Source organism: Triticum aestivum, chromosome 4D (assembly GCF_018294505.1).
Source record: "Triticum aestivum cultivar Chinese Spring chromosome 4D, IWGSC CS RefSeq v2.1, whole genome shotgun sequence".
Taxonomy (NCBI): domain Eukaryota; kingdom Viridiplantae; phylum Streptophyta; class Magnoliopsida; order Poales; family Poaceae; genus Triticum; species Triticum aestivum.
The window spans coordinates 489,688,847-489,760,935 of NC_057805.1; the positions used below are offsets into that span (position 1 = coordinate 489,688,847).

General features: G+C 44.4%; 2 pseudogenes; both read right to left on the minus strand.

Annotated features, from left to right (window-relative positions):
* Positions 1 to 11,221: 11,221 nt before the first annotated feature.
* On the minus strand, positions 11,222 to 12,772 carry LOC123100521 (uncharacterized acetyltransferase At3g50280-like; annotated as a pseudogene).
* A 3,530-nt stretch (positions 12,773 to 16,302) lies between these two features.
* On the minus strand, positions 16,303 to 17,967 carry LOC123100522 (uncharacterized acetyltransferase At3g50280-like; annotated as a pseudogene).
* Positions 17,968 to 72,089: the final 54,122 nt, after the last annotated feature.

The following is a 72,089-nucleotide window of genomic DNA, read 5'->3' on the forward strand; positions in this document are numbered from 1 at the left end:
AACCAAATAACAAAGAGTCTCTTGTGTCCCCAACACACCCAATACAATGGTAAATTGTATAGGTGCACTAGTTCAGCGAAGAGATGGTGATACAAGTGCAATATGGATGGTAGATATAGGTTTTTGTAATCTGAAAATATAAAAACAGCAAGGTAGCAAGCGATAAAAGTGAGCGTAAAAGGTATTGCAATCTTAGGAAACAAGGCCTAGGGTTCATACTTTCACTAGTGCAAGTTCTCTCAACAATAATAACATAATTGGATCATATAACTATCCCTCAACATGCAACAAAGAGTCACTCCAAAGTCACTAATAGCGGAGAACAAACAAAGAGATTATGGTAGGGTACGAAACCACCTCAAAGTTATCCTTTCTGATCGATCTATTCAAGAGTCCGTAGTAAAATAAGATGAAGATATTCTTTCCGTTCGGTCCATCATAGGGTTCATACTAGAATAACACCTTAAGACACAAATCAACCAAAACCCTAATGTCACCTAGATACTCCAATGTCACCTCAAGTATCCATGGGCATGATTATACGATATGCATCACACAATCTCATATTCATCTATTCAACGAACACAAAGTACTTCAAAGAGTGCCCCAAAGTGTCTACCAGAGAGTCAAGACGAAAACGTGTGCCAACCCCTATGCATAGGTTCATGGGCGGAACCCGCAAGTTGATCACCAAAATATACATCAAGTGGATCACGTGATATCCCATTGTCACCACAGATAAGAACGGCAAGACATACATCAAGTGTTCTCAAATCCTTAAAGACTCAATCCGATAAGATAACTTCAAAGGGAAAACTCAATCCATTACAAGAGAGTAGAGGGGGAGAAACATCATAAGATCCAACTATAATAGCAAAGCTCGCGATACATCAAGATCGTGCCGAATCAAGAACACGAGAGAGAGAGAGATCAAACACATAGCTACTGGTACATACCCTCAGCCCCGAGGGTGAACTACTCCCTCCTCGTCATGGAGAGCACCGGGATGATGAAGATGGCCACCGGTGAGGGATCCCCCCTCCGGCAGGGTGCCGGAACAGGGTCCCAATTGGTTTTTGGTGGCTACACAGGCTTGCGGCGGCGGAACTCCCGATCTATTCTGTTCCCCGATGTTTTTAGGGTATATGGATATATATAGGTGAAAGAAGTTGGTAAGGGGAGCCACGAGGGGCCCACGAGGGTGGAGGGCGCGCCCCCTACCTCGTGCCTTCCTGGTAGCTTTCTTGACGTAGGGTCCAAGTCCTCTGGATCACATCCGTTCCGAAAATCACGTTCCCGAAGGTTTCATTCCCTTTGGACTCCGTTTGATATTCTTTTTCTACGAAACTCTGAAATAGGCAAAAAAATTGCAATTCTGGGCTGGGCCTCCGGTTAATAGGTTAGTCCCAAAAATAATATAAAAGTGTATAATAAAGCCCATTAATGTCCAAAACAGAATATAATATAGCATGGAACAATAAAAAATTATAGATACGTTGGAGACGTATCACTTGTCGCCGCCTCGGGTGCCTTCTGTCCCATGGGTGTCTTCTGGTCCAAGAAAAATCATCACGAAAGTTTTATTCTGTTTGGACTCCATTTGATATTCCTTTTCCGCGACACTCAAAAACAAGGAAAACCGAAACTGACACTGGGCACTAGGTTAATAGGTTAGTCCAAAAATTAATATAAAATAGCATATTAATGCATATAAAACATCCAAAGTTGATAATATATTAGCATGGAACAATAAAAAATTATAGATACATTGGAGACGTATCAAGCATCCCTAAGCTTAATTACTGCTCGTCCTCGAGTAGGTAAATGATAAAAACAGAATTTTTGATGTGGAATGCTACCTAACATATTTATCAATACAATCTCTTTTATTGGGCATGAATATCCAGATCCATATGATTCAAAATAAAAGTTCATTGACATAAAAACAATAACACTTCAAGCATACTAGAAAGCAAAATCATGAAACTTCAAAAATAACATGGCTAAAGAAAGCTACAAAATCATATAGTCTTGTTATGCTCCTCTTCTCAACACAACATATAAATCATGACCACCCCGGTGTCAGCCAAGCAATTGTTTCATACTTTTTAACGCGCTCAGCTTTTTCAACTCTTCACGCAATACATGAGCATGAGCCATGGACATAGCACTATAGGTGGAATAGAAGGTGGTAATAGACAAAAGAAGGGAGAAAGTCTCACATCAACTAGGCAAACTAATGGACTATGGAGATGTCCATCAATTGATATCAATGTGAGTGAGTAGGGATTGCCATGTAACAGATGCACTAGAGCTATAAGTGTATGAAAACTCAAAAGAAAACTAGTGGGTGTGCATCAACTTGCTTGATATCATGAAGACCTAGGGCATTTGAGGAAGCCCATTGTTGGAATATACAAGCCAAGTTCAATAACAAAAAATTCCCACTAGTAATATATGAAAGTGTCAAAATAGGAGACTCTCTATCATAAAGAACATGGTGGTACTTTGAAGCACAAGTGTGGAAGAGGATAGTAACATTGTCCCTTCTCTCTTTTTCTCTCATTTTTTAGACTCCTCTCTTTTTTTGGAGACTTTTCTCTCTTTTTTCTCTTTTTTGGAGACTCTTTTGGCCTCTTTATTTTTAACCTCACATGGGACAATGTTCTAATGATGATGATCATCACACTTTTATTTACTTACAACTCAAAATTACAACTCAAGGTAAACTCAAACATAATGACGGAACGGTGGAGTTACATGGCAATATATCTTGGAATGGCTATGAAAATGCCATAATAGATAGGTATAGTGGCTGTTTTGAGGAAGGGTATAAGGTGGGTTTAATGCACCGACGAAAGTTGCGCGGTACTAGAGTGGCTAGCAAGGTGGAAGGGTGAGAGTGCGTATAATCCATGGACTCAACATTAGTCATAAAGAACTCACATACTTATTGCAAAAAAAATATTAGCCCTTGAAGCAAAGTACTACTACGCATGCTCCTAGGGGAGAGGTTGGTAGGAGTTAACCATCGCCGCGCTCCCGACTTTCACACAAAGGAAGACAATCAAGAATAAATTGCGCTCCAACTTCATCACATAACTAGAAGACCATACGTGCATGCTACGGTAATCACAAACCTTAACACAAGTATTTCTTTAATTCCACAATTTAGTACTAGAAAAAACCTAATATCACCATCTTCATATCTCAAAACAATTGAAAGGAATCAAACTTCTCATAGTATTCAATGCTCTTTATATGAGAGTTTTCATTATACCCCCCTTGGATGTCTATCATAATAGGAATAAATTCATAACCTAAGCAAATTACCATGCTGTTTAGAGACTCTCAAAATAATATAAGTGAAGCATGAGAGTTCATCAATTTCTTCAAAACAACATCACCGCCGTCCTCAAAAAGATATAAGTGAAGCACTACAGCAAACTGCCTAGCTCAGAAGATATAAGTGAAGCACAAAGAGTATTCTAATAAATTCACGATTAATGTGTGTCCCTCTCAAAAAGGTGTGTACAGCAAGGGTGATTGTGGCAAACTAAAAAGCAAAGACTCAAATCATACAAGACGCTCCAAGCAAAACACATATCATGTGGTGAATAAAAATATAGCCTCAAGTAAATTTACCGATGGATTGAAGACGAAAGAGGGGATGCCATCCGGGGCATCCCCAAGCTTAGATGCTTGGTTGTCCTTGAATATTACCTTGGGATTCCTTGGGCATCGCCAAGCTTAGGTTCTTGCCACTCCTTATTCCGTAGTCCATCAAATCTTTACCCAAAACTTGAAAACTTCACAACACAAAACTCAACAGAAAACTCATGAGAGCCGTTAGTATAATAAATCAAATCACCACCTTTAGGTACTGTTGTGAACTCATTCTAATTTTATATTGGTGTTATATCTACTGTATTCCAACTTCTCCATGGTTCATACCCCCCCGATACTACCCATATATTCATCAAAATAAGCAAATAACACAATGAAAACATAATCTGTCTAAAACAGAACAGTCTGTAGTAATCAAGAAACTTCGCATACTTCTGTAACTCCAAAAATTCTGAGCAATTAGTACAATGTGGAAAATTTTTATATCAATCTTGTGTAAAAAATTAAGAAATTTATCATGCTCTGGCGATTTTTAGGATTTTCTGCACTAGGCGCAAAATTTTCTGTTTTTCAGCAAAATGAAATCAACAATCTTCCAAACTATCCCAAAGGTCTTACTTGGCACAAACACTAAATTAAAACATGAAAACACATCTAACCAGAGGCTAGATGATATATTTATTCAGAAACAGGAAGAAAAAACTAATAACAAAAATAAAATTGGGTTGCCTCCCAACAAGCGCTGTTGTTTAACGCCCCTAGCTAGGCATAAAGCAACGATCTAGGTATTGTCATAATAGTATGGGAGATCATCCATGCTCATCCCATACTCCCTATTTTTAGCAGCAAGTTTTCTTTGTGGTAAGCAAAAATAATCAAAAGGGCTAGATTTAATGGGATAAGGATCCCTAAGATCAAGTTTAGGAGGAATAGGTTCCTCCTTCGGCCCCTTGTATTCTATAATCAACTCGTCATTATAGGTGTTCCTTTGGTGGAACGTCATAAGCCTATCTCTTAATACGAACCCCAATCGGTTGTTTTGTATAGAAAAATTATCATTAAGTTCAGAAATCTTATCAATCAAAACCTCGGTAGGGACCCTTTTTCTCAAATTTTCATTATAGGCAACATAATTGGGAGATTGCAATCTCATTATTTCCTCTTGATTAAAAAGGATCTCCTCTATGGGGGGACAACCACCATTTATTTTATAATGAGCAAATTTTTTGCTAGCTTCTCTCATACTAAATCTAAACTCATGAGCTAGAAATATAGTGACGGCACGCTTAATGAAAGAATGTTGAATATTAGAGAATTCTAGAAAAATCCTATGTATGCAAGGATGCATATGAACAAATTGTCTTTCCAGTTCAATTATGAGAAAATTTATTGCATCTGCAAGGCTATTAGTTCTATTAAGAATAGATCCTCCTAGCGTATGTAGCGTGCCGGCACAAGTAAAGAAATCTTGAATAACACCTTTTCCAATAATATTACCGCTACCTACGCGAAGCTTTTTTGTGTGTATGATAGTAGGCTCTTCTTCATCATGAGGATCAATATTAGCAAAATCATTAAACCTAAGATTATTGCTATATTTTTCAATGATAACCTCCCCCGATTCAGTCGTGATAACAAAGGGATCTAGCACACATGCAAACAAAAAACACGAACGGAAAAAGGGCGAATAAAAAGGCAAATATTATTGTGTTTTTCTGAAAACGTTTTAGAAGTGGGGGAGATGAAAACGAGAGGCAAATGGAAAATAATGTAAGTGCAAGAGATGAGAGTTTATGATAAGTACTTGGTAGGCTTGTTGTAGAACCTCCCCGACAACGGCGCCAGGAATTCTTCCTGCTACTTCTTGAGCTTACGTTGATTTTTCCTTGAAGAGGAAAGGATGATGCAGCAAAGTAGAGATAAGTATTTCCCTCAGTTGAGAACCAAGGTATCAATCCAGTAGGAGGCACAAGCAAGCCTCCAATCTATGCACTTGCACAAACTAACAAACACTTGCACACAACGCGAAAAAGGGGTTGTCAATCCCTTCACAGTCACGAACAAGAGTGAGATCTAATAGAGAGATATAAAACAAATAAAAGTAAATAAAACTTGGCGAGGTATTTTTGTATTTTTTGGTTTTATAGATCTGAAAATAATGGATGTAAAATAGACCCGAGGAACATAGGTTTCACTAGAGGCTTCTCTCTCGAAAGAAAACATATGGTGGGTAAACAAATTACTGTCGAGCAATTGATAGAAAAGCGCAAAGTTATGACGATATCTAAGGCAATGATTATGAATATAGGCATCATGTCCATGACAAGTAGACCGAAACGATTCTGCATCTACTACTATACTCCAAACATCGACCGACTCTTGCCTGCATCTAGAGTATTAAGTTCATAAGAACAGAGCAACGCTTTCAAGCAAGGTGACATGATGTAGAGGGATAAACTCAAGCAATATGATTTAAACCCCATCTTTTTACCGTTGATGGCAACAATACAATACGTGCCTCGCTACCCTTTATGTCACTGGGTGAGGACACCGGAAGATTGAACCGAAAACTAAGCACCTCTCCCATTGCAAGAAAGACCAATCTAGTTGGCCAAACCGAACCGATAGTTCAAAGAGAAATACAAAGATATCAAATCATGCATATAAGAATTCAGAGAAGACTCAAATAATATTCATAGAGAATCTGATCATAAATCCGCAATTCATCGGATCTCGACAAACACACCGCAAAAGAAGATTACATCGAATAGATCTCCAAGAACATCGAGGAGAACACTGTATTGAAGATCAAAGAGAGAGAAGAAGCCATCTAGCTACTAGCTATGGAGCCGTAGGTCTGTGGTAAACTACTCACACATCATCAGAGGGGCGGCAAGGTTGACGTAGAAGCCCTCCGTGATCGAATCCCCCTCCGGCAGAGTACCGGAAAAGGCCTGCGGCAGTGGAAAAGTATTTTCGTGGATGCTTTTAGGGTTTTGGGAATATATGTGAATTTATAGGCCAAGGATGGAGGTCAGGGGGGTGCTCGGGGGGCCCACAAGCCCTGGGGGCGCCCCCCCTAGGGCGCGCCCCAGTGGCTTGTCGCCGCCTCGGGTGACTTCTGACTTGGAGTCCAAGTCCCCTAGGTGTCTTCTGGTCCAAGAAAAATCATCGCAAAAGTTTTATTCTGTTTGGACTCCGTTTGATATTCCTTTTCTGCGAAACTCAAAAACAAGGAAAAAATAGAAACTAGCACTGGGCACTAGGTTAATAGGTTAGTCCAAAAATTAATATAAAATAGCATATTAATGCATATAAAACATCCAAAGTTGATAATATATTAGCATGGAACAATCAAAAGATATAGATACGTTGGAGACATATCAAATACCCCATTGTCACCACAGGTATTCATAGCAAGACATACATCAAGTGTTCTCAAATCCATGAAAGTATTCAATCCGATAAGAACGAAATCTCAAAGGGAAAACTCAATTCATCACAACAAGATAGAGAGGGAGAAACACCATATGATCCAACTATATTAACAAAGTCCGCGATACATCAAGATCGTGCCATCTCAAGAACACGGGAGAGAGAGAGAGAGAGAGATTAAACACATAGCTACTGGTACAAACCCTCAGCCCCGATGGTGGACTACTCCCTCCTCATCATGGTGGCCGCCGGGATGATGAAGATGGCCACCGGTGATGATTTTCCCCTCCGGTAGGGTGCCGAAACGGGTCTAGATTGGTTTTTCGTGGACACGGGCTTGCGGCGGCGGAACTTTCGATGGTTTTTGGAATATTTGGGAATTTATAGGGTGAAGAGGCGGCGCGGGAGGTCACCGAGGGGGGCACAACCCCCCTGGGCGCACCTGGGCCTCCTGGCGCGCCCAGGTGGGTTGTGCCCACCTCGGGCCTCCCCTCTGGTACTTCTCTAGCCTACTGGGTGTCTTCTGGTCCAGAAAAAATCACACAAAAATTTCGCAGTGTTTGGACTCCGTTTGGTATTGATTTTTCTGCGAAGTAAAAAAAAGAAAAAAACAGCAACTGGCACTGGGCACTATGTCAATAGGTTAGCCCAAAAAATAATAGTATGGGACAAGCAAAATTATAGATACGATGAGATGTGTCAGCCACCGACTAGCGGGCCAGGGGGAGGAGTAGGCGGGCGTCACGCACGTCCGTTTTGTGTCCGCGCCGACACAAATGAGGCTCAAAATTGGGTCGGGAATGGGTCAGCAAGCGGACGAAAAGCGGATGTGCGTCCTTTCGGGTCGGCCCGTTGGGCCGACTTTTCTGTCCGCGCCGACCCACACGGACGCGCGCAGACGAAATGGTTCGGCGCGTTGGAGTTGCTCTAAGTATCTAATTTCAAGGGGTGAATGGCGAATCTCGAGTGGACATGGTGCCACGCGAGGGTGGAATCATCACCGTCCGTGCGAACGTTATTCATGCAGAATTTGTACACCCAGCCTCTATATCTATTACTCGGCACCGCTCCAGTGTTGTATTGCACAACCAATAAGTGAGTAAGCCCACCGCACAATAACTATACTGATTCGAATGAAACGTTTCGGTGCCCAGGCTCATCCGCATCCGGTTAGAAACAAAATCACAACAAAATTCAAAACAACTCAGAAAAATTAAATTTTTTTGCATAGTAGAAAACTTATTGTGTGAGGCTTCATAGCAGAATGCACTAACTGAATGCCAAATTGGTTTCGTATTTCAGTTAACAGAAAATTCTAACAAATTATAGCAGAATGCACTAACTGAATGCCAAATTGGTTTCACATTTCTGTTAACTGAAAATTCTAATCCCCAATTTAAAATGAAACATACTCTAACCCTAATCCCCGATCCAACAAATTATAGTCCCCAAATACAGTTTACAGAGGCTGGAAGCAACTAACCCTAATCCCCATTATTATCTAACATTGAAGGATATTTGACCAAATCTATAACAACAGAGAAGGAAAACAGATGAGTTAAATTCTTACAGTACGCCGCCGGCTCCATGTGTCTACTGATGGCTACTGCTAGGGTTCGCCACCCATGGCTGGGCCAGACGTACCCGCTGCTCCATGAGACTGCTGGCTCCATGAACTCGTCCTCGTCGCCGCTGGAGTAGGCGGAGCTCGAGTAGTCGTCGATACCTCCTCGCGCAACGCTGCCCGAGCGTAAACTGTTCCCGCCGTCGTAGCCTCCGCCGCCGCTGCTGCTGCCACCGGCCCCACAGCCTGGGGTCAAGCCGCCATCACCGCGGAGACGCAAGGGATGCTAGGTTCGCGGGGGAGCTATGGTTCGAGGGGGAGGAGAGTACTCGGGGGAGGAAGACGAGAGGAGAGGAGACGCAAGGGAGAGCACCGGCCGAACCGGTTCGAGCCAGACCGATCCTAGTCAGCGTGGGCGCGTGCCGATTGGCCAGCGTGTAATCTGACATGCGGGCCCCGACCGTCAGCTCCAATGTCAATACGTACAAAGACAGAGTTTAGCACTATTTGCAACGTATCGACCGAAACTTGGTACTGACACGTAAAAATTACAAAAACTGGTACTAATTCCCCAACACTGCCCGAAATGTGGTACCAACGTGCAATTAAGTCATCCTTAAGTGTGTGGCCCACATGTCAATGACTGTGAGAGGAGAGATAGGTGTATGGGAGCCGCGCTTTGGTAGTTTTATAGAAAACTCCCCGTTCTTTAATTAAATTTCACAAAAGCCCCTCTTATTTTATTTAAATATACCAAACTGCTTTGATCCCACCTGTCAGGTATGGGTCCTGAAGCCAGCACGTGAGATGAAACAGAACCTGGGCACACAAGTGCACACATGTGTTGGCCACTAGGCCGAATACTTCTCTGTCCAATGTGGAGATAAATTCCTCTTTTACAATAAAGATACCGGCAAAAATAATAAAGGGAAATTAAAAAGAAAAAGTTCACTCACCTCTTCAAGCATTTGCCTTATTTATGAGCTAGACATCTATATATTGCGTTTATGAAGTATACATGACGAAATAAGTTCTATTAATAAGCTAGACGTCTATATATCACGTTGCTATTTACCTCTTCAAGCATTTGTCTTGGCTTTATTTTAATATATGACGCTCTTATGGGCCCGTACAAGTTTTTTATTTCCAATTTCATGTTTATTTTTCTATCATTTTTCCGGTTTGAAAAAGGAGGTGTAAGCAAATATTACAGCTGCCATAAACTTAAAGAAAGTGTTACTGAATTTGAAAAAAATATTCAACATATTTTACAAAATTCTCACATGTATTAAGAAGTAGTAGACGTGTTTAAAAAAATATTGTGTAAAATTATTCTTACATTTCTGCAAACACGTTTAACATGTTTTAACACATTTATAAAAAAAAATTACACAATGATATTTAATACACCTTGAACTGTTTACATTGAAATGTTTTTATTACATTAAAATTCCTAAATTAAGACACAAAAAATCACACAATGTTTTATTATATACATTGAACTGTTTAAATACCATAAATTTTAGGAAAAGTTCATATTTACCTCTTCGAAGTACACAATAATAAAAATAGAATTAAAATTAGATAATAATCACATATTGATAATTATTGTATTTTTATATGGGAAAATTTACACATCATAGCAACTGAACAGTAAATAACTTAAACAGAAATTGCACGGTGATAGGTTCCGATCTGTATATGTTTCCAGAGAACAATTGTTTATGAAGTACTCTATCTGTAAACTAATATAAGAACATTTAGATCACTATTTTAGTATTCTAAACGTTCTTATATTAGTTTACGGAGTGAGTACCATCATTCTGCCGGCTAGCCTCAAAATCACGCCCATCACTAGCACAACGACGTTCACACCTACTAACATGTGGGCTGGCTGCCAGCTAGCACTCCGTGTGGGCAGCATATACGGTGGCATACGGGCGAAGGCGCCGTGTATGCATCATGCGACAAGTTATGGCACCACTTTTGTGTATTTGCAAGTTTAGACATCAATCTGACCATAGCCAACAAGTTAAGGCACATGTGATGTATTAAACTCTTAATCCAAGGATCTACTATTACTTCGATGATGAGAGCTCAACATGTTTAATTGAAATCGTAATTAATGCACAATTGATATACCACCTAATATAAACATGCCTAATATTGACGTGCAATCATTTAGTAGTGATGAAAAGGCCTTGCTTCTGTTTTCTACTCCCTCCTTTTTAGTTCTAGATACATCCTTTTTTATCCATTTTGATGACAAATATTTTTGGAGGGAGGGAGTACTTCCTCGTGCTTGACGCCATGATTATCTCTGTCAAGTTCACCCCAGGTACCCAGTAGGGTTAATTTGATAAATGCCACTCCAAATTTGGCGATTCCGAGAAATGCCACTGCAATTTTCAAACTTTGGAAAATGCCATTTCATGCCATTTCTAGTGGCATTTTTTAAAGCCTACAGTGGCGTTTTTCAAAGTTTGCAAAAATTGCAGTGGCATTTTTCAAAGTTTGAAAATTGCAGTTACATTTTTATGAATCGTCATAATTGGAGTGGCATTTATCTAATTAACCCAAAAAAAATCACCTCAGGTCCCAACTGTAGGGAAAGTTGCTGCGGCCAACATCAATTACATGAGCAGTACAATACTGAAAGCTGCAGGTTGAAAAGAACAGAAGATCACATGCACATCTGTCGGCCGGCCGGCCGGGCTGCCGGAGATCATGGCACGGTGGCGCTCATGAACTCCTGGTCGGCGACGAGCCTGTCGAGCGCCTCCGGGGCGAGGCACACCTCCAGCGCCATGCTCCCGGCGGCGCACCCGCCCTCGTACACCGTCGCCTTCCCGGCCAGCTTGCTCCCCCCGCCGCTCCGCACCGCCACCGGTGCGCCCCACCCGAAGTCGTTGCCGTACACGTCGATACGCGGCGAGCTCCCCGTGAACAGCAGCGCAGGAGCTTCGGCGCCCCGCGCGAGCGCCGGCGGCAACGCGAAGCTGGGCTCCCGGACCCAGGCCGCGAGCTCCCCCCCTCTCGCGCGCCCCGTCGAACGACGCCACAGCCCTGTTCAGCAACCACGCCGCGCGGCCCAGCCCTTTCTCGAGGATCTCGCCGGCGGTGGAATCGGCCGCGACGTGCGAGACTGCGCTGCCAGAGTAGGCCGCCGGCATGCCGTCCGCGCGGCCCCGGCATCCGACGAGGTGGACGTACCGCGTGTCCTGCTCTGGCGCCAGCCTCCTGGCGCGGAACACCGCGCGCCACAGGTGCGCGAGCATGGCCTGCAGCGAGGAGATGGTGGTGCCAGATCCTGACATCTCGGCGTTCGCCTTCGACACGAGATTTTTCACGCTCTCCCCGGAGAAACGCACGAAGCATTCCAGCACCGGCGGGCGCTGGCCATATGCACGTCGACGCTGCCCCACGATGTCGTCCAGCTTGCCCAAGGGTACAGGGATGGGGACGGCGCAGCCGTTCGGGAACCACCTCTCGAACACCGGCAACGGCGAGGAGATCTCGCAGTCGTAGCCGCCGTCGACACTACGCCGGCTGATCTCCGACCAAGTGTTGAACAGATGCCAGAAGGTGGTCCAGTCGGCCACCCCATGGTTGAGCGACATGGCAACGAAGACGCCGTCGTCGAGGTCGGTGACCTGCGCGGCCAGCACCGGGCAGGAGCCCGTGGCGGCCTCCGCGCCGAGCACCCCGTTGAGCGGGAAGAAGGACCAGACCACCCGCGGGATGCATAGCGGGGCGGTGATGTCCGCGACGGTGACACCCGGCGCCACGGCGTGCACGAACTCGGCGCCCTCGTTGCTGCACCGGAGCGAGATGGTTTGGCCGGCTCCGGCCCCGTCGTCATTGACGGCGAGGCGGCCGGCGAGGTGGTAGAAGCGGCCCAGGGCGCTCGCAAAGGACGACGAGAGGCGGTCCACGACGGGGATGTTGCGTCCCTGTCCTTGGGTGGTTGCCGCGGGGGTCTTGGGCAGGAGCACGCCCTTCTGGATGTAATCCACGGCCAACATCCGGAGATCCCACGGCGTCGGGTGGATGGTCTCCGGCTGATGCTCCGGCGGCCAGCGGATGCTAGGGTCCGGGCGGACCATGCGCCGGGACACGATCCGGACATCGCCCATCCTAGGTCAAGCGTGTGGCTGCCCACGGCCAAATGTTGCCGGAGTAGTATAAGTAATCTAATTTCAAGGGGTGTTACAAAATATTTATGTTTTTCTTTACAACTAAATATTTATGTTATTACGAAAGAGTCCTTTATGATTAAGGACTTTCTTAATAGCTGTTTTGGCTAACCAACTTAATATTAGGCCGCTTTGAACTGACTAGAACATACGCCGGTGCGTTGCAACGAGAGAGATAATTGACGTGTATACTAAAGTATCTGTCAGCACGGTCCAACAACATCTGAATTGTGCCCGGTCACGGCAGAGAGGCACACACAGCTGTCTAGTAGAAATTCATATCAGTAGTACAGTAAGAAGCAAGCATACGGTACTTTTGGTACAGCTTTTGTACGACTAATCTGATCTTAAAGAGCCTAATTTAAAAAAAATCATACCAAGGCATTATTTGTAAGTTGGAGCAATGTTTGGATTGGAAGTTGCACCAACTCGTGAGAAAAATCTCAATTAAAGGATTCTATTAAATGCGTTTTAGGCCATCTCTACATAAGCTTGAAGATTAATAAAAATTGTCTCACACCCTTTATTCGCTCTTTTCTTTATTACTCCTATATGCCCATTGAAACTTATCATTCATACCCCCTCCAATCCATATTTATAGCCCTCCTAACATACTTCATATATATAAAGGTTATATTGTGTGTTAGCATGTTCCGGAATACACCATAGCAATTAATTAGGTTAATTAAGGTTATGCCGTAAACATAATTTTTAAGTGGTTCATAGGAACAAATAATAGCACGGCTGGAAACTACGCATTTTTCAGATCAAGTTACATATACAAATTATTTTAATCCGAGTTATGTTTGCAAAGTTATACCATGGTCATGTTTAATATATTTTCTGTAAATAATAAAAGCCAGGGACCTAAACATGCCGAACAAGGCCTACTACACTGCATCTGAACGCGGTATATTAACCAGCGCCCAAATGCGCGAGCTAGCGGCTACCATGGTCAAGCTGAAGCCCAATAGAGAAAGGGCACTTAATGTTAGACCGTGGGTTGCTTAAAGAAAAACTCACAGGCTTTTCTTTTTTATAAAACGTAGACGGGCAAAAACTCTCCATACTTTATTATTACTAGAAAATGTCGTTGTCTGGACCCTAGACATAGATGCTCAAGAAGCCACAACGCCTTCAGCTATTATATGCCCGGTTAGAAGAATTGTGGTCGTTAGGGAGTAGTGCTTGGAGGACCGAGTGCCTTTTCTATTAGTACTAGTTCCAGATGATGCATCACTAACCTCATATGTAGATCTTCAAAAAAAAAAAAAAACTTCTTGTGTGCTCTCATAAAGCATGCTTATTTCTCTGTATATCTATTTAAAATGGATCTATCTTCTAGCCTGTGCATATTATGAATTAGGAGAAAAAGAGGCACCTTTTTGAATCCGGATCAACTCATAAACGCAGTGATTAGAAGGGACACTTGCAGGCTTGGTAAGATATACTCCTACCTCTTAAGGGGCAGATTAAGCTCGTTGACATTGGGTTCAAGTAAACCCAACAAAATTTGTAGTATAATACTTATCAAGTCACGGTAGCTTAAGACTAAGGAAAGAACTGAACCCGTTGTTTGTTTAGCAGAGCTGAAACCATTGGTAAGAGCTACTACAAATGCACACACCCGAGCTGCCCGGTGCGCAAGCATGTCGAGAGGGGAGCTTATGAGAAGCTGGTGAGAAGGTTCTCTCAGTATCTAACATGTAAATAGCATGAAGATGAGACATGCAGTCTCCTATGCCTTTGTATCTGAAACATTTTTGGTTATGTGCTATTGTTCTTCCATGCGTCTCTCTTTCCACCTTCATGAATACGGAGGATCCTTCTTTCAGAAAAAAAGAGAGAAGGAGTACGCATAATTCGGATGATTTTGGACAGGAAAAACAACACTTGTCGTTCACGCTTGTTGTACGGTCTCTATATCTTTTAGGCTGGAACATGTAAACATAATGGTTGTTGACTACACTTGTCATATGGTCTCAGTATCAAGCCAAACCTTTATTGCTGAATATGTTGCGGATCCTGGGTTATTATGGTTATATATTTTACGACAAAATGGGTCAACAACACAGAATATTCCTCATTTCCAGTATAAAACCTTAATTGCACAACACATTACACAACATGCAGTACTAACAATATCCACAATGACCGGCTTACATTTGATTTCGAACCAGAAACATGAAAGCTCAAACCACACCATCACCTCTTATGAACAACAATCCATATAAAATGTTTGTCCAGAGACTTCATATTTGGTGAAGGGCACAAACATCACCAAACCCAACATGAGAGGAAACAACTGGACCAAACCTAATGGTGCATGCACATTGTAAATCGATGTGCATAAAAGCAACACACTTGAATAGATTTAACTTGATTACTGCAATCCCAACTTTTTCATGGTAGCCAAGCATAGCAAATTCAAATAGTGTCTCAAACCTATTAGGTACTCTCCAACGTCTCTCATCACAAAATATCTGATGCTTGTGAGTAAACTAAAAAAATTGTCACTACCACAGGGATAGGCCCAACATCAAAGAGTTTCTTTCTCACTTTCCTAATAAAAAGCAACATATGCTTGCTAATTCAGTTCAACAATAGCACTAAGCTACTTAATCCCCTACAGTTTACAGCTAGCAGAGCAGACTATGATATCCTATAGTTCAGAAGAAACTCACATATTTATCTTGTTTGAAGAAATAGCTTTTCAAAATTGAGTAGTGGCCTAAATACTTAATTATTTTTTATGCTTTCAGAGCCAGTGACTTGCTAACTCCCCCCTGTTGTCTAATTTTTGGGCCGATTAGCCTACTGGCACGATAAAGACAGCGTGACTTTGCTTCGATTAATACATGCCTCTACTTCTAGTTGATGTAGTTGATTTTCGAACAGAATGAAGCACTACTATTTAGTCTTGTTGTCCTGGAGCTACAACGATAAAATACAAAGCAAGAGAGAACATATGATATATGTCCATGCCGTCGTAGCCAAAAATCAATTTGTTTGGTAAAAACCTAAGGAAAACCAAGCAAAAAATTGAAAAGCCAACACAAAACCTAAAGAGGTGTGCAAAAATTAAAAGAACAAAATGCCGAGGATGCGTCAGCATGTGACATGTGGCGGCGGCTTGGGCACCACTTATGCGCTCCCAAGGCCCAAAAAGTGACCTCTGCCGAAGCCTCTCAAGGGACACCCACTAGATAAATGCTCTCTCAAATCCAGCTCATATGTTGGGCGAATCTAGGGATTCCTGCATGCATTGGCCACGTCAGGTCTGACATGATAGACTCATTCTAAATAGCTTTAAATCGTCCACAACCCTCGCCCGATCTGCCCTCTTCCGCCCTTTTGCATCGTGTGCGCCACCACTTCCCAAGCTCCGCCGTCGTCGGCATCCTACCTCCGAATGTCCCCAACACAACAATGCCACTACCATTGGCACTAAACCCCTCTCAGCCATCCTTGCCGCCCTGATACGTCCTTCTCATCCGGATATAATTGTGAGTTGAAAGAGAGATTGAAAAAACTTGAAAGCTAGGAGTATTATTTAGGATTGAAAGATCAATAATGAGCTTGAAAGTTACTAGGTGTGACCAGTACAAGAATTAAGGCTGCACAGTTACGTCGGTCGGTCGGTCGGCTGGTGCGCCGGAGATCACGGCACGGTGGCGCTCATGAACTCCTGGTCGGCGACGAGCCTAGCGAGCGCGTCGGGGACGAGGCACACCTCCAGCGCCATGCTCCCGGCGCCGCACCCGCCCTCGTACACCGTCACCTTTCTGCCCAGCTTGTTCCCCGCGCCGCTCCGCACCGCCACCGGCGCCCCCCACCCGAAGTCGTTGCCGTACACGTCGAACCGCGGCGAGCTTCCCGTGACCAGCAGCGCAGGAGCTTCGGCGCCCCGCGCGAGCGCCGGCGGCATCCCGAAGCTGGGCTCTCGGGCCCAGGCCGCGAGTTCCTCCCTCTCGCGCGCCCCGTCGAACGACGCCACGGCCTGGTTCAGCAGCCACGCCGCCCGGCCCAGCCCTTTCTCCAGGATCTCGCCGGCGGTGGAATCGGCCGCGGCGAGCGACACCGCGTTGCCAGAGTAGGCCGCCGGCACGCCGTCCACGCGACCCCGGCATCCGACCTGGATGACGTACCGCGTCTCCTCCTCAGGCGCCAGCCTCCAGGCGCGGCACACCGCGCGCCACATGTGCGCGAGTACGGCCTGCAGCGAGGAGATGGTGGCGCCGGAGCCGGACATCTCGGCGTTGGCCTTTGACACGAGCTCCTTGACGCTCTCCCCGGAGAAACGCAGGAAGCATTCCTGTACCGGTGGGCGCTGACCATAAGCACCTCGACGGTGCCCCACGATGTCGTCCAGCTTGCCCAAGGGTACTGCGATGGGGACGGCGCAGCCGTCGGGGAACCACCTGTCGAATACCGGCGGCGGCGAGGAGATCTCGCATTCGCGGTCGCCGTTGACACTACGCCGGCTGATCTCCGACCAAGTGTTGAACAGGTGCCAGAAGGTTGTCCCGTCGGCCACCCCGTGGTTGACCGACATGGCAACAAAGACGCCGTCGTCGAGCTCGGTGACCTGCGCGGCCAGGACCGGGCGAGAGCCCGCGGCGGCCTCCGCGCCAATCATCCCGTTGAGCGGGAAGAAGGACCAGACCACCCGCGGGATGCATAGCGGGGCGGTGACGTCCGCGACGGTGACACCCGGCGCCACGGCGTGGACGAACTCAGCGCCTTCGTCGCTGCAGTGGAGCGAGATGGTTTGGCCGGCGCTGTCCCCGTGGTCGTTGACAGCGAGGCGGCCGGCGAGGGGGAAGAACCGGCCCAGGGCGCGCGCCAAGGACGAGGCGAGGCGGTCCACGACTCCTTGGGCGGCGGCGGCGGGGGGCTTGGGCAGGAGGATGGTTGTAGTCCACGATCAACATCCGGAGATCCCACGGCGTCAGGTGGATGGTCTCCGGCTGACGCTCCGGCGGCCGGCGGATGCTAGGGCCCGGGCGGACCATGCGCCGGGACACGATCCGGACGTCGCCCATCCTAGCTTAAGAGCATCTCCAACAGCGGCGCAACGCGCCGCGCGCAAAAAACGCATTTGGCGCGCGCGTTTGGCGCGGCCGGCGGCGCTGGCTCCAGCAGACGTGTTAAAATTAAGCGCGTGCGTAGCTCCAGCGGCCGCGCTAAAATGCAGCGCGCGCTAAACATTGCGTACATTTCTTTTAATAAAACGATAAATAAAATTCATAAATAAAAAACGATACATAGATACTTTACATAGTTCCATAGCATAGATAGATAAAAACTACTAGATAGTGCAAAAAAAAAACTACTAGATAGTGCAACTACATACGCAACTACAGTCTACTCCCAGTCGTCGTCGTCATCGTCATCGTCGCCATCCTCGCTGTTCTGGTCCGAGGTATCGATCCACATGTCCAACCAACGTTCGTCATCAGATGAAAAGATCGACTGCCCACCATTTTGAACGATTTCGCACTGCGATATCGCCAGAGCCTTTCGCCGACGCCTATCCAACCGCTCGTCGCGGCGCCTTTGCGTGTCCTCCTCGCGGCGCCTTGCCCAATAGGCTTGCTCGTAGGTGACGTCCTCCGGGTGGTGCCGGCGCCACTCCGCCATGGTCCGCTCGTCCTCATGGGCGACGAGGAGGCGGCGCTGCCGCTCAGTGTGCTCCGCACGGTCTTGTGCCGTGTGAAGACGAGGCGCGCGTGGCAGGGAAGAGGAAGGGAAGTGTGTGGAATAGGCGCGTGGCGAGCCCCACATTTTACAGGCGCGCCGGAAGCGGTGCGTCAAAAATAGCGCACAACCTGCCGCCTTTTCCCACGCGCGCGACTTTCCCGCCACCGTTGGAGCGCGCCGAAACGTCCCGCGCGCGCTAAAAACTCGGTTTACCGCGCGCGTGTCTGTTGGAGATGCTCTAAGCGTGTGGTTGCCCATGCCCAAGTGCTGCCGGCTAGTAGTATAAGTAATCTAATTTCAAGGGGTGATACAAGATATTTATATTACGGAAATGTTATCCGGCGAACCTTCTCCAGGAGTTCAATCCTGACGAACGCCTTCCCAACCGTCACACGGATCTTGGCGCAAGTCCAACACTACGTAGATCGGTTGAAGTGGTTCGCTGTAACTGTTTTTCTCTCAAACGCTCACTTTGTTGTTTCTCACAAAAAAATTCACATGTACATTAACTCGAGACCTCTCGTAGACATGTACCCACGCTTACCAGTTGGGCTGAAGCTGGTTTTGTAAAAACATGTATTAAACTTGTGTAGTGTCAGAAACGCTCTTATATTATGAGACGGAGGGAGTAGCATTTTAATATTAAAAGAATGGCATTTTTATTGGTTAAGAGCATGGCTTTTTAATAATTAATAACATGGCATTTTTATTATTAAGAGGCTGACAATTTTATGATGAAGAGCATGTCATTTTTATTATTAATAACATGGCATTTTACCATTAGGAGGATGACAGTTTTGTTATTAATTAACAAGATGGCATTTATTATTATTAACAAGATAGTAATTTATTATTAAGAGGATGAAAATTTTATTTTTCATTGGCATGGCAAAAAAATCACCGACATCGCATTTTCTATGATTTTTTGCACAGTGGACAAAATAAAGCAAAAAAAGATACGACATACCATTTTGATTTTGGTCCTTGGAAAAAATAAAGAAAAAATATTCTTCAAAACATGACATCTTTTTAACACTGAAACATCTACATGGTAGAATTCATACCATTTGTAAACTTACAAATTACCATGGCATTTTTGTAAAGTAGCATGAGAATTCATACCATTTGTAAACTTACAAATTACCATGGCATTTTTGTAAAGTAGCATGACATTTTTCATATTTTAACACCATGGCAGTTATACATTCTATGTCTTTTCCATTTTTATAAAAAATGTATTTTCACACCATGGCAATTATACATTTTACGCTCGCTTGGGTTGCTCACCTTGGCGACCGAGTATGTTCAATTAGGCCTCCTCGCTCGCGGTCGAATGCTAGATATTAAGGCCCTTATTGTATGAAAGAGACCTTTATGATTAAGGACTTTCTTAACTAACAACTCGTTTGGCTAACCAAGTTAATTTTAGGCCACTTTGATACTGGTGAGCTCTATTGTATTGAATTTGTCTTATAATTTGTGGGTGCAAAAGTAGTAGCAAAAGGCTGGCTAGTCAAAGAGGGACATAGGGAAAAGCTGGATTATCCTAATCCACCCTAGTATCGAATGCATCCTAATAAATTGTAAAACAACTTGATCATTAGGGTTTCTCGAGTTCACTAGGTTAGGGGATACTAATTATTATTGATGGAAATTTGTATCATTGATCTAGAGACATGTTTGTTGTTAAGGTGATCACATTTTTGAGAGATCGCCCCCTTTGGCCGACCTTCAGATTTTGTATTGAGTGGCGTTGTTTTCTTTCTCCTTTTCTTCTTTTGGCTGGACACGATTGGATATTGGTCTGTCCTATATGCACTTATTTTTTCCGTCGATATGCAAATGCTTGTGTGCAAATTTTCATCGATAGAAGGATTTAGAGAGTTACAAGGTTGGGTAAATCATACAACGCGTGCGCGAGAAGCCACGAGAATGATGGCGCGAGTAGAAGAAACATGAGATGCTCACCCCAAGCAACCTAGCCTATGTCTCCAGCAACATTAGATCAATCCCGGATGACCCAAACCTAGCCCATGCGTGCGTTTCCTCCTGCAAGTCATGTGGTCGCGGGTTGCAGTCTGTCGAAGATGCAACCGTTGCAGTGCGTCCAAAGTTGCCAGACCATGAGCAAGATGATGGAGGAAGTCCCTATGAGTTAATGTGATAAATAGGTACTATGCGAGTCGGCAACCCTATGAGTAGCGATTAACTGGCCCATTAACTGGTTAAACGGATGAATTCTTGCACGGTGATATCCCAGTACCGCAATTTCTTTGCCCTAGTTTTCTAACTGATTTTCCATAAACTTTGACTGATCTAGACTGTGGAACGCCGTTTCTCAAAAAGAAAATGATGCACATGGTACCCGTTACCCACATCATCTGCGGGTAATTGATCTATAAGGAGACATGGATGGGGCAATTTTAACCTAGAGGAGGATGCTACCAGCTCAAATATAATACCCAATGAACTTCACAAGGATGAGCATAGGATCATCATAACTGCTACATGCCTTACCGATGAAGACCTAACATGCAAGGCCCTCAAATCATTAGCACCTAGCTAATCTTGCATGTCTCACCCAAAATTTACCATCGTCCTGCGCCTAGCCGCCGTTCAACCTGGCAGTCGGGTCGGGTTTGCCCGGGTCGAGGTCTACCAAACCCATGCCCGATAAGTAAATGGATCTACCCATTCGCCCATGGCCCTACCCATGAGCGTAGGAGCATACGCACGCCCGAACCCGACGGGTAACCCGACCTGATGGGTTACCCATCAGGTTGTTGTACAGTGCACAATAGACGCACAACAAAGTATAGTTGCAAAAATTCATATAACAAAGATTGATTCATGGTGGCAAAAATGCACAAATAGCTTCAATTCCTAACCATCAATGTGAATATATTGTAGAACAAATAGAAAACAAAGTAGCATGAAGCAGGAGCGCAAAATAGCATCACAAATACATGGTTCATGCCTTAACTCTTTAGGTGCACAAATACATGGTTCAAAATAACATCACAAATACATGGTTCAGGTCTTCCGGAGCACAAATACATGGTTCAGGAGCACAAGTACAAAAGTTCAGCTGCACAAATAGCAACACAAATACGAGGTTTTCAACAACACACAACACAATACAAGGTTTAGTAGCAACACAAGTACACAAATACAAGGTTCAGGTTGAGTAGTTGTGTGCCAACAAGCTAGCAGCAACTAGTAGTGTAGCAGCTCATGGAAAATGTAAACAATAGTAGGTAGTGGCATTCAACAGAGGTAGCAGCAAGTAGTGTAGCAGCTCATCACAACCAAGCAGCAACATCATACAGTCAAGTGCCAGGCTTCAATTAGGATGGTTGATCATCAACCTCGTGAAACATAAGAAAATAGAAGCATTCAATGTAAAGAACAAGACTTGTGTTAAAATCTAAGATTAAAGGGCATGTTAAGTTGCTAGAAGTAGAATATGTTACCATCATTTCTATGTCATCCTTAAGAACAGTTTAAAAGTCCGCAAAGATAGTAGAATTGCAATCCGCTGATGCATATATTTAGATATTAACACATAGCAAGGAAATAATATTGTCATGGAAATAAGAGTCATGATTCAACTAGATTATCACCTAACATGTCTGCATATGACCAAGCTTGCGTCACATAAGAGCTTCGGTCATGTTTGGTGCAAGTAAACATCTATGTGCACTTAGTATTCTCTCACTAGTATGGAAGGCGGATTCCGACGCCACGGTTGTTACAGGAATGGCTAGTATATCATGAGCCATTCTTTGCAATGTAGGATACTTGATACCTCCAAAATTCCAGCAATTGATGATGTCGAGCCCCTCTAGTCTATGGATAATATCCTCTTCCAAATATAAGTCTTGTTCTGTCCGCACACGAGAAGCACCCATAACAGGCTTCGGGGACATATATTGTTGAAATATATTCTCCATTTCATCTACGGCAGCACCACCTTCGGCAGAGACACTTCTACCTACCTCCGAGGTACCCACACCACCATTAGATGCTTCATATTCTTGCAACAAATCACCCATTAACTTTCTAATTTTCTCCACTTCTTTAGTTGCATGTTCAAATCCATAGAGAGATCCAAACAAAGCTTACAACATATGAAGCTTATATCTCGGATCAAGGACTGTTGACACAGACATAAGACCATGGACTTCTTTCCAATACTTCTCAAACTTCGTCTTCATTTCCTCAGACATCTTTTTCAAAGGAACATGCTCACTAGTAACCATTTACGTATTTCTAGACGAATAGAAGATATTTTGCGGAAGAACAGATTTGCTATAACATATTTAGTCCCCGAGAATAGCTCATGATCTTAAAGAAAAGTATTAGCCTATCACAAAGTTCTTTTGCAAATTTCCAATCTTCTGCGGTTGGGCAACAGTTGAATAGGAGCCCACGTGTGTGTAGTTTACCAAACACAACAGTGTATAGTAATGCAACGGATATCATTTTATATGTTGAATTCCACCTAGTCTTGCAATCTACAACCAACCTTCTAGAATAGTCAGTGTTTAGAGTGTGTGCCATCTTTTCAAATTTCTCGTGCCTTTTAGGTGTGGCCTGCCAAAATGCAACACTATCGCGGGCTCTAGCAATACTTTTGTCCATGACACTCATTCCATCTTTCACAATCAGATTAAGTATATGTGCACAACAACGCATATGCAGATACCTACCCTCCAGCATAAGGGATTTAGTATCCAACTTATCTATTAAGATATCAAGGGTCTTGTCATTAGTTGTGCAATCGTCAAGGGTAACTGTGGATAACTTCCTCTCTATATGCTAATCAAGAAGACATTCATGCAAAGCTTGATATATAACCTTACCATTATGTGGGGCTGGTACATATGCAAACCTAATATATAATAAAACATCTAGGTTCAGCTTCACAATCATTAACAAAAGAGTTCAGATTCATAATGATACGGAAAAGCTTTGCTTTAACAAAACATACCTCAAAGTGATGCTCTTTAGATTCCAAGATTCATCAATAAAATGGGTGATAACAACCATGTAGCCTTTCTTTTGATGGCCTGCAGTCCACAGGCCTGAGGTGATAGCTACTCGTTGCTTGAAATTTGCAAAATATTTCACCATCTTTTCCTTTTGGGCTGAATGCATAAGTAAGATATCCTTTCTAATGGTATTTCTTGAAACGACCTTGAACAAAAGTTGCAATGAAAGCACAAAACATTCGAAAAATAGAATGATCAAACATCAACAAAGGATATTCATGAACACATATCATTAAGGCAAGATCTGGCAACTTGAGAGTGGGACAGTGGACGGCAGTGGCGATTTGCAGATGGGAGAGAGCGAGACAGTGCGGCGGCTAGGGCTGAGCAAGGAGTGGAGTGGGGGACGCAATTGGTTTCCATAGTTCTCTGCCTCCTCCTAAACCTAAAGTGCTTACTGGGTTGGGCTGGGGACGGTGGGCTGGCAGGCTGGCTAGACTGCTATAGGCTACTACTACTATTTAGGTATAAAGGACCCACTTGTCAGCTAATCGGGGGTGACCCACGGGTAGGACCTCATGCCCATACCCTACCCATGACTAATCGGGTTACCCATCGGGCTTACCCTGGGTGAATATGCCGACCCATACCCTACCCATTCGGGCCGGGTGCCCATGGGCGCGGCCGCCCATGGGTCAGATTGCCGGGTTGAGCCACCGTCGTGCCTAAAAAACACTTGATCGACTCCAAGGCCCACAAAAAGCCCTAACCTGGCCACCAAAAAATGTTTCATGCACGGATGGATAACCTCGAGGGGATGGAGATAGGATTTTTTTTGTCGCTACAAGCAGGGATGTTGAAGGAAAATTTGTCACTGGGACCGGTTTGGGCAAGCAATACCCAGCTAGATAATCCCAATGAAATGATGAAAGGATCGAGAAGAAGTGTCTAGAGGGGGGGTGATTAGACCCTCAACAAGCAAAAGTAGCAGTTTTTAATTTCTTCAAGTTGAGGTGGAGATTTAGCACAAGTTTAAGCATTCACAATACATTTCAAGCAAGCATGGCAAGAGTATATGAGCAGCGGAAAGTAAAGCATGCAAGTATTGGAGTGTGCAAACGCAATTGGAGACACGGAGATTTTTGGCGTGGTTCCGATAGGTGGTGCTATCGTACATCCACGCTGTGGAGGCTTCAACCCATGAAGGGTAACGGTTGCACAAGTACACGGAGGACTCCACCCACGAAGGGTCCATGATATGTCTCCGTTGTTGGAAATATGCCCTAGAGGCAATAATAAAATGGTTATTATTATATTTCCTTGTTCATGATAATTGTCTATTGTTCATGCTATAATTGCGTTATCCGGAAATCGTAATACATGTATGAATACATAGACCACAACATGTCCCTAGTGAGCCTCTAGTTGACTAGCTCGTTGATCAACAGATAGTCATGGTTTCCTGACTATGGACATTGGATGTCATTGATAACGGGATCACATCATTAGGAGAATGATGTGATGGACAAGACCCAATCCTAAGCATAGCACAAGATCGTGTAGTTCGTTTGCTAGAGCTTTTCCAAATGTCAAGTATCATTTCCTTAGACCATGAGATTGTGCAACTCCCGGATACCATAGGAGTGCTTTGGGTGTGCCAAACGTCACAACGTAACTGGGTGGCTATAAAGGTGCACTACGGGTATCTCCGAAAGTGTCTGTTGGGTTGGCACGAATCGAGACTGGGATTTGTCACTCCGTATGACGGAGAGGTATCTCTGGGCCCACTCGGTAATGCATCATCATAATGAGCTCAATGTGACCAAGTGTTTGGTCACGGGATCATGCATTACGGTACGAGTAAAGTGACTTGCCGGTAACGAGATTGAACAAGGTATTGGGATACCGACGATCGAATCTCGGGCAAGTAACGTACCGATTGACAAAGGGAATTGTATACGGGATTGATTGAATCCTCGACATCGTGGTTCATCCGATGAGATCATCGTGGAACATGTGGGAGCCAACATGGGTATCCAGATCCCGCTGTTGGTTATTGACCGGAGAGTCGTCTCGGTCATGTCTGCATGTCTCCCGAACCCGTAGGGTCTACACACTTAAGGTTCGGTGACGCTAGAGTTGTAGAGATATTAGTATGCGGTTAACCGAAAGTTGTTCGGAGTCCCGGATGAGATCCCGGACGTCACGAGGAGTTCCAGAATGGTCCGGAGGTAAAGATTTATATATGGGAAGTCCTATTTTGGCCATCGGAAAATGTTCGGGATTTTTCGGTATTGTACCGGGAAGGTTCTAGAAGGTTCTGAAGTGGGGCCCACCTGCATGGGGGACCCACATGAACGTGGGTAGTGGGGGCAAGGCCCCACACCCCTGGTCAAGGCGCACCAAGATCCCACCTTAGAAGGAATAAGATCATATCCCGAAGGGATAAGATCAAGATCCCTAAAAAAGGGGGATAACAATCGGTGGGGAAGGGAAATGATGGGATTTCTTTCCCCCACCTTTGCCAACGCCCCAATGGACTTGGAGGGCAAGAAACCAGCCCCCTCCACCCCTATATATAGTGGGGAGGCGCATGGGAGCAGCACCCCAAGCCCCTGGCGCCTCCCTCCCTCCCGTGACACCTCTTCCTCCCCGCTTGCGCTTGGCGAAGCCCTGCCGAGATCCCGCTACTTCCACCACCACGCCGTCGTGCTGCTGGATCTCCATCAACCTCTCCCTCCCCTTGCTGGATCAAGAAGGAGGAGACGTCTTCCCCAACCGTACGTGTGTTGAACGCGGAGGTGCCGTCCGTTCGGCGCTCGGTCATCGGTGATTTGGATCACGACGAGTACGACTCCATCACCCGTTCACTTGAACGCTTCCGCTCGCGATCTACAAGGGTATGTAGATGCACTCTTTTCCCTCTCGTTGCTAGAAGACTCCATAGATTGTTCTTGGTGATGCGTAGAATTTTTTTAATTTCTGCAACGATCTCCAACAGTGGCATCATGAGCTAGGTCTATGCGTAGTTTCTATGCACGAGTAGAACACAAACTTGTTGTGGGCGTAGATGTTGTCAATTTTCTTGCCACTACTAGTCTTATCTTGTTTCGGCGGCATCGTGGGATGAAGCGGCCCGGACCGACCTTACACGTACGCTTACGTGAGACAGGTTCCACCGACTGACATGCACTAGTTGCATAAGGTGGCTAGCGGGTGTCTGTCTCTCCCACTTTAGTCGGATCGGATTCGATGAAAAGGGTCCTTATGAAGGGTAAATAGAAGTTGGCATATCACGTTGTGGTTTTACGTAGGTAAGGAACGTTCTTGCTAGAAACCTATAGAAGCCACGTAAAAACATGCAACAACAATTAGAGGACGTCTAACTTGTTTTTGCAGCATATGCCTTGTGATGTGATATGGCCAAAAGGATGTGATGAATGAAATATATGTGATGTATGAGATTGATCATGTTCTTGTAATAGGAATCACGACTTGCATGTCGATGAGTATGACAACCGGCAGGAGCCATAGGAGTTGTCTTTATTTTTTGTATGACCTGCGTGTCATTGAATAACGCCATGTAAATTACTTTACTTTATTGCTAAACACGTTAGCCATAGAAGCAGATGTAATCGTTGGTGTGACAACTTCATGAAGACACGATGATGGAGATCATGATGATGGAGATCATGGTGTCATGCCGGTGACGAAGATGATCATGGCGCCCCGAAGATGGAGATCAAAGGAGCAATATGATACTGGCCATATCATGTCACTATTTGATTGCATGTGATGTTTATCATGTTTTACATCTTATTTGCTTAGAACGACGGTAGCTTAAATAAGATGATCCCCCGCAATAATTTCAAGAAAGCGTTCCCCCTAACTATGCACCGTTGCGAAGGTTCGTTGTTTCGAAGCACCACGTGATGATCGGGTGTGATAGATTCTAACGTTCGAATACAACGGGTGTAAGCCAGATTTACACACGCAATACACTTAGGTTGACTTGACGAGCCTAGCATGTACAGACATGGCCTCGGAACACGGAAGACCGAAAGGTCGAGCATGAGTCGTATAGAAGATACGATCAACATGAAGATGTTCACCGATGTTGACTAGCCCGTCTCACGTGATGATCGGACACGGCCTAGTTGACTCGGATCATGTTTCACTTAGATGACTAGAGGGATGTCTATCTGAGTGGGAGTTCATTGAATAATTTGATTAGATGAACTTAATTATCATGAACTTAGTCTAAAATCTTTACAATATGTCTTGTAGATCAAATGGCCCACGCTAATGTTGCCCTCAACTTCAACGCGTTCCTAGAGAAAACCAAGCTGAAAGATGATGGCAGCAACTATACGGACTGGGTCCGGAACCTGAGGATCATCCTCATAGCTGCCAAGAAAGATTATGTCCTAGAAGCACCGCTAGGTGACGCACCCATCCCAGAGAACCAAGACGTTATGAACGCTTGGCAGCAGCGTGCTGATGATTACTCCCTCGTTCAGTGCGGCATGCTTTACAGCTTAGAACCGGGGCTCCAAAAGCGTTTTGAGCAACACGGAGCATATGAGATGTTCGAAGAGCTGAAAATGGTTTTCCAAGCTCATGCCCGGGTCGAGAGATATGAAGTCTCCGACAAGTTCTTCAGTTGTAAGATGGAGGAAAATAGTTCTGTCAGTGAGCACATACTCAAAATGTCTGGGTTACACAACCGCTTGACTCAGCTGGGAGTTAATCTCCCGGATGACGCGGTCATTGACAGAATCCTTCAGTCGCTTCCACCGAGCTACAAGAGCTTTGTGATGAACTTCAATATGCAGGGGATGGAAAAGACCATTCCTGAGGTATATTCAATGCTGAAATCAGCGGAGGTGGAGATCAAAAAGGAACATCAAGTGTTGATGGTGAATAAAACCACTAAGTTCAAGAAAGGCAAGGGTAAGAAGAACTTCAAGAAGGACGGCAAGGGAGTTGCCGCGCCCGGTAAGCCAGTTGCCGGGAAGAAGCCAAAGAATGGACCCAAGCCTGAGACTGAGTGCTTTTATTGCAAGGGAAGTGGTCACTGGAAGCGGAACTGCCCCAAGTACTTGGCGGACAAGAAGGCCGGCAACACCAAAGGTATATGTGATATACATGTTATTGATGTGTACCTTACCAGCACTCGTAGTAGCTCCTGGGTATTTGATACCGGTGCGGTTGCTCATATTTGTAACTCAAAGCAGGAGCTGCGGAATAAACGGAGACTGGCAAAGGACGAGGTGACGATGCGCGTCGGGAATGGTTCCAAGGTCGATGTGATCGCCGTCGGCACGCTACCTCTACATTTACCTACGGGATTAGTTTTAAACCTCAATAATTGTTATTTAGTGCCAGCTTTGAGCATGAACATTGTATCAGGATCTCGTTTAATTCGAGATGGCTACTCATTTAAATCCGAGAATAATGGTTGTTCTATTTATATGAGAGATATGTTTTATGGTCATGCCCCGCTGGTTAATGGTTTATTCTTAATGAATCTCGAACGTAGTGTTACACATATTCATAGTGTGAATACCAAAAGATGTAAGGTTGATAATGATAGTCCCACATACTTGTGGCACTGCCGTCTTGGTCACATTGGTGTCAAACGCATGAAGAAGCTCCATGCAGATGGACTTTTGGAGTCTCTTGATTACGAATCATTTGACACGTGCGAACCATGCCTCATGGGTAAGATGACCAAGACTCCGTTCTCCGGAACAATGGAGCGAGCAACCAACTTATTGGAAATCATACATACTGATGTGTGCGGTCCAATGAGTGTTGAGGCTCGCGGTGGCTATCGTTATGTTCTCACTCTCACTGATGACTTGAGTAGATATGGGTATGTCTACCTAATGAAACACAAGTCTGAGACCTTTGAAAAGTTCAAGGAATTTCAGAGTGAGGTTGAGAATCAACGTGACAGAAAAATAAAGTTCTTACGATCAGATCGTGGAGGGGAATATTTGAGTCACGAATTTGGCACACACTTAAGGAAATGTGGAATAGTTTCACAACTCACGCCGCCTGGAACACCTCAGCGAAATGGTGTGTCCGAACGTCGTAATCGCACTCTATTGGATATGGTGCGATCTATGATGTCTCTTACCGATCTACCGCTCTCATTTTGGGGCTATGCTTTAGAGACTGCCGCATTCACTTTAAATAGGGCTCCGTGGAAATCCGTTGAGACGACACCGTATGAATTATGGTTTGGGAAGAAACCTAAGCTGTCGTTTCTAAAAGTTTGGGGATGCGATGCTTATGTCAAGAAACTTCAACCTGAAAAGCTCGAACCCAAGTCGGAAAAATGCGTCTTCATAGGATACCCTAAGGAAACCATTGGGTATACCTTCTACCTCAGATCCGAAGGCAAGATCTTTGTTGCCAAGAACGGGTCCTTTCTGGAGAAAGAGTTTCTCTCGAAAGAAGTAAGTGGGAGGAAAGTGGAACTTGATGAAGTACTACCTCTTGAACCGGAAAGTAGCGCAGCTCAGGAAGATGTTCATGTGGTGCCTGCACCGACTAGAGAGGAAGTTAATGATGATGATGATCAAGGTACTTCGGATCAAGCTCCTACTGAACTTCGTAGGTCCACAAGGACACGTTCCGCGCCAGAGTGGTACGGCAACCCTGTCTTGGAAATCATGTTGTTAGACAACGGTGAACCTTCGAACTATGAAGAAGCAATGGCGGGCCCAGATTCCGACAAATGGCTTGAAGCCATGCAATCCGAGATAGGATCCATGTATGAAAACAAAGTGTGGACTTTGACAGACTTGCCCGATGATCGGCGAGCGATAGAAAACAAATGGATCTTTAAGAAGAAGACAGACGCGGATGGTAATGTTACCATCTATAAAGCTCGACTTGTCGCTAAGGGTTATCGACAAGTTCAAGGGGTTGACTACGATGAGACTTTCTCACCCGTAGCGAAGCTGAAGTCCGTCCGAATCATGTTAGCAATTGCCGCATACTATGATTATGAGATATGGCAAATGGACGTCAAAACGGCATTCCTTAACGGCTTTCTTAAGGAAGAATTGTATATGATGCAGCCGGAAGGTTTTGTCGATCCTAAGAATGCTAACAAGGTATGCAAGCTCCAGCGCTCCATCTATGGGCTGGTGCAAGCATCTCGGAGTTGGAACATTCGATTTGATGAGATGATCAAAGCGTTTGGGTTTACACAGACTTATGGAGAAGCCTGTGTTTACAAGAAAGTGAGTGGGAGCTCTGTAGCATTTCTCATATTATATGTGGATGACATACTGTTGATGGGAAATGATATAGAATTCTTGGGAAGCATAAAGGCCTACTTGAACAAGTGTTTTTCAATGAAGGACCTTGGAGAAGCTGCTTATATATTAGGCATCAAGATCTATAGAGATAGATCAAGACGCCTCATTGGTCTTTCACAAAGTACGTACCTTGACAAGATATTGAAGAAGTTCAATATGGATCAGTCCAAGAAGGGGTTCTTGCCTGTATTGCAAGGTGTGCAATTGAGCACGGCTCAATGCCCGACCACGGCAGAAGATAGAGAAAAGATGAGTGTCGTCCCCTATGCCTCGGCCATAGGGTCTATTATGTATGCCATGCTGTGTACCAGACCTGATGTAAACCTTGCCGTAAGTTTGGTAGGAAGGTACCAAAGTAATCCCGGCATGGAACACTGGACAGCGGTCAAGAATATCCTGAAGTACCTGAAGAGGACTAAGGATATGTTTCTCGTTTATGGAGGTGACGAAGAGCTCGTCGTAAAGGGTTACGTCGATGCTAGTTTCGACACAGATCTGGATGACTCTAAGTCACAAACCGGATACGTGTATATTTTGAATGGTGGGGCAGTAAGCTGGTGCAGTTGCAAGCAAAGCGTTGTGGCGGGATCTACATGTGAAGCGGAATACATGGCGGCCTCAGAGGCAGCACAAGAAGCAATCTGGGTGAAGGAGTTCATTACCGACCTAGGAGTTATTCCCAATGCGTCGGGCCCGATGACTCTCTTCTGTGACAACACTGGAGCTATTGCCCTTGCCAAGGAGCCCAGGTTTCACAGGAAGACCAGGCATATCAAGCGTCGCTTCAACTCCATTCGTGAAAATGTTCAAAATGGAGACATAGATATTTGTAAAGTACATACGGACCTGAATGTAGCAGATCCGTTGACTAAACCTCTCCCTAGAGCAAAACATGATCAACACCAGAACTCTATGGGTGTTCGATTCATCACAATGTAACTAGATTATTGACTCTAGTGCAAGTGGGAGACTGTTGGAAATATGCCCTAGAGGCAATAATAAAATGGTTATTATTATATTTCCTTGTTCATGATAATTGTCTATTGTTCATGCTATAATTGTGTTATCCGGAAATCGTAATACATGTGTGAATACATAGACCACAACATGTCCCTAGTGAGCCTCTAGTTGACTAGCTCGTTGATCAACAGATAGTCATGGTTTCCTGACTATGGACATTGGATGTCATTGATAACGGGATCACATCATTAGGAGAATGATGTGATGGACAAGACCCAATCCTAAGCATAGCACAAGATCGTGTAGTTCGTTTGCTAGAGCTTTTCCAAATGTCAAGTATCATTTCCTTAGACCATGAGATTGTGCAACTCCCGGATACCATAGGAGTGCTTTGGGTGTGCCAAACGTCACAACGTAACTGGGTGGCTATAAAGGTGCACTACGGGTATCTCCGAAAGTGTCTGTTGGGTTGGCACGAATCGAGACTGGGATTTGTCACTCCGTATGACGGAGAGGTATCTCTGGGCCCACTCGGTAATGCATCATCATAATGAGCTCAATGTGACCAAGTGTTTGGTCACGGGATCATGCATTACGGTACGAGTAAAGTGACTTGCCGGTAACGAGATTGAACAAGGTATTGGGATACCGACGATCGAATCTCGGGCAAGTAACGTACCGATTGACAAAGGGAATTGTATACGGGATTGATTGAATCCTCGACATCGTGGTTCATCCGATGAGATCATCGTGGAACATGTGGGAGCCAACATGGGTATCCAGATCCCGCTGTTGGTTATTGACCGGAGAGTCGTCTCGGTCATGTCTGCATGTCTCCCGAACCCGTAGGGTCTACACACTTAAGGTTCGGTGACGCTAGAGTTGTAGAGATATTAGTATGCGGTTAACCGAAAGTTGTTCGGAGTCCCGGATGAGATCCCGGACGTCACGAGGAGTTCCGGAATGGTCCGGAGGTAAAGATTTATATGGGAAGTCCTATTTTGGCCACCGGAAAATGTTCGGGATTTTTCGGTATTGTACCGGGAAGGTTCTAGAAGGTTCCGAAGTGGGGCCCACCTGCATGGGGGGACCCACATGAACGTGGGTAGTGGGGGCAAGGCCCCACACCCCTGGTCAAGGCGCACCAAGATCCCACCTTAGAAGGAATAAGATCATATCCCGAAGGGATAAGATCAAGATCCCTAAAAAGGGGGATAACAATCGGTGGGGAAGGGAAATGATGGGATTTCTTTCCCCCACCTTTGCCAACGCCCCAATGGACTTGGAGGGCAAGAAACCAGCCCCCTCCACCCCTATATATAGTGGGGAGGCGCATGGGAGCAGCACCCAAGCCCCTGGCGCCTCCCTCTCCCTCCCGTGACACCTCTCCCTCTCGCTGAGCTTGGCGAAGCCCTGCCGAGATCCCCGCTGCTTCCACCACCACGCCGTCGTGCTGCTGGATCTCCATCAACCTCTCCCTCCCCTTGCTGGATCAAGAAGGAGGAGACGTCTTCCCCAACCGTACGTGTGTTGAACGCGGAGGTGCCGTCCGTTCGGCGCTCGGTCATCGGTGATTTGGATCACGACGAGTACGACTCCATCAACCCCGTTCACTTGAACGCTTCCGCTCGCGATCTACAAGGGTATGTAGATGCACTCTTTTCCCTCTCGTTGCTAGAAGACTCCATAGATTGTTCTTGGTGATGCGTAGAATTTTTTTTAATTTCTGCAACGATCTCCAACATCCGTCGTATCTACTTTTCCAAACACTTTTGCCCTTGTTTTGGACTCTAACTTGCATGATTTGAATGGAACTAACCCGGACTGACGCTGCTTTCAGCAGAATTGCCATAGCGTTATTTATGTGCAGAAACAGAAGTTCTCGGAATGACCTGAAACTCCACGGAACATATTTTTGGAAAATATTAAAAATACTGGAAGAAGAATCCACGTCAGGGGGGCCTCCACCTGTCCACGAGGGTGGAGGGCGCGCCCCCTGCCTCGTGGGCCCCCTGACGCTCCACCGACCTCAACTCCAACTCCATATATTCACTTTCGGGGAGAAAAAAATCAGGGAGAAGGATTCATCGCGTTTTACGATACGGAGCCGCCGCCAAGCCCTAAAACCTCTCGGGAGGGCTGATCTGGAGTCCGTTCGGGGCTCCGGAGAGGGGAATCCATCGTCGTCGTCATCATCAAAAATTCTCCATCACCAATTTCATGATGCTCACCGCCGTGCGTGAGTAATTCCATCGTAGGCTTGCTGGACGGTGATGGGTTGCATGAGATTTATCATGTAATCGAGTTAGTTTTGTTAGGGTTTGATCCCTAGTATCCACTATGTTCTGAGATTGATGTTGCTATGACTTTGCTATGCTTAATGCTTGTCACTAGGGCCCGAGTGCCATGATTTCAGATCTGAACCTATTATGTTTTCATGAATATATGTGAGTTCTTGATCCTATCTTGCAAATCTATAGTCACCTACTATGTGTTATGATCCGGCAACCCCGAAGTGACAATAATCGGGACCACTCCCGATGATGACCGTAGTTTGAGGAGTTCATGTATTCACTATGTGTTAATGCTTTGGTCCAGTACTCTATTAAAAGGTGGCCTTAATATCCCTTAGTTTCCGTTAGGACCCCGCTGCCACGGGAGGGTAGGACAAAAGATGTCATGCAAGTTCTTTTCCATAAGCACGTATGACTATATTCGGAATACATGCCTACATTAGATTGATGAGTTGGAGCTAGTTCTATGCCACCCTATGTTATGACTGTTACATGATGAACCGCATCCGGCATAATTCTCCATCACTGATCCAATGCCTACGAGCTTTTCACATATTGTTCTTCGCTTATTTACTTTTCCGTTGCTACTGTTACAATCACTACAAAACCCAAAAATATTACTTTGCTACTAAATACTTTGCTGCAGATACTAAGTTATCCAGGTGTGGTTGAATTGACAACTCAACTGCTAATACTTGAGAATATTCTTTGGCAACCCTTGTGTCGAATAAATAAATTTGGGTTGAATACTCTACCCTCGAAAACTGTTGCGATCCCCTATACTTGTGGGTTATCAAGACTAGTTTTTGGCGCCGTTTCCGGGGAGCATAGCTCTATTCTTTGAGTCACTTGGGATTTATATTTGCTGGTCACTATGAAGAACTTGAAAGACGAGAAAACAAAAATTTATCCCTCAACTACGAGGGGAGGTAAGGAACTGCCATCTAGCTCTGCACTTGATTCACCTTCTGTTTTGAGTAAGATTGCGACACCTAAACCTGCTTCTGCTATTCATTCTGATATGTCGCATGTTATTGATGATGCCACTTCTGCTACACATGATACTTATGATGAAACTACTTCTATGCTTGATACTACTGTGCCACTTGGTGAATTTCTTGATGAACAACTTGCTAGGGCTAGAGAGAATGAAATTATTGATAATATTGAAGATAGTGATGATGAGGGCTCTCTCCCTAATAAATATGAATTACCTATTGTTCCTGAGGGTTATGTTTTGGAGGAAGAAGCTGCTAGAGCTATTTTAGCTTGCAATGATAGATACGATCTCAAAAGATTATTAGCTAAATGGAAGCAGCAATCTCTTAATGCTAGAATGAAAACTGACCCTGCTTTTGCTTCTTCACCTATCTGTGTTACTGATAAGGATTATGAATTCTCTGTTGATCCTGATATAATTACTTTGGTTGAATATGATCCTTTTTCTGGCTATGAATCTGAAACTGTTGTGGCACATCTTACTAAATTAAATGATATAGCCACCCTATTCACTAATGATGAGAAATCTCGCTATCTTTATATCCTTAAAATATTTCCGTTCTCATTAAAGGGTGATGCTAAGATATGGTTTAATTCTCTTGATCTTGGTTGTGTGCGTAGTCCCCAGGATATGATTTATTACTTTTCTGCTAAATATTTCCCTGCTCATAAGAAACAAGCTGCTTTAAGGGATATATATAATTTTGTGCAAATTGAAGAAGAGAGTCTCCCACAAGCTTGGGGGAGGCTTCTCCAATTGCTTAATGCTTTGCCTGATCATCCTCTCAAGAAAAATGAAATACTTGATATTTTTTATAATGGACTAACCGATGCTTCCAGAGACCACCTGGATAGTTGTGCTGGTTCTGTTTTCAGGGAAAGAACACCGGATGAAGCTGAGATTCTATTGAATAATATGTTGACAAGTGAAAATAATTGGACACTTCCTGAGCCAACTCCTGAGCCAATTCCTAAACCAACTCCGAAGAAGAGAGGTGTTCTATTTCTCAGTCCTGAAGATATGCAAGAGGCAAAGAAATCTATGAAAGAAAAAGGTATTAAAGTTGAAGATGTTAAGAATTTACCTCCTATTGAAGAAATACATGGTCTTAATTTACCGCCTATTGAAGAAACATATGATCTTAATCCATCACCTATTGAAGAAACTCATGGTCTTGATAACCCGACACAGGTAGTAAAGGTAAATTCTCTCTATAGATTTGATGAAGGTGATATTCCTCACTATAAGTCTGCTAGACAATTCTTAGAAGAGTTTGACAATTTTATTGACAAACAAGAAAACTTCAATGCTTATTTTGGTAGACAATTGAAATACAATTCCGATACGCTTGAACACTTGGGTGATTATATGTCTAGAGTTAAAGGTGAACTTAAACTCATTAGTAAACATGCTTCTATGGTTACCACTCAAGTGGAACAAGTACCTAAAGCTCAAAATGATTTGCTCAATGAATTAAATAGTAAAAATAATGATTATGCTGTTAGAGTGGCTACTAGAACTGGTAAAATGACTCAGGAACCTTTGTATCCTGAAGGCCACCCTAAGAGAATTGAGCAAGATTCTCACAGAAATAATATAGATGCACCTAGTCCTTCTAAAAAGAAGAAAAAGAAAAATGATAGGACTTTGCGTGCTTCTAGTGAACCTATTGCTGAAACACCTGAGAATCCAAATGATATTTCTATTCTGATGCTGAAACACAACCTGGTAATGAACATGAACCTAATGAAAATGTTAATGATAATGTTCATGATGATGCTCAACCTAGCAATGATAATGATGTAGAAATTGAACCTGCTGTTGATCTTGATAACCCACAATCAAAGAATCAATGTTATGATAAGAGAGACTTTGTTGCTAGGAAACACGGTAAAGAAAGAAAACCATGGGTTCAGAAACCCATGCCTTTTCCTCCCAAGCCATCCAAGAAAAAGGATGATGAGGATTTTGAGCGCTTTGCTGAAATGATTAGACCTATCTTTTTGCGTATGCGATTAACTGATATGCTCAAAATGAATCCTTATGCTAAGTACATGAAAGAAATTGTTACTAATAAAAGAAAGATACTGGAAGCTGAAATTTCCACCATGCTTGCTAATTATACCTTCAAGGGTGGAATACCAAAGAAACTTGGAGATCCAGGAGTACCTACTATACCATGTTCCATTAAAAAAAACTATGTTAGAACTGCTTTATGTGATCTTGGAGCCGGTGTTAGTGTTATGCCTCTCTCTTTATATCGTAGACTTGATTTGAATAAGTTGACACCTACTGAAATATCTTTGCAAATGGCTGATAAATCAACTGCTATACCTGTCGGTATTTGTGAGGATGTGCCTGTTGTGGTTGCAAACGTTACTATTTTAACGGACTTTGTTATTCTTGATATTCCCGAGGACGATAGTATGTCTATTATTCTTGGAAGAGCTTTTTTGAATACTGCAGGGGCTGTTATTGATTGCAACAAAGGCAATGTCACTTTTCACGTTAATGGTAATGAGTATACGGTACACTTTCCGAGGAAACAACCTCAAGTTCACAGTATAAATTCTATTGGAAAAATTCCATCGATTATTATTGGAGGTTTTGAATTTCCTCTTCCTACTGTCAAAAAGAAATATGATGTTCTTATTATTGGGGATGTGCATATCCCTGTTGAGGTAACATAGTGTTATTCGAAATTTCTCCGGTTCCATGTTATTCGGAATGAGTTTGTTAACAAGACTTGATCAACCTTGTTAGTGGATTCCTTTTGATGAGCATGAGATGGATGAAACTAGAAGGCACAACCTTCTATACCCTCTCTCTACTTTCTGTTATTTAGTTGAAATAAAGCAAAAATAGTATTTTCCTATCTGTTTTCTGAATTATCCGTGCAATATAAAAATACCCTGAAAATAAAAGTTCTCCAAATGCCCTGAAATTGAAATATGATTTTTTCTGGAATATTTGAGAATACTGGCACTGAGAACACAGCAGGGGGAGCAAGCACCTGACCACGAGGGTCCAGGGCGCGCCCACCCCTACAGGGCGCGCCCCTGCCTCGTGGGCCCATGGTGGCTCCCCTCCACTTATTCCTGCACCCACACAGTTCTTCTTCCTCCCAAAAAAATCACCATCCAGCTCAAGCACGAGTTCTAGCTCATTTTGCTGCTATTTTCGATCTCCTTGCTCAAAGCACCTCTCACAAAACTGCTTGGGGGGATTGTTCCTTGGTATGTGACTCCTCCATTGGTCCAATTAGTTTTTTTTCTAGTGCTTTATTCATTGCAAATTCGTGCTGCCTAGATGACCATGTTCTTGAGCTTGCATGTCAAATTTATATGGTTCTAAGTAGTTCCAATGCATGATATAGGCTTTAGGCACTTGTAGGAGTAGTTGCTATCAATTTTGTTGAGTTTGGTTCACTTTTATTTGAAGTTACTAAAAATTTCAGAATTTTTCAGAAAATGATGAAGAGATTTTTGAGGGGCTCATCGAGCCGAAGCTCGAAGGAAAAGCAAGGTGAAGAAGCAGAGAGGCCCTAATATAATCTGCCTCGTACCATGGAGGTTCGGCCGTGTGAATGGCCTTCCAATGATTTCTTGAGAGCAGCCGGGATTTATGATGATTTTTATGAATTGGCTGAGAATGCAGGCCTCACCGACTTCCTCCGCGACCAACGCGAACAGTATCTCTTACTCACTAATACTTTTGTGCAAAACTTCTACTATTGTCCTAAGGAATCACCTCCTTCAGTAGAGTTTCATTTATATGATGTGGTTAAGAAGATGTCACTAGATGAATTTTGCAAGGTTTGCAAAATACCTTTTGAGGGTAGCTTAGAGGAACCACATCGTAAAGATGTGGACGGGTTTATTGACACTATTACCATAGGGGAAACTAGGAAGGTTTCCGATGCAAGAATCACTAGCATACATTTTCCTGTTTTACGCTATTTTGCAATATTTGCTAGTCGTTGCTTCATTGGTCACGGAAACTGTGGAAACCTTAGTGTTCCTGATATTATTATTTTGTTCCGTGGTTTATTTTGTGATAACTCTGTTAGTATGGGCGGTATTATTGCTAAACGGTTAAGTCTGAACCGTACAAAGGGCCCCATCTTTGGAGGTATTTACGCTTCATGCCTTGCTGCATATTATAACATACCTATCAGGCACTATGAAAAAGAAGAAAAATTACTGCCCACTGCTTATTTAGATTATAAGAGTATGGTAGCGCATGACTTTATTGTCAAGAATAGGGAAGGGGCGCTTAAATACAAATTGTTCTTTGATAAACATCACCCTGAAACCATTACCTTGCCTGCTCCTTCCTTGTTTGATTTATCTGCAGGTCCGTATCTTGTTCCGCTGGCGGCCATTCACGCCTACCGGAACCCTACATCAGCCACAGAGCCGGAGCCGGAACCACAATTTGATCCTCCACGACAATCTAATTACCAGTGGGATCTGGAGATGATTGCCAACCAGTGGCAATCAGAGTCTTCTTCATCTCAGTACGACCCCAACTACAACTATGGATATCCGCCAGGCCATCCATGGCAATAAACCAACTTAGGCCAAAAGTTAAGGTTGGGGGAGTACGTATTTCTCACCAACATTACATTCATGTTCACACACTCATTGCTAGTTGTCGGTACTCATACTCTTTCACTGTACTATCCATGCTAGCTTATTTTCTTTTTTTCTTGCTTTCCTCTTGTGTGTTTGTTAAATCTTAAGAAAAACCAAAAAAATTAGTAATAGCTTTTAGTTAGTTTACTTTTCTTGCTGTAGTAGTATTAATTAAAAAGAAAACCCAAAAAGATTTCCCGTTCTTCTTTTGCTTGTTGGGAGCTTTCCCGTGTAAATAGTTTTATTTCTTTTCTTTTCTTTGGGGGTCGATAGGAGAAGACCATAATTAAATTGTTGAAGTGGCTCTTATATGCATTATTGTTGATTTAACAAAGAGCCCATATTGCCTTGTCTTCTCTTGTTTATTGAATGCTCGCGGATTCCAGCTTAGTCCAATGCACGTGCACTATTATTATTATTCACATTGTTCGGTCGTGCAAGTGAAAGGCAATTATGACGATATATGATGGACTGATTGAGATGAGAGAAGCTGGTATGAACTCGACCTCTCTTGTTTTTGTAAATATGATTAGTTCATCGTTCCTGATTCAGCCTATTATGAATAAACATATTTGCAATGACAATTAGAGATTATAGTTGCTCGTGCCATGCTTGATTAGCTATGAGTTATAATGGTTTACCTTGCGTGCCAACATGCTATTAAAATGGTTGTGATGTGGTATGATAGGGTGGTATCCTCCTTTGAATGATTTAAGTGACTCGACTTGGCACATGTTCACACATGTAGTTGAAAAAAATCAACATAGCCTTCACGATGTTTATGTTCATGGTGGATTATATCCTACTCATGCTTGTACTCAATGTTTATTAATTTTAATGCATGTTCATGACTGTTGTCGCTCTCTGGTTGGTCGCTTCCCAGTCTTTGCTAGCCTTCACTTGTACTAAGCCGGAATACTGCTTGTGCATCCAATCCCTTAAACCCCAAAGTTATTCCATATGAGTCACTATACCTTCCTATATGCGGTATCTACCTGCCGTTCCAAGTAAATTTGTATGTGCCAAACTCTAAACCTTCAAATGAAATTATGTTTTGTATGCTCGAATAGCTCATGTATCGACTAGGGCTGTCCTTATCTTCCATGTTAGGCGGGTTATTCTCAAGAGGAGTGGACTCCGCTCCTCACTCACGAGAAAATGGCTGGTCATCGGAATGCCCGGTCCCATGCTTTATGCAAACTAAATCAAAATAATTGCAAACAAAACTCCCCCTGGGACTGTTGTTAGTTGGAGGCACTCGTTGTTTCGAGCAAGCCATGGATTGATGCTTGTTGGTGGAGGGGGAGTATAAACTTTACCATTCTGTTTGGGAACCGCCTATAATGTGTGTAGCATGGAAGATATCGCCATCTCTTGGTTGTTAATTATGTTGACAATGAAAGTATGCCGCTCAAAATATTATTTATCTCTGCTTTAAAATCGAGCTCTGGCACCTCTACAAATCTCTGCTTCCCTCTACAAAGGGCCTATCTATTTACTTTTATGTCGAGTCATCACCCTCTTATTAAAAAGCACTAGCTGGAGAGCACTGCCGTCATTTGCATTCATTACTATTAATTTACATTGGGTATGACTATGATTGGATCTCTTTTACCATGAATTACAATGTCTAGTCAGTCCTTGATCTTTAAAGGTGCTCTGCATTTATGTTTTGCGGTCTCAGAAAGGGCTAGCGAGATACCATCTTGTTATATCATATTATGATTGTTTTGAGAAAGTGTTGTCATCCGAGATTTATTATTATTGCTCGCTAGTTGATTATGCCATTGATATGAGTAAACATGAGATCTAAGAGTTATAGTGAATGTGGTTAGTCATAATCTTTGCTGAAAACTTCAATGTTGGCTTTACATATTTACAACAACAAGAGCAAACAGAGTTTGTAAAAGTTTTTCTTTATCACTTTCAGTTTATCAACTGAATTGCTTGAGGACAAGCAAAGGTTTAAGCTTGGGGGAGTTGATACGTCTCCGTCGTATCTACTTTTCCAAACACTTTTGCCCTTGTTTTGGACTCTAACTTGCATGATTTGAATGGAACAAACCCGGACTGACGCTGTTTTCAGCCGAATTGCCATAGTGTTATTTATGTGCAGAAACAAAATTTCTCGGAATGACCTGAAACTCCACGGAACATATTTTTGGAAAATATTAAAAATACTGGAAGAAGAATCCACGTCAGGGGGGTCCACCTGTCCACAAGGTTGGAGGGCGCGCCTGCCCCCTGGGCGCGCCCCCTGCCTCATGGGCCCCCTGACGCTCCACCGACCTCAACTCCAACTCCATATATTTACTTTCGGGGAGAAAAAAATCAGGGAGAAGGATTCATCGCGTTTTACGATACGGAGCCGCCGCCAAGCCCTAAAACCTCTCGGGAGGGCTGATCTGGAGTCCGTTCGGGGCTCCGGACAGGGGAATCCGTCGCTGTCGTCATCATCAACCATCCTCCATCACCAATTTCATGATGCTCACCGCCGTGCGTGAGTAATTCCATCGTAGGCTTGCTGGACGGTGATGGGTTGGATGAGATTTATCATGTAATCGAGTTAGTTTTGTTAGGGTTTGATCCCTAGTATCCACTATGTTCTGAGGTTGATGTTGCTATGACTTTGCTATGCTTAATGCTTGTCACTAGGGCCCGAGTGCCATGATTTCAGATCTGAACCTATTATGTTTTCATGAATATATGTGAGTTCTTTATCCTATCTTGCAAGTCCATAGTCACCTACTATGTGTTATGATCCGGCAACCCCGAAGTGACAATAATCGGGACCACTCCCGGTGATGACCGTAGTTTGAGGAGTTCATGTATTCACTACGTGTTAATGCTTTGGTCCGGTACTCTATTAAAAGGAGGCCTTAATATCCCTTAGTTTTCGTTAGGACCGCGCTACCACGGGAGGGTAGGACAAAAGATGTCATGCAAGTTCTTTTCCATAAGCACGTATGACTATATTCAGAATACATGCTACATTACATTGATGAATTGGAGCTAGTTCTGTGTCACCCTATGTTATGACTGTTACATGATGAACCGCATTCGGCATAATTCTCCATCACCGATCCAATGCCTACGAGCTTTTTCACATATTGTTCTTCGCTTATTTACTTTTCCGTTGCTACTGTTACAATCACTACAAAACCCAAAAATATTACTTTGCTACTAAATACTTTGCTGCAGATACTAAGTTATCCAGGTGTGGTTGAATTGACAACTCAACTGCTAATACTTGAGAATATTCTTTGGCTCCCCTTGTGTCGAATCAATAAATTTGGGTTGAATACTCTACCCTCGAAAACTGTTGCGATCCCCTATACTTGTGGGTTATCAGTCCATGAAGAAGCAACCTTGTCTATCCCACCATGGCAATCGCCCACAAAGGACTTGCCTCACTTGGGTAGATCTTCACAAAGTAGGCAATCTCCTTGCCCTTACAAACTCCTTGGTTCAACTCCACAATCTTGTCGGAGGCTCCCAAGTGACACCTAACCAATCTAGGAGACACCACTCTCCAAAAGGTAATAGATGGTGTGATGATGATGAACTCCTTGCTCATGTGCTTCAAATGATAGTCTCCCCAACACTCAACTCTCTCTCATAGATTTCGCTATGGTGGAAAGATTATTTGAGTGGAAAGCAACTTGGGGAAGGCTAGAGATCAAGATTCTTGTGGTTGGATTGGAATGTCTTGGTCCCAACACATGAGTAGCTGCTTCTTTCTCAGAAAATGAGTAGTGGAAGTGTAGGCACGTTCTGATGGATCTCTCTTGAATAGAGAAGGGGGTGGAGGGGTATATATAGCCTCCACACAAAATCTAACCGTTACACACAATTGACCCAACTCGGTCAGATCGAATAGGTGAACTCGGTGAGACCGATTCAGTTCAAAATGTGAACATTAGGATTCTCGGTGGGACCGACATGATCAACTCGGTGGGATCGATGTGCTAGGGTTAGGGCAAAACCTCATCTCGGCATGACCGATTGCATGAACATGCTGGGACCAATTTCAGCAATGAGCAAACAGAGAGTTGGTCAGGTAAACTCGGTGAGACCGATTGCACATTTTGGTGAGACCGAAATAATTACAATAGTCAACGGAGAGTTTGCAAGGCCATCTCGGTGAAACCGAGATCCCGATCGGTGAGACCGAACTGATTAGGGTTTTTGGTAGCGTTTATGACAAAGGAACTCGGTGGCGCTGGATAGACCAAATCGGTGGGGCCGAGTTTTGTTGAGGAATGCAGTATTTCAAAAAATTTACCTACGATCACGCAAGATCTATCTAGGAGATGCATAGCAACGAGCGGGGAGAGTGCGTCCATGTACCCTCGTAGACCAAAAGCGGAAGCGTTTAGTAACGCGGTTGATGTAGTTGAACGTCTTCGCGATCCAACCGATCCAAGCACCGAACGTACGGCACCTCCCCGTTCAGCACACGTTCAGCTCGATGACGTCCCTTGAAATCTTGATCCAGTTGAGGCCGAGGGAGATTTCCGTTAGCACGATGGCATGGCGACGGTGATGATGAAGTTACCGGCGCAGGGCTTTGCCTAAGCACTACAACAATATGACCGAGGTGTGTAACTGTGGAGGGGGGCACCGCACACGGCTAAGAGAAGGCTTGGTGTGTCTTTGGGGTGCCCCCCTCCCACGTATATAAAGGGGGGAGGAGAGGTGGCCGGCCCAAGGGGGGCGCGCCATGGGGTGAGTCCTACTTGGACTCCCGGTCTAAGTAGGATTCGCCCTCCCCCCTTTCCTATTCCCACTAGGAGAAGGAGGGAAGGAGGAGGGGAAGAGAAGGAAAGGCCCCCCCAACCGTAGTACAATTCGGTTTGGACTTGGGGGGGCGCACGCCACCACATGGCCGCCGCCTCCTCTCTCCACTAGGGCCCATGAAGGCCCATTAACTCCCGGGGGGTTCCGGTAACCCCCGGTACTTCAGAAAATGCCCGAACCTTTCTGAAACCATTCCGGTGTCCAAACATAATCTTCCAATATATCAATCTTTATGTTTCGACCATTTCGAGATTCCTCGTCATGTCCGTGATCTCATCCGGGACTCCGAACAAACTTCGGTTCATCAAATCACATAACTCATAATACAAATCGTCATCGAACGTTAAGCGTGCGGACCCTACGGGTTCGAGAGCTATGTAGACATGACCGAGACACATCTCCGGTCAATAACCAATAGCGGAACCTGGATGCTCATATTGGCTCCTACATATTCTACGAAGATCTTTATCGGTCAAACCGCATAACAACATACGTTGTTCCCTTTGTCATCGATATGTTACTTGCCCGAGATTCGATCGTCGGTATCATCATACCTAGTTCAATCTCGTTACAGGCAAGTCTCTTTACTCATTTCGTAATGCATCATCCCGTAACTAACTCATTAGTCACACTGCTTGCAAGGCTCATAGTGATGTGCATTACCGAGAGGTCCCAGAGATACCTCTCCGATACACGGAGTGACAAATCCTAATCTCGATCTATGCCAACTCAACAAACACCATCGGAGACACCTGTAGAGCATCTTTATAATCACCCAGTTACGTTGCGATGTTTGATAGCACACAAGGTGTTTCCTCCGGTATTCGGGAGATGCATAATCTCATAGTCTGAGGAACATGTATAAGTCATGAAGAAAGCTATAGCAGAAAAACTAAGCGATCATTATGCTAAGCTAACGGATGGGTCTTGTCCATCACATCATTCTCTAATGATGTGATCCCATTCATCAAATGACAACACATGTCTATGGCTAGGAAACTTAACCATCTTTGATTAACGAGCTAGTCAAGTAGAGGCACACTAGGGACACTTTGTTTGTCTATGTATTCACATATGTACTAAGTTTCCGGTTAATACAATTCTAGCATGAATAATAAACATTTATCAATATATAAAGAAATATAAATAACAACTTTACTATTGCCTCTAGGGCATATTTCCTTCAGTCTCCCACTTGCACTAGAGTCAATAATCTAGATTACATAGTAATGATTCTAACACCCATGGAGTCTTGGTGCTGATCTTTTTTTTGCTCGTGGGAGAGGCTTAGTCAACGGGTCTGCAACATTCAGATCCGTATGTATCTTGCAAATCTCTTTGTCTCCCTCCTTGACTTGATCGCGATGGAATTAAAGCGTCTCTTGATGTGCTTGGTTCTCTTGTGAAATCTGGATTCCTTTGCCAAGGCAATTGCACCAGTATTGTCACAAAAGATTTTCATTGGACCCGATGCACTAGGTATTACACCTAGATCGGATATGAACTCCATCATCCAGACTCCTTCATTTGCTGCTTCTGAAGCAGCTATGTACTCCGCTTCACACGTAGATCCCGCCACGACGCTCTGCTTAGAATTGCACCAACCGACAGCTCCACCTTTCAATATAAATACGTATCCGGTTTGTGACTTAGAGTCATCCGGATCAGTGTCAAAGCTTGCATCGACGTAACCATTTACGACGAGCTCTTTGTCACCTCCTAAACGAGAAACATATCCTTAGTCCTTTTCAGGTATTTCACGATGTTCTTGACCGCTGTCTAGTGGTCCACTCCTGGATTACTTTGGTACCTCCCTGCTAAACTAATAGCAAGGCACACATCAGGTCTGGTACACAGCATTGCATGCATGATAGAACCTATGGCTGAGGCATAGGGAATGACTTTCATTTTCTCTCTATCTTCTGCAGTGGTCGGGCATTGAGTCTGACTCAACTTCACACCTTGTAACACAGGCAAGAACCCTTTCTTTGACTGATCCATTTTGAACTTCTACAAACCTTTATCAAGGTATGTGTTTTGTGAAAGTCCAATTAAGCATCTTGATCTATCTCTATAGATCTTGATGCCCAATATATAAGCAACTTCACTGAGGTCTTTCATTGAAAAACTCTTATTCAAGTATCCTTTTATGCTATCCAGAAATTTAGTATTATTTCTGATCAACAATATGTCATCCACATATAATATCAGAAATGCTACAGAGCTCCCACTCACTTTCTTGTAAATACAGGCTTCTCCATAAGTCTGTATAAAACCATATGCTTTGATCACACTATCAAAGCGTATATTCTAACTCCGAGAGGCTTGCACCAGTCCATAAATGGATTGCTAGAGCTTGCACACTTTGTTAGCACCTTTTGGATCGACAAAACCTTCTGGTTGCATCATATACAACTTTCTTTAAGATATCCATTAAGGAATGCAGTTTTGACATCCATTTGCCAAATTTCATAATCATAAAATGCGGCAATTGCTAACATGATTCGGACAGATTTAAGCATCGCTACGGGTGAGAAGGTCTCATCGTAGTCAACTCCTTGAACTTGTCGAAAACCTTTCGCAACAAGTCGAGCTTTGTAGACAGTAAAATTACCGTCAGCGTCAGTCTTCTTCTTGAAGATCCATTTATTCTCTATGGCTTGGCGATCATCGGGCAAGTCAACCAAAGTCCACACTTTGTTCTCATACATGGATCCTGTCGTGGTTTTGTCACGGCAGATGTTCTAGAGAAAGGACTTAGTCGTGGAGCCATCGCTACGGGTTAGCTTAAAGGGGTTAAAGCGGACAAGGGACGCAAGAGAGTTTTATACTAGTTCGGCCCCTTACGATGAAGGTAAAAGCCTACGTCTAGTTGTGATGGAACTGATGGGGTTTCGATGACCAGGGAGCGGATACGCTTTGCCTGAGTCTCAAGTTGTTGTCTGTTGTCCTTGAACCGCCGCCGGGTCGTCCCCTTATATACATGGGTTGACGCCCGTCGGTTTACAGAATCTCGAGGCCGGCTCATAATCGTGTCCGGCTCAGTCTCTACTACTTCTATCTTACAACACAAGTTTACATATCAATGCCGGTTTATGTCTACAGGCCTTAAACCGGCTTTGGGCCCTGGGCCTACTTGAAGCGTCACCGTCTGTCTTCATGGACTTCAGATATAGATGAACTACTCATGGGGTTAACCCGGCCTCTCCTAGCCGGTTTACGCCCAGTGGTAATATCCCCAACATTAGGCCCCAGATTGATTTGAACTGGTTCATGTCAATCCTCAATACTTAAGAAAATCTCTTCTTCAACATCTTCACATAATCTTGTAAACCTTCGTGACATCATCTTCTAGGATCATGGTAAACCGCCGTGATGTCACCTGCTATTTAAAACTGTGTATAACTCACTTTCATTAATGAGCCTCCGACAATCGAGGCGACAGCTCCGCCTCATATCCAAAAATTCGGCTCCTCGATTTTCGCACCTGTCGTTTATATCCCTTATAAATAGGGCCAGGGGGTCTTCCCATTTTCCCCCTCGTGCCTCTTCGCGTCATCGTCCTCCTCGCGACGCCCGAACCTTCGACCTCGGCCGCCGCCGTCAACCTTTGACTGCTACACCAACCTTGGCCGCTGCATCAACCTGAACGTACCAGAGCTCCTCCGCGCGCCACCGCTGCTCAACAGCCTCCATAAGTCTCCCCTCTCTCTTACCATAGATCTGCACTTAGGGTTTCTGTCGTTCATCAGTGTTCGTCGCCGCCCTTCTTTTTCCTTATTTATATCCATGAATTAGATCCAAAAACCACATAGATCTCGCGCGGTAGTAGTTTTAGCACCTGTTTGATATCCAACCCATCTCAACTTGGCGAACTTTTAGTACGCTGGAAATTAGGTCAGAATATATTTTATTTTTCCAACGCGCGGTAGATCTGAAATTATCATAGCAAGATGCGAAACTTGTTTCTTCCTTCACTTACACACTTTGAATACCAGATTGGGCGGTTTAACTTCACAGAAAAAATGATGACCCGGTAGATACCATTAGTCCCCTGTTGAACCGTCAATGCATTACGCCGTTTCCATTGTCAGACTCCGGTTTACGAATAACCAAATCCGGTTTATCAATATGTCTGTATCCTTATACCGCTGTATAGTTGTCCACTGTAAATCTTAAACCGGTAATAATCATGTTTCAGATCCTTCATTGCCATGGCCAAGCAAGTCTATGAATGCAATTGGGATCCTTCTCGAGTAACCGAGGAACAGTTAAACAATCTTGTAAAAACGGGCGCTTTAGCCAAGAAAGATGTTATCCACTGGAGGGTGCCTGGTCTGGAAAATCCTCCTACACCCAAGGATGGAGAGGTAGTCGTGTTCGCTGATCATCTCGGACGAGGTTTTAGCCCTCCCGGTTCAAAAAAAATTCGGGATGTACTGGCTAGTTTTCAACTGCGCCCTCAAGACATCGGTCCCAATTCTATAACCAACATCTGCCACTTTCAAGTCTTTTGTGAGGTTTATCTGCAAGAGGAACCTTCAGTCGAACTGTTTAGGGATTTCTTTCATTTAAACCGTTGCACAGAGTTCTCAGATGGACCCAATACGGAATTGGGCGGAATGGCGGTTCAGAAAAGGAAGGAAGTCACCTTCCCTCATCCCAAACTCCACAGTCACCCCAAAGAGTGGAACCAGACTTGGTTCTACTGCATGGATACATCTCCATCTGACGAAAACCCCCTGCCGGGTTACCGCCCTGAACGCCTTAGCAACACACATCCTTTTACTCAAAGGTTGACGGCAAGAGAAAGGGCCAACTATGCTCCCCAATTATCAAAGCTTAGAGCCTTCATGGCGAACGGTTTGACAGGAGTTGATCTTGCTCGTTGCTGGATAAGCTGGAGTATTCTGCCCTTAAGCCGGCGCTCCGGTTTGATGTGTGAGTACACGGGGAGTTTGAAGGATGCTCAGCGGCACATTGACATTCAGCTTACAGACGAAGAAGTCAGTGAGGCTGTAAAGAAAATACTGAATGAACCGGAGGCCGTCTGTGCCCAAACCGGACTACTCCCTTTCTGCACCTTCAACAAACCACCAGCTGTAAGAATCATATAATCCTTTGTATCTGAATTTGCTTCTGTCCAAATATTCTCTGAAAGTGTGATTATTTTCTGACAGGGTGATGATCTGTTCTGGAACAAAAAACCATCACAAGACAAACCGGCGAAACCGCAAGACAAACCGGCCAAGCCAGTTCGTCCAAAGACCAAGGTTGTTAAGAAACCTGCCAAGAAAAGGACCACTGCATCCTCCGATCTACCAGCTGATGACGATGTGGGTAATCCGGAACCAGAGGTAGAACTTGACTCTCTTGGTTCATTTTTTGTACATCTCATTGACAGTGATTATTACCAGGACGACGCTGAAGGCAGTCATGCTGAGGACGTAGAGGTAACCATTCTTTCCTCTGATTCAGATCCTCTGCCAACATCAAAAATCCGTCAAGCAAACCGGAAAGTAAAATTTTCTCAACCTCTTGCTTACTTGGACCCAAACTTTCTTTTGAAGACGCAGTAGCACGAGGCTCGCCGTACAACCCGGCACAGCGGCCAGGTAGTTACCCCCGCCGGTTTACCGAACAGTCCGGTTCGGAAACGCCGATCAGAGGTCTCTTATCCCATTGATACTTCATACCCCAAAGCAGGTTGTTTCCGCCAGCCTCTTAACCCGTCTGATTCAAATTATGAGGGTACTTCTCACTCATCTTCTGGCGAGTCATCGGCCACACTGCTTCCACCCCTCAAAACAGTTCCTGGGTGAGCTATGCACGTGTCTTTATTCTTGATGTGTTCTCTTTTCATAGTGTACTGATCCATATGCCTATCTTTTTCCAGCGCCAAGACGAGACCCAGCAAGAAGGCTCGTTTAAGCACACCGGCTGATGATAATGTAGCTGTTGAACCGGAAAAAACACCAGATCCAGAAGAAACCGGCGCTGGCGACATGCTTAACGATCCGCCGCTTCAAGACCATGACTTCCTTGCCGAACAAGTGCAAGTTGACACCACAAGCCATGCCGACCGGTCGACCAGCCCTGTCCGAACTGCTGACAAACCGGTCAGTCCAGTTAAGAATACTGATAAACCACCAACTCCAGTGAGGACTGCTAATGACCAAGATGACGACGTTATGATTACTGGCACTGGCCACACCACTCCTGGCAATCCTATCACTTTGTCAAAGCATACTGCCAAGGACGATCTCTCTGCTATCGGCAAAGGCAAATGGAATGCCGATTTATCAAGCTACGCCCATCTCAATGCTCAAGACATTCACTCTGGCTTCTTGAACCGTCTGTATACCAGCCGTGATTATGAAGCTAGCTTGGTAAACTTGATGAAAGAGCGATATGAGGTAACTACCATTTTTCTCTTTTGTCCAATTGCAGTTTATCAACTCCTAGTAGCCCCCAAGTGACGGTTTATGATACCAATCTAAACCGGGACTTTTGTCATAACTTAACTTTTCATATTTAGCCTCTAGGGACCGGATTACTTCTTTAAGATGAACCGGCTCCTTAGAATTCGCCATACTTCTCTTTCACCGGTATAACCCCCGAGGGCCGGTTTAAATTTTTCAAAGATGAACCGGGACTGTATAAGAATTCCCATACCAACCGTTTTTAAGCAAACACACATTAGCCCCCAAGTGCCAAGATTAATACTTGTATTGTGCTTAGGACTTGAAGAAATTTCTGATAAGGAGCAAATATGCATTAGCCCCCAAGTATCAAGGGCATAACTTGTTATGTGCTTGGTACTTCAAATGTGTACTGTAAACTCATTATGTATCTGTCTCTTTATAGGCTGAACTGAGCAAGAAGGAAAGCCAAACCGCTGATCTGCAAGAGAACATCAAGTCCCAACAGGCCGAAACTTCCAAAGCAAAAGATGAGCTGACGAGCGCCTTAGCCGCTATGGAAAAGCCAAAGGAGAGCTTCGCAAAGGAGACGGCGGATTGGAACACAGAGAAATCCGCTTTGCGGAAAAGAGCTGAAGACGCAGAAGCAGCTCTCAAACCGGTGGTGGACGAGCTGACTGGTGTAAAGCAGCAGATACATGCCATGATTGTTGCTGTGTTCGGTAAGCACCCGTGCTTTATACTTTCAACATATCTTCCCATGCGTTACCGGTTTACTGATGTTTGCAATGATGCAGGAACTCGCATTAGTCATCTGGGATCTGATGTTCACAAGAAGCTGAAGGCTGCCTACACGCTGATAGAACATCTGTATACCGGCGCACAACGAATTATCTGCACCGCTTCTCATAATAAGCGCCCCCGACGTTGATCAAGGATACCTTAGACAGGCTATCTATGCTGCCTGCCCGGATAGAAGAGCTGAAGAGGTCTGCTGCAAGGGCTGGCGCTCTGACCACACTAACCCGGGCAAAAGCATGGGTGCCTGATCTTGATCCGACGGACGTGGCGAAAGGCTACCCAAGCATAAAAGAAGATGGATCAGAGTTTGGCACTGAAGATCTCCGTGCCATAAACTGGGAAGTACGTCCACTGGCTTGTCAACTTGCTGAAGAGGCTGATCTTTCATTTTACCAGGCGAGCTATGATACCAATAACAAGCGGGTTGCTGCACCAACTCCTGAGGCTCAAAACCTGATCCCTCCAATCCGTAAGCACACTTATGCCCCTGACATTGAACCGTCCACCCTTATAAGCGACGAAGTTGTGTTCCAAGCTTTAACTGGGATCGACTGGACAACTGTTGACTTCCAGCCGCTGGGTAGAGACGAAGAAGATGAACCGGTGCAAGATGATCCGCGGCCGTCAGGTCAAGCTGTTCAGCGATCATAGTCCGGGGGCCGGTTTAATCTTCCACGCTGCAATGCTTATTGAGAAACAATTATCCCTTTGGCACTGAAATGCCTTGTAATAGGCTAGTTAAAACACTTGATCTGCTATGCCTTCGTGCATATTTATCTGCAACTGATGCGTGTTAATCCGCCATGCTTAAGATATGATGTTCATCATCCATAGCTATTTATTCAAGCTGTTCCTGCAGATAAGAGGCTTAAAACGCCCTGGCGGTTTACCACCGGGCGGGTCATGATACCCAAATATATATATGACCAGGGTTTATAACCAAGGTTGTAAAAGATAACCAAATATGGAAATATATGATACCTGTGACCTTTAGGCATAGTGTTGGCTGACCAACCTTGTAATGAGGGTAATAACCCTAATCCGGAGTAAAAGTAACTCCTGTTATATGATGCTGGTTTACAATAAAACCATTCCGGGTTGTGATAAACACCGGTTTATTCCATACTGGTGACTATGAGTCAAAACCAAACCGGGCTGATAGTCTCCGGTTTATGACTTGACCATGTACTGACAACTTGTAGTTGACAGCCTAACCGGGTTGATAAACACCGGTTTAAAAACGTCACAAATCTTATGAAAACAAAGAAAACTCAGCAAAAGGCAAATAAAAACCGTTGTAGTCGAGGCTTTTCACGGGCTGCCAGGACCCAAATTCGATCAAGAGGTGTAGCTATGGTTCGGGTTCGACCAAGCCCCCAAGTGATGCTGTGGCATTACGCCGATCAAGAGGTGTAGCTATGGTTCGGGTTCGACCAAGCTCCCAAGTGATGCTGTGGCATTACGCCGATCAAGAGGTGTAGCTATGGTTCGGGTTCAACCAAGCCCCCAAGTGATGCTGTGGCATTGCGCCGATCAAGAGGTGTAGCTATGGTTCGGATATGACCAAGCCCCCAAGTGACCTAATATCAAGCTTTGAGAAGCTAAATCAAGGGGTAAACCGGACGCCACTTTGGAAGCTCCATGTAACCACACATGATGTAAGAAAACAACAGATACCCCGCTTTAGCTGAGGTTCCGGTTTATTATATTGATCATAATATATATACAATGTCATAATATGTACATAAGCAGAGCCTGTAGCTCAAGTATAGTAGGGCCGAAGATGAGCAATATTCCACGACCGTTTGGTCTCCTCCTCCGATTTACGTGAGTCTTTGCGCTCTCGAACATCGATTAGGTAGTATGACCCGTTGTGTAGATTCTTGCTGACCACAAAAGGTCCTTCCCAAGGGGGGGATAGCTTGTGCATATCCGTCTGATCCTGGATGAGTCGAAGCACCAAATCTCCTTCTTGAAAGGTTCTGGTTCTAATCCGGCGGCTATGATAACGACGCAGATCTTGCTGATAAATCGCCGAACGGGCTGCCACCATGTCACGCTCCTCATCTAACATGTCAAGAGATTCCTGCCGTGCCTTCTCGTTGTCAGCTTCAACATATGCCGCTACACGAGGTGAGTCATGACGGATGTCACTAGGAAGAACCGCTTCCGCTCCATAAACCATGAAGAACGGTGTGTATCCTGTCGATCTGTTGGGTGTGGTATTGATGCTCCATAACACAGAAGGTAACTCCTCAACCCAACAACCCAGCGTCCGTTGCAAAGGAACCATAAGCCGGGGTTTGATGCCTCTCAAGATCTCTTGATTGGCCCTCTCCGCTTGACCATTGGACTGGGGGTGAGCCACTGATGACATGTCAAGCCGGATGTACTCACGTTGACAGAACTCCTTCATGGCACCCTTTGACAGATTGGTACCATTGTCTGTTATAATGCTGTGTGGAAAGCCAAACCGGAAGATCACCTTTTTGATGAATTGAACCGCCGTGGCTGCGTCACACTTACTAACTGGCTCTGCCTCCACCCACTTCGTGAACTTATCAAACGCCACCAAAAGGTGGGTCTTCTTGTCCTTGGACCTCTTGAAGGGCCCAACCATATCCAGCCCCCAAGTTGCAAACGGCCAGGTGATTGGAATCATCCTCAATTCTTGAGCTGGTACATGAGCGCGTCTTGAGAATTTCTGACAGCCATCACATCTTTTGACCAAGTCCTCGGCATCAGCATGAGTTGTCAACCAATAGAAACCATGACGAAACGCCTTGGCCACCAAAGATTTTGAACCAGCGTGGTGACCACAATCTCCTTCGTGGATCTCACGCAAAATTTCACGGCCTTCCTCAGGAGACACACAGCGTTGAAACGCCCCTATCACACTGCAATGATGTAACTCTCCATTGATAATAGTCATGGACTTGGACCGCCGGGTTATCTGCCTGGCCAAAGTTTCATCCTCTAGTAACTCGCCCCGGTTTATATACGCCAGATATGGAACCGTCCAATCCGGGATAACATGAAGAGCCGCCACCAACTGGGCCTCCGGATCAGGAACAGCCAAATCCTCTTCACCAGGGAGCTTGACGGACGGATTATGCAAAACATCCAGGAAAACACTAGGTGGAACCGGTTTACGTTGGGAACCCAGGCGGCTTAAAGCGTCCGCCACTTCATTCTTCCGCCGGTCCACATGATCCACCTGATAACCTTTAAAGTGACCTGCAACAATATCCACCTCACGAAGGTATGCTGCCATGAGTGGGTCCTTGGAATCCCATGTGCCAGATACTTGTTGAGCCACTAGATCCGAGTCACCGAAGCACTTAACTTGGCTCAGGTTCATCTCCTTAGCCATCCGAAGACCATGGAGTAAAGCCTCATATTCAGCTGCATTGTTAGTGCAAGGGAACATTAAACGGAGAACATAACAAAACTTATCACCTCGTGGGGAAGTTAATACGACTCCAGCCCCCGAGCCCTCCAATTGCCTGGACCCATCAAAATGAATAGTCCAATAAGTGTGATCCGGCTTCTCCTCTAGCGCTTGTAATTCTGTCCAATCATTGATGAAATCCACAAGTGCCTGAGATTTGATCGCTGTTCGGGGTATGTATTTCAACCCGTGAGGCCCGAGCTCGATAGCCCACTTAGCAATCCGGCCAGTTGCTTCCCTGTTTTGGATTATATCCCCCAAAGGAGCAGAGCTGACCACCGTGATGGGATGACCTTGGAAATACTGCTTAAGCTTCCGGCTTGCCATGAAAACCCCATACACCAATTTTTGCCAATGTGGGTACCTCTGCTTGGACTCAATAAGTACCTCACTGTTATAGTAAACCGGCCGCTGAATCGGATATTCCTTTCCTGCCTCCTTGCGCTCCACCACTATAGCCACACTAACAGCCCGAGCATTAGCTGCCACATATAGCAACAATGGCTCTTTGTCAACCGGAGCAGCGAGGACTGGCGGATTAGCCAGTTGCCGCTTTAAGTCCTCAAATGCTTCATTAGCGGCGTCACTCCAGACGAAGTTATCCGTTTTCTTCAGCATCTGATACAAAGGGATGGCCTTCTCACCAAGGCGACTGATAAAACGGCTCAACGCGGTAATCCGGCCTGCCAGGCGTTGGACATCATCGATACACTTTGGTTTAGCCAAGGAGGTGATGGCTCTGATCTTTTCCGGATTAGCTTCAATGCCCCTGTTAGACACCAAAAAGCCCAAGAGCTTGCCTACAGGTACACCAAAGACACACTTGGCCGGATTAAGCATCATTTTATAAACCCGCATGTTATCAAAGGTTTCCTTCAAGTCATCAATCAATGTCTCCTTCATCCTTGATTTCACCACAATATCATCCACATAGGCGTGAACATTGCGGCCGATCTGCTTGTGAAGACAATTCTGCACACACCGTTGATAAGTTGCCTGGGCACTCTTGAGCCCAAAGGGCATGGACACATAGCAGAAGGCTCCAAAGGGAGTTATGAAGGCTGTCTTCTCCTGGTCCTTAACTGCCATTTTGATCTGATGATAACCAGAATATGCATCCAAAAAACTTAAACGCTCACAACCCGCCGTAGCATCAATAATTTGATCAATACGGGGGAGGCGAAAGGATCTGTTGGACAAGCTTTGTTGAGATCTGTGTAATCCACACACATACGCCAAGTGTCGTTCTTTTTAAGGACCAGCACCGGATTAGCCAACCACTCAGGATGGAATACTTCAATGATAAATCCAGCTGCCAAGAGCCTGGCTACTTCTTCTCCAATAGCCTTGCGTCTTTCTTCATTGAACCGGCGGAGAAACTGCTTGACCGGTTTATATTTAGGATCAACATTGAGAGTGTGCTCAGCGAGTTCTCTCGGTACACCTGGCATGTTAGAAGGCTTCCATGCAAAGATGTCCCGATTCTCACGGATGAACTCGATGAGCGCGCTTTCCTATTTCGGATCCAAGTTAGCGCTGATGCTAAACTGCTTGGACGAATCGCCAGGCACGAAGTCAACAAGCTTAGTCTCATCAGCCGATTTAAACTTCAGGGCCGGATCATGCTCTATAGTTGGCTTCTTCAACGAAGTCATATCTGCCGGATCAACATTGTCCTTGTAAAACTTCAACTCTTCTGTTGCACAAACCGACTCAGCATAAGCCGCATCACCTTCTTCACACTCCAGAGCAATCTTGCGGCTCCCATGCACGATTATAGTTCCCTTGTGACCTGACATCTTGAGCTGCAGATAGACATAACAAGGTCGTGCCATAAACTTAGCATAAGCTGGCCGTCCAAATAGGGCATGATACGGGCTGCTGATTTTCACCACTTCAAAGGTCAAGGTTTCTGATCTCGAGTCATGCTCATCTCCAAAAGTCACCTCCAGAGCTATCTTACCAACAGGATATGCCGACTTACCAGGCACCACACCATGGAACACCGTATTGGACGGTTTAAGATTTTTATCTGTTAACCCCATGCCACGAAAAGTTTCATAATAAAGGATATTGATACTACTCCCTCCATCCATGAGTACCTTAGTGAACTTATAACCTCCTACCTGAGGTGCCACCACCAGAGCCAGATGACCCGGATTGTCAACCTGGGGTGGATGATCTTCTCTACTCCACACGATCGGCTGCTCGGACCAACGCAAATAACGGGGCACCGCCGGTTCAACGGCATTCACCACCCTTTTATGAAGCTTTTGATCGCGCTTGTCCAAGCTAGTGGTGAAGACATGATATTGTCCGCTATTCAACTGCTTCGGGTTGCTCTGGTAACCCAACTGCTGCTGCTGCTGATTGCCCTGATGATTATAGCCACCTTGATTACCCTGATTACTTTGATTGTTATGTCCACCCTGATTGCCGTGGAAGCCTGAACTGGAATTTCCTCCGCCATAACTCGGCCCATGAGAACCGGAGCCCGCACCGCCTCCTGGTCCATGATCATACCGGAAAGAATCAGAATTTTTTAACTCTTGCATGATGTAACAATCTTTCCAGAGGTGTGTGGACGGTTCCTCCTTCGTCCCATGCTTTGAGCAGGGCTGGTTCAACAGATAAGACAAACGGTCCGGATTAGGACTTGGCCTTCCATCACGCTGGGGCGGTTTACCCTTACGCCTCTGGCCCTTGTCACGTGTATTAGTGTTAGCCACAAAGTCTAAACCGTGGTCCGCTTTACGCTTGCCGCCGTTTCCATGACCCGTCGGGTTGTGGTGCTGCCCCTTGGCGTTGTTGCTCTTCTTTCCCTTCCCTGTCTTATCATCGTTAGACTCGGGATCCTTGGTACTATCAGAGTCGGCATACTTCACCAGTGCAGCCATGAGGGTTCCCATGTCATTACAATGACGTTTGAGCCGTCCCAACTTCAACTTCAGGGGTTCAAACCGGCAATTGCCTTCCAATGTTAAAACTGCAGTGTCAGCGTTGATGCCGTCCGATGAATGCAAAATCTCCGAAACCCGGCGCACCCAATGGGTTGTTGACTCTCCTTCCTCCTGGACACAGGCAGCTAAGTCCACAATTGACATGGGCTGCTTGCATGTATCCTTGAAATTTTGAATAAACCGGGCTCTCAACTCGGCCCATGACCTGATAGAATTAGCCGGTAAGCTCTTTAGCCAAGTGCGGGCCGTCCCTTCTAGCATCATGGTGAAGTACTTCGCACATGCCGCATCATCCACGTCCAGCATCTCCATGGCCATCTCATAGATTTCGACCCATGTTTCAGGGGATAAATCGGCGGTGTAATTCGGCACCTTGCGCGGGCCCTTGAAATCCTTGGGCAGGCGCACATTGCGCAACGCTGGGACAAGACATGGCACTCCCAAGGAACTAGAGGTAACCCCTGGTTCCACCGATGTGGTTGGACGAACCGGAGTAAGCTGACGGGCTTCGTGCTGCGCCGCTAACTCGGCCTCTCTGCGTGCCCGAGCCCGGTCCACCACCTCCTGAGCAGCACCAGCACCACCCGCCGGGTTATTGCCACGGGGCAGATCACGGTTCCGCGCATTGCTTGACACTGCCGGTTCATCCATACGCCTGCCGTAACTCCGGCTTGGACGGGGAGTGGAATGAATCCGATCGTGACTATGTGAATAAGCCTCCTGTTGAACCAAGGATGTCTGAAGAAGCTCCTTAACCCGACGCGTCTCGACCGCTGCTGGAGAATCGCCTTCGATCGGGATGGCCGCCAGCCGTGAAGCGGCAGCGACAATGTTGTCCATCGGGTTAGAATAATGACCCGGTGGCGTGGGGACATGCGGTGCCACAACGTTGTTCTGACGAGGCAGATCCAGCAAACGTGGCTGAATCGGCGCCCCTGCCCCCGGTGCCTCTGCCCGGTTTACCACCGGCGGATTACTGGTCCCTACTCCTAGGGTGTTAAAGAGATTTCTAGCGTCATAAACCGGCGGCAAGCGAGATCGGTGCCTCCTCTTCAGGACTTCGTTCGACTCACTCTAATCCAGCATAATCCGGTAAGCTTGTGCATCCAAAGCGGCCCGCTCCGCGGCTATCCTGGTATCCTCAGCTGCTAAGTCGGCTTTGGCCTGGGTGATCTGATCTTTCACTTTCGCGATTTCCGCATTGTGTGCATCCTGATCCGCCGGGTTAACCTCCACCATCAGCGTTGGCAACGCGTCAAACAAATCAGATAGAACCTGAGCTGGCGGTCGCACAGGGCCTCCTGCCCCGGCCGCTGCCGCCGCTGCCAATCCGGAAATCATCGCCGCTGCGGTCGAAGAGTGGAGCGCCGGTTGCGTGCCGGCCATGAAGATTGCAACCCGGTTTGGCAGATCAAAGGGGTCCGGAATACTATCGCCATCGGAACAGCCCCTAATCCGGCCATCTTGTAACTAATATAACGACTCGGTCTCTCCGGTCGATGACTCGTCGCCGGAATAAACGACGGTCTCACCACCAGATTCCGATCTATCCTCGGATTCCCCTCCATGGATAACTCCCACGAAGGCACGCTTCATGACAGGCTTGACCCGGGCAGATCTCGCACGCTGAGCCGTTTCGACGAGGTCGGTGCAGATGTCCGGTTCAGGGCCCGGTTCGCCGATCTTGCCAATGAAAACGTGTATGCCACCAAAGGGGACCCGGTACCCGTACTCGATTGAGCCGGCCTCGGGGCCCCAGCCTGCATCGTCGATGTAGAGCTTGCCGCGACGACTCTTGGTCTTCCGGCCCACAGCATAACCCTTGAGTCCTTCGAAGTTACCCTCCAAGAACTTGAAACCATTGTGCGACAGCCCCACGGTGGGCGCCAACTGTCGTGGTTTTGTCACGGCAGATGTCCTAGAGAAAGGACTTAGTCATGGAGCCATCGCTACGGGTTAGCTTAAAGGGGTTAAAGCGGACAAGGGACGCAAGAGAGTTTTATACTAGTTCGGCCCCTTACGATGAAGGTAAAAGCCTACGTCTAGTTGTGATGGAATTGATGGGGTTTCGATGACCAGGGAGCGGATACGCTTTGCCTGAGTCTCGAGTTGTTGTCTGTTGTCCTTGAACCGCCGCCGGGTCATCCCCTTATATACATGGGTTGACGCCCGCCGGTCTACAGAATCCCGAGGCCGGCTCATAATCGTGTCCGGCTCGGTCTCTGCTACTTCTATCTTACAACACAAGTTTACATATCAATGTCGGTTTATGTCTACAGGCCTTAAACCGGCTTTGGGCCCTGGGCCTACTTGAAGCGTCACCGTCTGTCTTCATGGACTTCAGATACAGATGAACTACTCATGGGGTTAACCCGGCCTCTCCTAGCCGGTTTACGCCCAGTGGTAATATCCCCAACAGATCCCATCTCAGATTTCATGGCCTCAAGCCATTTCACGGAATCTGGGCTCATCATCGCTTCCTCGTAGTTCGTAGGTTCGTCATGGTCAAGTAACATGACCTCCAGAACAGGATTACCATACCACTCTGGTGCGGATCTTACTCTGGTTGACCTACGAGGTTCGGTAGTAACTTGATCAAAAGTTTCATGATCATCATCATTAGCTTCCTCACTAATTGGTGTAGGAATCACTAGAAATAATTTCTGTGATGGACTACTTTCCAATTCGGGAGAAGGTACAATTACCTCATCAAGTTCTACTTTCCTCCCACTCACTTCTTTCGAGAGAAACTCCTTCTCTAGAAAGGATCCATTCTTAGCAACGAATATCTTGCCTTCGGATCTGTGATAGAAGGTGTACCCAACAGTTTCCTTTGGGTATCCTATGAAGACACATTTCTCCAACTTGGGTTCGAGCTTATCAGGTTGAAGCTTTTTCACATAAGCATCACAACGCCAAACTCTAAGAAACGACAACTTGGGTTTCTTGCCAAACCACAGTTCATATGGTGTCGTCTCAACGGATTTAGATGGTGCCCTATTTAACGTGAATGCAACCGTCTCTAAAGCATAACCCCAAAACGATAGCAGTAAATCAGTAAGAGACATCATAGATCACACCATATCTAATAAAGTGCGGTTACGATGTTCGGACACACCATTACGCTGTGGTGTTCCAGGTGGCGTGAGTTGCGAAACTATTCCGCATTGTTTCAAATGAAGACCAAACTCATAACTCAAATATTCACCTCCATGATCAGATCGTAGAAACTTTATTTTCTTGTTACAATGATTTTCCACTTCACTCTGAAATTCTTTGAACTTTTCAAAGGTTTCAGACTTATGTTTCATCAAGTAGATATACCCATATCTTCTCAAATCATCTGTGAAGGTCAGAAAATAACGATACCCGCCGCGAGCCTCAACACTCATTGGACCGCATACATCAGTATGTATTATTTCCTATAAGTCTGTTGCTCGCTCCATTGTTCCGGAGAACGGAGTCTTAGTCATCTTGCCCATGAGGCATGGTTCGCAAGCATCAAGTGATTCCAAAAGCCCATCAGCGTGGAGTTTCTTCATGCGCTTTACTCAGTGCCACAAATAAGTTGCACTATCATTATTAAACTTGTATCTTTTGGCTTCAATACTATGAATATGTGTATCACTATTATCGAGATTCAACAAAAATAGACCACTCATCAAGGGTGCATGACCATAAAAGATATTACTCATATAAATAGAACAACCATTATTCTCTGATTTAAATGAATAACCGTCTCGCATCAAACAAGATCCAGATATAATGTTCATGCTTAACGTTGGCACCAAATAACAATTATTCAGGTCTAAAACTAATCCCGAAGGTAGATGTAGAGGTAGCGTGCCGACCGCGACCACATCGACTTTGGAACCATTTCGCATGCGCATCGTCACCTCGTCCTTAGCCAATCTTTGCTTAGTCCGTAGCCCCTGTTTCGAGTTGCAAATATGAGCAATAGAACCAGTATCAAATACCCAGGCGCTACTACGAGCATTAGTAAGGTACACATCAATAACATGTATATCAAATATACCTTTCACTTTGCCATCCTTCTTATCCGCCAAATACTTGGGGTAGTTCCGCTTCCAGTGGCCAGTCCCTTTGCAGTAGAAGCACTCAGTCTCAGGCTTAGGTCCAGACTTGGGCTTCTTCACTTGAGCAGTAACTTGCTTGCCGTTTTTCTTGAAGTTCCCCTTCTTCCCTTTGCCCTTCTTCTTGAAACTAGTGGTCTTGTTAACCATCAACACTTGATGCTCCTTCTTGATTTCTACCTCCGCAACCTTTAGCATCGCGAAGAGCTCGGGAATTGTCTTATCCATCCCTTGCATATTATAGTTCATCACGAAGCTTTTGTAGCTTGGTGGCAGTGATTGAAGAACTCTGTCAATGACACTATCATCAGGAAGATTAACTCCCAGTTGAGTCAAGTGGTTGTGGTACCCAGACATTCTGAGTATATGTTCACTGATAGAACTATTCTCCTCCATCTTGCCGCTATAGAACTTATTGGAGACTTCATATCTCTCAATCCGGGCATTTTCTTGAAATATTAACTTCAACTCCTGGAACATCTCATATGCTCCATGACGTTCAAAACATCGTTGAAGTCTCGATTCTAAGCCGTAAAGCATGGCACACTGAACTATCGAGTAGTCATCAGCTTTGCTCTGCCAGACGTTCATAACATGTGGAGTTGCTCCTGCACTGGGTCTTGCACCTAGCGGTGCTTCCAGGACGTAATTCTTCTGTGCAGCAATGAGGATAATCCTCAAGTTACCGACCCAGTCCGTGTAGTTGCTACCATCATCTTTCAACTTAGCTTTCTCTAGGAACGCATTAAAATTCAAAGGAACAGTAGCACGGGCCATTTATCTACAACAACATAGACATGCAAAATACTATCAGGTACTAAGTTCATGATAAATTAAAGTTCAATTAATCATATTACTTAAGAACTCCCACTTAGATGGACATCCCTCCAGTCATCTAAATGATCACGTGATCCATATCAACTAAACCATGTCCGATCATCATGTGAGATGGAGTAGCTTTCAATGGTGAACATCACTATGTTGATCATATCTAGTATATGATTCACGTTCGACCTTTCGGTCTCATTGTTCCGAGGCCATATCTGCATGTGCTAGGCTCGTCAAGTTTAACCCGAGTATTCTGCGTGTGCAAAACTGGCTTGCACCCGTTATATGTGAACATAGAGCTTATCTGACCCGATCATCATGTGGTGTCTCGGCACGACGAACTGTAGTAATGGTGCATACTCAGGGAGAACACGTGTACCTTGAAATTTAGTGAGGGATCATCTTATAATGCTACCGCCGTACTAAGCAAAATAAGATGCATAAAGTATAGGCATCACATGCAGTCAAAATAAGTGATATGATATGGCCATCATCATCTTGTGCCTTTGATCTCCATCTCCAAAGCACCATCATGATCACCATCGTCACCGGCTTGACACCTTGATCTCCATCGTAGCATCATTGTCGTCTCACCAACTATTGCTTCTACGACTATCGCTACCGCTTAGTGATAAAGTAAAGAAATTACATGGCGATTGCATTTCATACAATAAAGCGACAACCATATGGCTCCTGCCAGTTGCCGATAACTATTACAAAACATGATGATCTCATACAACAATTTATATATCATCACGTCTTGACCATATCACATCACAACAAGCCCTGCAAAAACAAGTTAGACGTCCTCTACTTTGTTGTTGCAAGTTTTACGTGGCTGCTACGGGCTTCTAGAAAGAACCGTTCTTACCTACGCATCAAAACCACAACGATTTTTCGTCAAGTGTGCTGTTTTAACCTTCAACAAGGACCGGGCGTAGTCAAACTCGATTCAACTAAAGTTGGAGAAACAGACACCCGCTAGCCACCTGTGTGCGAAGCACGTTGGTAGAGCCAGTCTCATGAACGCGGTCATGTAATGTCGGTCCGGGCCACTTCATCCAACAATACCACCGAATCAAAGTAAGACGTTGCTGGTAAGCAGTATGACTATTATCGCCCACAACTCTTTGTGTTCTACTCGTGCATATAACATCTACGCATAGACCTGGCTCGGATGCCACTATTGAGGAACGCAGTATTTCAAAACATTTACCTACGATCACGCAAGATCTATCTAGGAGATGCATATCAACAAGCGGGGCGAGTGTGTCCATATACCCTTGTAGACCGAAAGCGTAAGCGTTTAGTAACGCGGTTGATGTAGTCAAACGTCTTCCCAATCTAACCGATCCAAGCACCGAACGTACGGCACCTCCGCGTTCAGCACACGTTCAGCTCGATGACATCCCTCAAACTCTTGATCCAATTGAGGCCGAGGGAGAGTTCCATCAGCATGATGGCGTGGCGACGGTGATGATGAAGTTACCGGCACAGGGCTTCGCCTAAGCACTACGACGATATGACCGAGGTGTGTAACTGTGGAGGGGGGCACTGCACACGGCTAAGAGAAGGCTTGGTGTGTCTTTGGGGTGCCCCCCTCCCATGTATATAAAGGGGGGAGGAGAAGTGGCCGGCCCAAGGGGGGCGCGCCATGGGGGGGAGTCCTACTTGGACTACCGGTCCAAGTAGGATTCGCCCCCCCCCTTTCCTATTCCCACTAGGAGAAGGAGGGAAGGAGGACGAGAAGAGAAGGAAAGCCCCCCCCCCCAACCGTAGTCTGATATGTCTCCAATGTATCTGTAATTTATGAAGTATTCATGCTATTATATTATCCATCTTAGATGTTTTATATGCATTTATATGCTATTTTATATGATTTTTGGGACTAACCTATTAACCTAGAGCCCAGTGCCAGCTTCTGTTTTCTCCTTGTTTTTTAGTTTGCAGAAAAGGAATACCAAACAGAGTCCAATTGACGTGCCAATTTTTGATGATTTTTTATGGACCAAAAGAAGACCACAGAGCATCGGAGTTGGGCCAGAAGAGTCCCAAGCTGCCCACGAGGGTGGGGGCGCGCCCACCCCCTAGGCGCGTGGGCCTGCCTCGTGGACAGCTTGGGCACCTCCTTGACGTGAGACCGACGCCAAAAATTCCTATAAATACAGAAACCTTGGAAAATTAACCTAGATCGGAAGTTCCGCCGCCGCAAGCCTCTGTAGCCACGAGAAATCAATCTAGGCCCTCTCCGGCACCCTGCCGGAGGGGGCCATCATCACCGGAGGCCATGGAGGAGGATCCCGGAGGGGCCATCATCGCCATGAAGGCCAAGGACCAGAGGGAGAACCTCTCCCCATCTAAGGGGAGGCCATGGAGGAGGAAGCACAAGGGGGAGAACCTCTCCTCCTCTCTCTTGGTGGCGCCGGAGTGCCATCGGGAGAGGAATCATCGCCGCGGTGATCATCTTCATCAACATCACCATCATCACCACCATCCTCATCTATTTTACGCGGTCCACTCTCCCGCACCCCGCTGTAATCCCTACTTGAACATGGTGCTTTATGCCACATATTATGATCCAATGATGTGTTGCCATCCTATGATGTTTTGGGTAGATATCTTTTGTCTTTGGGTTGATTGATGATCTAGATTGGTATGAGTTGTATGTTTTACTTTGATGCTGTCCTATGGTGCCCTCCGTGTCGCGCAAGCATGACGGGTTCCCACTGTAGGGTGTTGCAATACGTTCATGATTCGCTTATAGTGGGTTGGTGAGTGACTGAAACACAAACCCGAGTAAGGGGGTTGTTGTGTATGGGAATAAAGAGGACTTGATGCTTTAATGCTATGGTTGGGTTTTACCTTAATGATCTTTAGTAGTTGCGGATGCTTGCTAGAGTTCCAATCATAAGTGCATATGATCCAAGTAGAGAAAGTATGTTACCTTATGCCTCTCCCTCATATGAAACTGCAATAGTGATCACCGGTCTTGTCAATGGTTGCCTAGGACAATTCCGCACACCGATCCACCATTATTCCACACTCGCTATTTATAATATTTAGTAATATATTCTAACTTTATGATAACAGCACCTACTTTTATATTTTAGCTCTCCGATATCATACAAAGTTATCCACTTCATACCCACAACGTAGTTTTATTTCTCGTTGCTAGTTGGAAGCAAACGTTCGGTGTACGTAGAGTCGTATCAGTGGCAGATAGGGCTTGAGAGAATATTGATCTTACCTTTAGCTCCTTGTGGGTTCGACACTCCATACTTATCACTTCCACCATTGGGAATTGCTACGATGATTCCCTGCACTTGGGGATTATCAAGCTCTTTTCTGGCGCCGTTGCCGGGGAGCAATAGCGTGGGGTTGATATTCTCGTGTGTGCTTGTTTGCTTTCTTCACTAAGTAGATTTTGTTTTTCCTTTTTTTTCTGTTTAGTTGTGGGTTAAACATACAAAAAAATTAAAAGAATGAAAATACAAAAAAAAATTACTTGCCTCTCATGCCTAAAAAGTTTTTCAAAAAGAGAAGTGATTGGAAAGTTATGCATCGAAGAAGTGAGGGTCGACCTTGAGCACTTGTGTTCATGCTCACGGAAACAATGTAGAATTTTTCATGGAAGTTTCTCTGTAAATAATTATCCCCTTGTGTATATCCATTGTATTATAAAAATAATGTGCCAAGCTTTGGTTTTAGGATGATTAGATTGCTTGTTTACTATGTGAAGAACAAAAACAGAAACTTTGGCTGTAGTGCGTGAATTTACATTTTTTACTGGAAAGTCAAATGGGTCTGAAACTTTTTGCACATCACTTATGTACAAATTTTTCAAATTTTAAAATTTATTTCATAATTTTAGGAGTTACATAAGTTTACTAAACTTCCATTTTACTACAGACTGTCCTGCTTTTGACAGATTCTGTTTTTCGCGTGTTGTTTGCTTATTTTGATGAATCTATGGCTAGTATCGGGGGGTACGAACCATAGAGAAGTTGGAATACAGTAGGTTTAACACCAATATAAATAAAGAATAAGTTTGCAACAGTACCTAAAGGTAGTGATTTGCTTTATTATACTAACGGATCTCACAAAGTTTTTGTTAAAGTTTTGTGTGGATGAAGTGTTTGAAGATCGAGGAGCTATCAATATGAGAAGAATAAAGAGAGGAAAGAGGTCAAGCTTGGGGATTCCCAAGGCACCCCAAGTAAATATTTCAAAGGATAATAAAGCATCTAAGCTTGGGGATGCCCCGGTTGGCATCCCATCTTTCTTCTTCAACAAATATCGGTATACCTCGGTTTTTTGTTTTGTTCACATGATTTGTGTCCTTTCTGTTTTTGTGTTTCCTTTAAAAACCATGATAGCATGAGATAGCCCTTCATTGATTTATAGAATACTTCATGTGCTTCACTTATATCTTTTAAGTATGACCTTATAGAATTGATCTTTGTGCTTCACTTAAATCTTTTGAGTATGGTTTTATAGAATGCTTCGTGTGCTTCACTTATATATTTTGAGCTTGGATATTGGTTAGTCTATGTTAATTGTAGAATGCTCCATGAACTTCACTTATATCTTTTGGAGCATGAATAATACTATCATTTAAAGTGGGTTTGGAAGAGTGTCAACTTTAGGAATTAGTGATCCCACTATTTTGGAGGGTGTTGAATCTTAGTGTGATATTTATGAAAGTGGATTTGGAAGAGTGTCAACTTTAGCTAGTAATGATTCCACTATTTCGGAAGAGGTTCCAATTGATTATGAGAACAAAGTTGCTATTCATGATGCTACTGAAAATTATTATGCGGGAGGAATACATGCTTGTAGGAGTTGCAATAATATCAAGTTTCCTCTCTATGTGCTTAAAGTTTTGAAGTTATACTTGTTTTGCCTTTCTATGCTAGTTGATTCTTGTTCCTATAAATTGTGTGCTCACAAAATACCTAGGCATAGGAAGTGGGTTAGATTTAAATGTGCTAGATGCTCTCTTTGTGTTTCAATTCTTGTCTATTATGTGATCATCATTGAAATCATCATGCCTAGCTAAAAGGCATTAAAGAAAAGCGCTTGTTGGGAGACAACCCAATATTTACCGTTACTGTTTTTGTGTGTTTACATGATTAAGCTATTGTATTAATCATGTTTTATAGCTTTTGTTTCAATAAAGTGCCAAGTAAGAACTTTGGGAAGACTTGGGAGAAAGTCAATGTGATCTTGCTGTAAAAAACAGAAACTTTGCGCTCACGAGATTAGCTGTAATTTTTTACAGAAGAGTGATTTTTAGTTGATTCTTTTTGCAGAAGATTAATAGACAAATTCCTCACGTGCACCAATTTATTTCATAATTTTTGGAGTAGCAGAAGTATGGTTTATGTTCAGATCATTACAGACTGTTCTGTTTCTGACAGATTCTGTTTTCATTGCATAGTTTGCTTGCTTTCTAATTTCTATGACTTATTTTTCTCAATATAAATTGTAGAAATGATATGGTACAGTAGGCATTGTGTGAGAAAAATTATGAAACTTGTCTTTGACAGTACCAAAGTGAATGGTTTACTCTTTATCATACTAACCTATCTCACGAAGTTTTGTTAAGTTTTGTGTGATTGAAGTTTTCAAGCTTTGGGTGAGATATCGATATGAGGAGAATAAGGATAGGAAAGACCCTAAGCTTGGGGATGCCCCAGGCACCCCAAGGTAATATTCAAGGAAGACTCAAGCGCCTAAGCTTGGGGATGCCCCGGAAGGCATCCCCTCTTTCGTCTTCAAAACTATCGGTATACCTTACTCGGAGCTATATTTTTATTCGTCACATGATATGTGTTTTGCTTGGAGCGTATTTTAAATTTTACTTGCTGTTTGAATAAAATCATTGGATCTGAAATATTGAATGAAAAATAATCCTCCCATGGCTAGTTAATTATTTGCCTACTCAGTGTTCTTCACTCATATCTTTTGGAGTAGTTTATCATTTACTCATGAGCTTCACGTATATCCTATGAGTAAATGGTTGAATAAATTGAATGTTATAAATCTGAATTTATATATGTTTCATATTCTTATAACATGGGGAGTAATGACTTCACACATAATAAGTATAGGTAGTAAACTTATTGAAAGTTAGCAAACGTAGAATTGGTCACTTGAACAATTCATGAAATAATATTGAAGGAAGATGGATTTCACATATAAATATACTATCTTGGACATCTTTTGTAATTGTGAGCACTCATTAAAATATGACATGCTAAAAGGTTGATGTTGGACAAGGAAGACAACGTAATGGGTTATGTTTTCTTATATCTGAAATAAAGTATATTATCATGGATCGCCCAACACGTTGAGCTTGCCTTTCCCCCTCATGCTAGCCAAATTCTTTGCACTAAGTAGAGATACTACTTGTGCTTCCAAATGCCCTTAAACCCGGTTTTGCCATGAGAGTCCACCATACCTACATATGGATTGAGTAAGATCCTTCAAGTAAGTTGTCATCGGTGCAAGCAATAAAAATTGCTCTCTAAATATGTATGATTGATTAGTGTGGAGGAAATAAGCTTTATACGATCTTGTGATGTGGAAGAAATAAAAGCGACGGACTGCACAATAAAGGTCCATATCACAAGTGGCAATATAAAGTGACATTCTTTCGCATTAAGATTTTGTGCATCCAACCCTGAAAGTGCATGGCAACCTCTGCTTCCCTCTGCGAAGGGCAAATCTTTTACTTTTATCTCTTACCCTTATGCAAGAGTCATGGTGATTTTCACTTTTCCTTTTTAAATTTTATCCTTTGGCAAGCATATTGTGTTGGAAAGATTCTGATATATATATCCAATTGGATGTAAGGCATCATGAACTATTATTGTTGACATTACCCTTGAGGTAAAAGGTTGGGAGGCGAATCTATAAGCCCCTATCTTTCTCTGTGTCTGATTAAAACTTTGAACCCATAAATATCGCGTGAGTGTTAGCAATTGTGAAAGACTAAATGATAGTTGAGTATGTGGAGTTTGCTAAATCAAAGCTCTGACAAGACTCTTCCTGAAAATAAGATGAATTGTAATTGTTTGATGACTGATAACACGGTTTGTTAGTTTTCAAGAAAGTTTATGATCTATACTTTAACATGTGAATAGCTTGTTACTTTATCATGAGAAGTTTTATGAGATGAGCTACTGTTATGACATATAATGATGCTAGAAAAGGTGACTGAAATTATCATTGATCAAACTTGTGCACCTGCTAGCATTCACACTTCATAAATTATTTCTTTTATCATTTACCTACTCGAGGACGAGCAGGAATTAAGCTTGGGGATGCTGATACGTCTCCAACGTATCTATAATTTATGAAGTATTCATGCTATTATATTATCCATCTTAGGTGTTTTATATGCATTTATATGCTATTTTATATGATTTTTGGGACTAACCTATTAACCTAGAGCCTAGTGCCAGTTTCTGTTTTCTCCTTGTTTTTGAGTTTTGCAGAAAAGGAATACCAAACGGAGTCCAATTGACGTGCCAATTTTTGATGATTTTTTATGGACCAAAAGAAGACCACGGAGCATCGGAGTTGGGCCAGAAGAGTCCCGAGCTGCCCACGAGGGTGGGGGGCGCGCCCACCCCCCCTAGGCGCATGGGCCTGCCTCGTGGACAGCTCGGGCACCTCCTTGACGTGAGACCGACGCCAAAAATTCCTATAAATACAGAAACCTCGGAAAATTAACCTAAATCATGATATAAGGAAATATAAATAACAACTTTATTATTACCTCTAGGGCATATTTCCTTCAAGTTTGACTTTAGGTTTTGGACATATTAGGAATTGAGAAAGTGGCTGAGGGTTATGGAGCAATATCACTAAGCACTTTGAGCAAGTAGACCATTAAGCAACACCTCATACCCTTCTGATAGTATTGGCTTTTCCTATGGGCTCAATGTGATATTGGATCACTAAAATAGAAATGAAGAGTCTTGAGTTTTTGCTAATCTTTGTCCTTGGCATTTTGAAGGGCTTCCACATCCTTTTGTCCATGCCACGCCATTGTTGAACTTTCTGAAATATACTAGATAAAGATGTTAGTCCAACAAGAGATATGTTGACATTAATTACCAAAATCACCCAGGGAGCACTTGTGATTTCAATCTCCCCCTTTTTGGTAATTGATGACAACATACATCAAAGCTTCAGATAAAGATATGAAGAGTAACAAGTGAATCTTTGGAAGAACATGTAACATGCATTGGCTCCCCCTACATGTATGCAATCATGTAAAGATAGAATATGAGAACCATGTGAATGCATAAGCATGTCAGAGCAAGTAATGAGTTACATGTATCTTGGCTATATGCATCAGAGTAAATGATGTAGATACAGAAATTGTACCTTCATGTTCATGAGTCCTTCTTGCAAACAATATGTACGTCAGCAAGAAATCATCATGCACATGAGTGTGATGCATATACTTACCTTGTGGTCTTGAGCTGGATTTGGTCAAGATGAACTTGAAAAACCATGTTTAGATAACACAAGAACACTCTAAGTAAAGCAAGTTCAGGAAACCACAAAAGTACCAAGACTGGGATGACATGTAGTGAGTGAGTACTTAGTACTCTATTGAATATAGACATGTCCCCAAGGAATAAAGATATGCAATGAATTTCAAAGATTTTCTTCCCTTAGATATGAACTCTTTCTCCCCCTGAATCTGATATTGGATAATGGGAGAAGATAGAGTAAAAGAAAATCAGAACAGAGCAAAGCAATCATAACATACACTAACATGTCTTTCCCCTCTTAAAGACATGTGACTTCTCTCCTCTATTGGTAATAAGCATCTGGAGAAGCTAAGATGTGCTTTTTCTCCCATGTGATAAGCTTTGATGTGCTCTCTCTCCCCCTTTGACATCAATTTCCAAGAAGGGATCTTCTGAAGCATGAGTAAAATAGGTTTGGTCCTTGAGTCACTATA